The sequence below is a fragment of the Ascaphus truei genome, chromosome 10 (genome assembly GCF_040206685.1).
Source record: "Ascaphus truei isolate aAscTru1 chromosome 10, aAscTru1.hap1, whole genome shotgun sequence".
NCBI lineage: Eukaryota > Metazoa > Chordata > Amphibia > Anura > Ascaphidae > Ascaphus > Ascaphus truei.
In genome coordinates, this window is record NC_134492.1 from 4189272 (window position 1) to 4261360 (window position 72089).

At 43.8% G+C, this 72089-nt stretch overlaps 2 protein-coding genes and 1 long non-coding RNA gene across 4 annotated transcripts; 1 reads left to right on the forward strand and 2 right to left on the reverse strand.

The window, feature by feature from the left end:
• Nucleotides 1-22433: 22433 nt before the first annotated feature.
• Nucleotides 22434-52824, reverse strand: LOC142503443 (calcium-activated chloride channel regulator 1-like). 2 transcript variants are annotated; one of them, XM_075615617.1, is made up of 15 exons: nucleotides 52612-52824; nucleotides 50656-50796; nucleotides 48370-48520; nucleotides 44301-44409; nucleotides 42067-42241; nucleotides 36499-36723; nucleotides 33332-33556; nucleotides 32154-32334; nucleotides 31823-31929; nucleotides 31161-31382; nucleotides 30244-30514; nucleotides 28084-28248; nucleotides 23882-24118; nucleotides 22864-23109; nucleotides 22434-22833 (listed from the first exon to the last, which is right to left on the reverse strand). In XM_075615617.1, the coding sequence occupies exons 1-15, from the start codon at nucleotides 52771-52773 to the stop codon at nucleotides 22700-22702; spliced, it is 2751 nt and encodes a 916-aa protein (XP_075471732.1). In that variant the 5' UTR covers nucleotides 52774-52824; the 3' UTR covers nucleotides 22434-22699. The 2 variants fall into 2 exon arrangements, with proteins under 2 accessions (XP_075471732.1, XP_075471731.1); XM_075615616.1 differs by having other exon boundaries at nucleotides 22434-23109.
• LOC142503444 (uncharacterized) lies at nucleotides 28317-32326 on the forward strand. Its single transcript, XR_012804021.1, has 2 exons — nucleotides 28317-28648; nucleotides 30621-32326. It is a non-coding gene; the product is annotated as an uncharacterized LOC142503444 (long non-coding RNA).
• Nucleotides 52825-66759: 13935 nt separating the features above from the next.
• On the reverse strand, nucleotides 66760-68695 carry LOC142503352 (uncharacterized). The gene is made up of 2 exons (XM_075615504.1): nucleotides 68580-68695; nucleotides 66760-68214 (listed from the first exon to the last, which is right to left on the reverse strand). The coding sequence occupies exons 1-2, from the start codon at nucleotides 68674-68676 to the stop codon at nucleotides 67175-67177; spliced, it is 1137 nt and encodes a 378-aa protein (XP_075471619.1). The 5' UTR covers nucleotides 68677-68695; the 3' UTR covers nucleotides 66760-67174.
• Nucleotides 68696-72089: the final 3394 nt, after the last annotated feature.

Below are 72089 nucleotides of genomic sequence, written 5' to 3' on the forward strand. Positions count from 1 at the left end.
CTCAGTGGAAGCTCATGAATATTCATGAGCACTCCTGCACTGACATGTGCTAGAGGGAGGGCAGGGCTGACGAAGGGGTGTGCCAGGGCTTGTGACAGGACATGAAGGGGCAGTGCCTTAGCAAATGGTTGTTAAAATAGAATACAAGAAAATTGGTCTTTCAAAGTTGTTTTTTTTAAAACAGAAAATGCTAAAAGTATTTTTTCTTACTACAGAACTGATTTATTAAAAAGAACACACATGTAGGATATTGACTGAACTGCAGCTTTAAGAGAGCTGTGCATAAACAAATGCCCACAAACCTCAATGAACTGAAGCAACGTTTTAAAGCAGAGTGGGCAAAAATTCCTCCACAACAATGTGAGAGACTGATAAAGTCATACAGAAAACGATTACTTCAAGTTATTGCTGCTAAAGGTGGTTCTACAAGCTATTGAATCATAAGGTATACTTAGTTTTTCACTCATGGCTTCTCCATTTTGGCTTTATTTTTGTTAAATAAATCATGACACGGTGTAATATGTCATGTGCTGTTGTTCATCTGAGGTTGTATTTACCTAATTTTAAGACCTGCTAAGGAACAGATGATTGTTATTATGTCCTGATATGTAAAGCCATAGAATTCAAAGAGAGTGTACTTTCTTTTTCACACCACTGTATATATATATATATATATATATATATATATATATATATATATATATATATATATATATATATATATGACAAGCAAAAAAGAAAAAAAGCTGCGCCTCTAATAGAAGTGAACCAGTGTGGATATAATAGTTCTAGTGAATCCCAATCAATATGTACTAATATGGGAGTATCCCTAAATGACATGTGTAATTATTATAAACCCTTACAGATATTGAAGTGGGCACATAACAATAATCAAACAACATATGATTGAAATGGACATAATAAAATAAAAGAGCAAACAGGAAAGAAAAAACCAGTCCTCAAATTGTTCCAATAGTTGTAATGGATACTGGTATGCAGGGTCTCCGGCAGCTCTCAATGTGAACAACCCATGTCCACAGGGTATCTAGAAGGAAAAGAAGAGGAGAGAGCGCACGCCCATAGCGTAAAATAGTATTTATTGAGGGGAAGGGGGGAGAGGGGGGGTAAAAAATGCACTTACAAAAGTACAATAAATTCAAGCATTTGTGAAAATAATCACCACCATCCGGTTCAAACTGCAAGCTCTTTGGGACAGTCCCAGGCTCCGTTGGTGAAGGATCAGCGTCCCCGCAGGTTTCCAGGGCTGGTGTGCTGATTCGGCAGTCTGTGGTAGCAGACGTGAAGGTTTTGATAGCTGTGAAGCGTGGCCCCAGAGCAGGTTGAGGATTAGCGTTCCTGTATGCTCATCTGCATGTCTTAGGCAGGTCTGCAACCCAACCTTTCCCCATTATCACCCAGCATACAGCATTTCCACTGAAACAAGGGATTCTGGGAAATGACATGCAAATGAGCACACAGTGTCACTTTTTGCCTCAAAAACCATATTTAACATGGTTCCCTATAGGCTTAAGCTTGCTGCATGGTCACAGCTTTGAGCACAGCCAGGGTTAAGGTGCATACCCAGAAAACCACCCACAGACAGCTGTTTCGACCTTGATGGGTCTCATCAGTGTCATTTCCCAGAATCCCTTGCTGCAGTGGAAGTGCTGTATGCTGGGTGATAATGGGGAAAGGTGGGGTTGCAGACCTGCCTAAGACATGCAGATGAGCATACAGTTGTATTTGCATATTTGCTTTCTTGTGGAGGGTTTTTGTCACTTTTTTTACTCACCATAACTTAACTCAGTATTATGGTATAGTCTATCCCATAGCCTCTCATGCATATCCAGTTAAAATCAACCCCACACTGATGAGACCCATCAAGGTCGAAACAGCTGCCTGTGGGTGGTTTTCTGGTTATGCACCTTAACCCTGGCTGTGCTCAAAGCTGTGACCATGCAGCAAGCTTAAGCCTATAGGGAACCATGTTAAATATGGTTTTTGAGGCAAAAAGTGACACTGTGTGCTCATTTGCATGTCATTTCCCAGAATCCCTTGCTGCAGTGGAAGTGCTGTATGCTGGGTGATAATGGGGAAAGGCGGGGTTGCAGACCTGCCTAAGACATGCAGATAAGCATACAGTTGTATTTGCATATTTGCTTTCCTGTGGAGGGTTTTTGTCACTTTTTTTACTCACCATAACTTAACTCAGTATTATATATACCCAGTTATATACCCAGTTAGAGAGGGCTGGAGTAAAGGTGTAGATATTCTCTAACGCGGAGTAGGCCTTTATATTGTTTATTTTGAATGTTTTGCTGTGTTAAAGGAACAGGCGTAATAAAGCCGGGATTTATTTTCACCCTAATCGGTCTCCATTAAATATACCTCTGCACACATCTCTTACATATGGTGTTAGAAGTTAGGATGATAAATAGCCCTTAAATTTCAAAGGGGCCCCGGAGACTGCCTTTGAGATTTGTTGTGCTTTTTCCTGCATACAGTTCCTGCAAACATTGTTGAGGTTAGTGTCAGAGTGTATATAACAACGAAAGAAAAAAGAGCCCCAAGGAGAGCACTCACACTATATATATTTCAACTTGTGTACCTAGGAACCATGTGTGAAATGGGAGGAGTGAGTGAATAATAAAAAATCTCTTTATTTGAGTCGTAACTCAGAATGATAAAATATTGGTGGGAACGCTGTGGATCTAGTGAAATACTATTGTGAGCCAGTATACAGCGAATTAAAAATAGGACGAATGAAACTTGGATGGTGGTCACTATACTGTCTGAACTCCTAAGATAGGTGCTAGTGGTATACACAGCTGCCCAAAATAGCTAGAGTAGTACTGATGTCCCCACCACAGTTACATGGTGAGTGATATAGTGAATACCCTCAGTGAGGGTGTGGACAGGTGCGCTCTATTGTAAGTAGTCACAGTGAACACCTGCGTAGCCCGATATCCCATAACTCAATAAATCTTAGGAGTGTCAGTAGCTGCTATAACAGTGCACAAGTAGTTCCTGTTTACATGTAAGATCCGGAGGTATAGATCATAGAGTGTCATGTATGCATGCAGTATAGAGAACAGAGTCAGTAGCTGCTATAACAGTGCACATGTAGTGCCTGTTTACATGAAACGTCCACAGTTATGGATCGCGGAATACATTCGTCCTTCAATAGCAAACCTACCTCTTGAGAGGGGGCTGGGCACCTTCAGCTGCATGCAGGGTGCTCGAATATATCAGCCAGAGGTACGTTTGCTATTTAAAAACTTATCTGCATAGTACTAAAGTAGCGCAGCCCCATGTGTGGAGCTACTGGGGATGGAAGCGCTCCGATCGCGAGCACATGTCCCGCCCTAATGACGTGATGACGTCATCAATCGCCGACGTACGTTTCGCTTGTACTGCTTTGTCAAGGCTGTATACTGGCTCACAATAGTATTTCACTAGATCCACAGCGTTCCCACCAATATTTTATCATTCTGAGTTACGACTCAAATAAAGAGATTTTTTATTATCCACTCACTCCTCCCATTCAGCACATGGTTCCTAGGTACACCTGTTGAAATATTTATAGTGTGTGAGTGCTCTCCTTGGGGCTCTTTTTTCTTTCGTTGTTATATATATCCCTGTTTCCCCTGATAGTAGCACCACCACTCCAGGTACTTCCAGTTAGCAGTAGCTAGGGTTAGGGTTCCCTCCCCCCTCTCAAGTTCGAGTTCCTGCAAACAGCCTGAGCAACAAAACAAAGAATCACGTGCAGAAGGGACCAGATTTAAAGGGCTACACATCCCAGGCAGGAAAACTACACTGCACTGGTGAAGGCCACAGTGCCACAGTGTGACTGGGAGGACTGCGACAGACGGTGACCCACACAAGGGACTGATGCTGTGACCAAAGGTATGAGAGTCTAAGACCCAACACCTGCATGAACCTACTCCACATCACTTAGTTGTAACCCTCCTTAGTGGGAGCTGGGCGTTACATGCATATAATATAGTCCAATAGTCCTGCAGATGAAGGTCACCATCCACAGATGGTACTAGTACAAATGTTGGAGCTCGTGAGGAGTAGAACTTGGTTATCATTGCAGATTTGTACATCATAACAGGGGAGCACAAAGTTTTGAGCTGCGCCCCCCTTGCCAGTTCCCCCTCGCTCTTGCACCCCTCCTTCGCTTGTGTGTGGCGTCAAATGATTGTGCAGGGTCATGTCACGTGACCCCGGTTCAATGGAGACAGCCGTGTGACGTCACCCTGCATCAAAGCGTCTGAATCCGTAACGCTTGCGCTCACTACGAACAAGGCGAGACCCCGGTACTGAGGTGGGAAAGTACAAGACTGCGCACCCACAGCAGCGGGAGCACGCATGGAGGGTGGATAGTCAGCGTAGCCGGGTTTGGGTTGGAGAGATTGGGTTAGTGTGGGTACTTGCTGGAATCCAGGGGCGGAGCCAGTGGGATGGTTGGTGTCCGTTGTGCTGTGTCTAGGGTTGGAGCCAGGAGGGGGGTAGATGGTTTGAAAGCCGAGGTCTGGGATGGAGAAGTGCGGGTAGTCAGAGGCAAGCCGGGATCTTTATCCAGAGGGGGTTCTATAATCAAGCCGGGTAGGTACACAGGAAATCAACAGAGAACACAGCAAGACACAAGCAAAGCAAGGCAAGGCAAAACAAACGCAGGAACACAAAGGTCACAAGAGCTATGCTCAGCAATCAGGAAGGGAAGTGGAAGTCTTTTATAGCAAGCAGGAAACCAATGAGGCTGGGGGGCGGAGCGGAGGTCAGGATAGGCTGCAGGAGACAAGGGGCACTTAGAACAGTTGCCACGCAGCTGGGGAGCGGTGCACGACGTCACGTTTGCGCGCCGCGTGCAAGAGAAGCACGGTGTGTCCCGGGGGCGGAGCTAGGCTCCGTGGTATGTCTAGAAGAGCTGTGCATGCACGCGCATGCGCTGTAAACAGAGCAGGGATGTGCGCATGATCAGCAACCAGCGCAGAGGTCTGAGAAGAAACAGGTAAGGAGGGAACACGCCGTATAGGACGTGTTCCCCGATTCCTTAGAGAATCAAGGTACGTTTTATTGTTGCAGAGGCCTCACGTGATCCCCCGGCATTTAATTTAAATGCCTCTACCCACGCCCCCCCCCCCCCCCCAAAAAAAATTCAGCGCCCCCCACTATGCGCAACGCTGCATTATAACATCCAAAGCAAAACCGGGGTTATGCAGGAGATGCTCCATTATACAGTCCTACAGTGTGTAGGGGAAGGTCTGTGAGTGGTGAGTAAAGATTTGCTTCATTAGCTGGGTGCAAATAAGTGTCCCTCCTTCCAGTGATATAGCAAATAGTCCCCGGTCCAGTTCTTTTCTCCATTTATTCAGAGACAAATAGAAAATCATTTCAGTCAGTTACATAGGGTTTGAGGCATACATATAGAATTTAGTTATACTGTAGAGTGGAGAATCTACAGCTTGTCTTTGATGTTAAATGATTCTGAATTTTATACATCCAAGTACAATCAGTTATACACGTACCCTTAACCTAGGGATCACCTATTTTCCTCACTGTCAGCCCAATGTCCTTAGTCAATCATCAACGTTAGAACACTTTCTTCATTTAGCAATATTTACTTTGATTTATAAAACTCCCTTGTTCTGTCACTAAGTAACTATAGGATTAACTGTGTTCTTAATCTTTAAGACCAATCTCTATTGTATAGTTTTACTAACTAACTAACTAACCTTTGATTCCAAACTCATGAGCCTATACTAGTCAACTCATTAAACAAACCAAGTTTTATACAAAATGGAAATGAATAAACAAGATAGATTCTTAAGTCACACAACCTTTCCACACCTGCGTGTCTTCAGACTGATTTATACCTTCTTATCTTTGCAGAGGCAGCTAATCATTTCCCAGTAGAATTTCTAATGTAATACTATATTCTTTATTTTAACTAGTTACCTGCTGAATATATATGAATATAGCATAATTATTATTCAGACTTGAAATCGTCCTATCTTCAGTAAGCGTGGTTGCCTAACTCAGGGGAGCGCAAACTTTTGCAGCTGCGCCCCCCTGCCAGTCCTCCGCTGGTGCACGTGCCTCCTCCCTTACCACTGCAGCATCATTTGACGCGTGGCATGTCACGTCGCATGGCCCAGCTGCGTCATTTGACGCTGCATTGCTATGGACACGACTGACGCCGGCAGAGTCAAGGTAAGTATAGCCTTGCAGAGGCCCCACGCGATCCCCCGGCATTTAATTGAAATGCCTCGGGGAAGAGCGCGGGACCTCTGCAACCGCCTGCGCCCCCCCCCCCTGAAAGATCTCCTGCCCCCCCTGGGGGGTGCGACCCCACTGTGCGCACCGCTGGCCTAACTAACTATGTGCTGATTACGCACAGATCTGTGGTTCCGTTCACTCTTGGTCTCTGTCAGAACCTTGTAGGATGAATCCAACACTCAGAGCACGGCTCCCGTTCAGTTGGATAGTCCCCCTCCAGTCAGAGGAAATAACCCTCTCAGTCCGCTAGGATCCTGGCTCTGTTCTCTCTCTGTTCCTCCTGCACCTGAGCACTCCAAAGTCTCTCCTCCCTCCTGTACTACCACAGTTCAGAGTTGAATCCTCAACAACTATTCTGGATCCGAAATCCCCACTGTCTTCTTTTCCCAGGAGCTGGCGGCCACGCCATACTGTGTGTTTGACACAAAGCGGTTTGCAGAGTATTGCAGCACATATACACATTTAGAAATACTGTATAGCACATACATACTTTATATATGGGGCATTACAAAGATATTAACTTTAGTTAATGCAAATGCTGCAGTGTTGGATTGACCAACATCACAATGCAAGGGAAGTGTAACAAATATTTGAACTACAAAACATAACCTCCCCTGGAAACACGCAAAAAACATTATTATGTCCACTAAACATGACATGGACCGCCTGGCGCCAGATCTCAGTACTGCGTGTGCAGAGGATGGGAATAGGGCACAATAAAGGTTCAATGTGATTGAAATTTGAGAAGAAATGAACAGATTATTTCCCCCAAACCCAAACAAATTGTCAAAAATCTAATGAGGACTATCAATTAAAAAATATATATATGTGCCAATTAGTCTTGAGTTTTTAACATATAAAAATATATTTTGGCATCTTGACACCAAACTGCATTTCTTTCCAAATTATTGCAAATTGTAAAATAGAAATGTTAAATCTGTGAAGAAAGAATATAACAAAAGGATGTCGAAAATTAATGATAAAAGAAGACGTATGCCAATGCCATACAATGTTGTATGCTTAGAATACGGGTCACTGGTAGGTTTCAGCCATATGGAAACTAGAAAATAAATGTAAATAAAAAATTATGTTAGACCCAATCTGGTGGTTTGTTTTTAATGTTTTTAGTTGGGAGTCAGTAAACTTGAAGAAAAAAACAGTACGTTTTGGCAGCTCTTCACGCTATAATCTAACCTTTGCACTATCTTTTGGTGAAAGAACTGAGACATCTTCAATATACCCTTCTTATGCAATAATGTGCCGGGCGACTCCATATTTGGCAAATATAATATTATATTAGCATCAGCGTTTCAGAGCTGCAGCGGCACCTTCATCAGGATGAACCTGGAGAAGATTAGTTGTGCCAGTGAGAACTGAAGAGGTGCGATTTATGGGAAAAAGGGACATGGGGTCGCAGTTGAGAGCAGACATCTTGCGCAGCATGGAGTCTCTGGCGTTTCTCTAAATTTACACGCCATTTTGTTGTTTATTTATCCGGATGACTCCGCTGCAGATTGTGTTGTGACAGAGTTAACACTCCCTATATATTTACATTTATTATGGGACTATTGTGCCTATTTGGCTGGTATTGAGTGATATCATGTTCTCTTTCATACGGGTCTGTTTATATGTATGCCCATTATTGTACGCGGTACTGTTATTATCTCCTGTGAGGATCCTTTTGGGTTCCCGCATGGATGACACATTTTCTGCTGCACTTATGATTACCATTTATATTGTTACGTGTCTATGCTCTTACTATTATTGAGGTTTTAAATGTTTTTAGTATTGTACACCGTTGTCTATGATGAAATAAATGATTGTTGTTATTTTTGATACATTTTACGTGTGCCCTGTTTTGGGAAGATTTCTGTAGCCTTTATGTGATATTTAATTTCCATTATACACTATCCGTAGTTCAACCCCTTATTGATATAGAAAACAAAAAGCACAGAGCGCACCGAGGTTGAATATTGAATACATTATAATAAAAGTGAATAGAAATAACACGTATCCCCTTACATATAATGAATCTGTTATCCAGTGAGATCTTAAGTGGCACAGTCCACGCTGCCCCATCCGTGGGTAGAAGGGAAGCAGCGCCGAGCTCGAGACAGTCTATCCCGTGCGCTGGGATTGAGTAGTGTCTCCATCTTGCTCTGCACTGCTACGTCCGGGTATGCGCAGTACCGCGCGGTCCGTGTGCTGTTTTGTGCACGTCTCCCAAGTTCACAGTCTCTCTCCCAACTCAAGTGGCCATTAGCCACGGGACTGATTTGCATGCTGTGTCCACAGTACTCTGGTTTAAGAAGTAATGTCCTGAGAAGGTAGTGCAAACAGGGCCGCTGGCTGTTGGGGAGAGCTGGCAAGCCCGGTGGATGCGGGGGGCCTGGTCCAACTTCAGCGTCTGGTTGTCAGGCTGCTAATTGCCACCGGGCCCCAGCTCTACCCAGCTAATGCAGGACTCTTCCCCTCCGGTGCGCACTGGAAGCCGGGCCCAGGACCTGCCTCTCCCCCTCCAGTGCGCTATGGATGCCGGGCCCGCGGCCTGCCTCTCCCGCTCCGGTGTGCATGGGAAGCCGGGCCCAGGACCTGCCTCTCCCCCTCCGGTACGCACTGGAAGCCGGGCCCAGGGCCTGTCTCTCCCCCTCCGGTTGCGCACTGGAAGCCGGGCCCAGGGCCTGTCTCTCCCCCTCCGGTTGCGCACTGGAAGCCAGGCCCAGGAGCTGCCTCTCCCCCTTCGGTGTGCATTGGAAGCCGGGCCCAGGGCCTGCCTCTCCCCCTTCGGTGTGCATCGGAAGCCGGGCCCAGGGCCTGCCTCTCCCCCTTCGGTGTGCATCGGAAGGTGGGCCCGCGGCTTGCATCTCCCCCTCCGGTGTGCATCGGAAGCCGGGCCCAGGACCTGCCTCTCCCCCTCCGGTGCGCACTGAAAGCCGGGCCCGCGGCCTGCCTCTCCCCCTCTGGTGTGCATCAGAAGCCGGGCCCGCGGCCTGCCTCTCCCCCTCCGGTGTCCATCAGAAGCCGGGCCCGCGGCCTGCCTCTCCCGCTCCGGTGTGCATCAGAAGCCGGGCCTGCGGCCTGCCTCTCCCCCTCCGGTGCGCTCTGGATGCCGGGCCCGCGGCCTGCCTCTCCCCCTCCGGTACGCACTGGAAGCCGGGCCCAGGGCCTGCATCTCCCCCTCCGGTGTGCATCGGAAGCTGGGCCCAGGACCTACCTCTCCCCCTCCGGTACGCACTGGAAGCCGGGCCCAGGGCCTGTCTCTCCCCCTCCGGTTGTGCACTGGAAGCCGGGCCCAGGGCCTGTCTCTCCCCCTCCGGTTGCGCACTGGAAGCCGGGCCCAGGACCTGCCTCTCCCCCTTCGGTGTGTATTGGAAGCCGGGCCCAGGGCCTGCCTCTCCCCCTTCGGTGGGCATCAGAAGCCGGGCCCAGGGCCTGCCTCTCCCCCTTCGGTGTGCATCGGAAGGCGGGCCCGCGGCTTGCATCTCCCCCTCCGGTGTGCATCGGAAGCCGGGCCCAGGACCTGCCTCTCCCCCTCCCTTGCGCACTGAAAGCCGGGCCCGCGGCCTGCCTCTCCCCCTCTGGTGTGCATCAGAAGCCGGGCCCGCGGCCTGCCTCTCCCCCTCTGGTGTGCATCAGAAGCCGGGCCCGCGGCCTGCCTCTCCCCTTCCGGTGTGCATCAGAAGCCGGGCCCGCGGCCTGCCTCTCCCGCTCCGGTGTGCATCAGATGCCGGGCCCGCGGCCTGCCTCTCCCCCTCCGGTACGCACTGGAAGTTGGGCCCAGGGCCTGCCTCTCCCCCTCCGGTGTGCATCGGAAGCCGGGCCCAGGACCTACCTCTCCCCCTCCGGTACGCACTGGAAGCCGGGCCCAGGTGTCTCCCCCTCCGGTTGCGCACTGGAAGCCGGGCCCAGGGCCTGTCTCTCCCCCTCTGGTTGCGCACTGGAAGCCGGGCCCAGGAGCTGCCTCTCCCCCTTCGGTGTGCATTGGAAGCCGGGCCCAGGGCCTGCCTCTCCCCCTCCGGTGTGCATCAGAAGCCGGGCCCAGGAGCTGCCTCTCCCCCTTCGGTGTGCATGGGAAGCCGGGCCCGCGGCCTGCCTCTCCCCCTCCGGTGTGCATGGGAAGCCGGGCCCAGGACCTGCCTCTCCCCCTCCGGTGTGCATCAGAAGCCGGGCCCAGGGCCTGCCTCTCCCCCTTCGGTGTGCATGGGAAGCCGGGCCCGCGGCCTGCCTCTCCCCCTCCGGTGTGCATGGGAAGCCGGGCCCAGGACCTGCCTCTCCCCCTCCGGTGTGCATCAGAAGCCGGGCCCAGGGCCTGCCTCTCCCCCTCCGGTGTGCATCAGAAGCCGGGCCCAGGGCCTGCCTCTCCCCCTCCGGTGTGCATCAGAAGCCGGGCCCAGGGCCTGCCTCTCCCCCTTCGGTGTGCATGGGAAGCCGGGCCCGCGACCTGCCTGAAACAATGATTTACTAGTAGAATAGATCAAATAATATGAATAACACAGCCAGTGCAATAGGCACCGTGCAAATGTGATCAGACCATATAAATGATAGTATTAGTGTAAACCAACAATGCAGTTATTGCACTTCCAGCAAGGACACAGATAAATAAATAATACTTAATGCGCAGTCAGAGTGGTGTAAATAAAGGAGCTAGGAAGAGAATGGATATGAGGGGGAGACCTGGGTCACACAGGGACTAATGGATAAATAACTACAAAAAAAGGGGGAGGAGAAAAATATTTTATTTATTTATAAAACGTGTTACCAGGAAGTAATACATTGAGAGTTACCTCTCGTTTTCAGGTATGGGGGAGAGAGGAGGGAGGACTTAAAGTAACTAAATAAGTGGAGCAACATTTCTCTGGTAGACCCTGTCTCAGGCCTATTCCCACAGGGGAAGTGCCAGGGGTACTTCCCCATATACTCCTCAATAGTAATAGTGTGCTCCCCATCAGCAAGGAAAGAACAGAAGAAAGTAAGAAAGTGTCCAAAAGGCTCCAAAATCACTTAAAACATGTCAGAATCGAGAAACTCCGAAGGGAATTTGCTCAGTGCGATCGCAGTCCTTACAGGAGGAAGACATCATCTTGCTAGAGTTCCAAGTGCTATATATATCCCGTGAAATACACATTCAAATAACTCGTGGAGAGGCACCTGGGATATATGCAAATAGGAGTCATTTAAATATACAGCAGGGCCCCGGGTATATGGCGGGTTCCGTTCTAGGGGCCCGCCGTATAGTGAAAATCGCCGGAAAGCGGATCCGGCGATTTTCAGTTCTGCGCATGTGCTAACCGGCATTTTCCGCTGTTTTGCGCATGCGCGACCTATGGTCTGCGCGCGCAAACTGCGTTCTGCGCATGCACGCCAGGTGCACCCGCCCGAACTGCGCATGCGCGACTTAGGATTCAACATGGCGGCCCCCTTCTTGGTGCCGCCGTATCGGCACATGGCCAAGAAGCGGGGCCCTGCTGTACTTGCATATCCTATTATCTGATATCTCAGGTATCTCAGGTGTGCTTCTCTCTCTCTCTGCTGGGCGAATCTAGTTGTGGCGTGAGACTGTCAGATGGAATGGTGACCGGCGACCCCAGACGTGCGTGCATTCACCTGACTTTTTCATACATTTTCACATCCGAATATTCGTCGGCAAATGAATAATTTGTGGACCGAATTTTTACACATTTGCCCTTCTCTAGGGAGGACCCACGTGAGGGCAAGTTAAGGATATGAATGTGCGCGATGCCTGCACCCCAAGTGTGGCCTTCATGTAAGCTCCATACTTAACATGTGCGCATTCGTTTTGTCATAAAATTCAACTCCCTTGTTTTTTTCCTAGAAAAATGCAAAAGTTTCTGCAATATTGCACATCCTGTTTTTTTGTTGTGGATCTTGGACAAGTTACAGCGAGTTCACAGGACATTGGCACTGTTACTAAGGCACATTAAAGAGGCAGACGAAGCAGCACTTACAAATACATTTAAAAAGTGCGGCATTTGATTACCTTTATTGAAAAATAATGATCTAAGCTGCTGACCCTGCTTCCAGGGTTCACTAAATGGCTGCCTTTCAGTTTCAATTAATCCTTCAGTCAGTGTAACTCAGCAGCTACAATCTATCATTATATTACTAAGATAACATTATGTATTGTTACAGTTTGCTGCTCAAAAGGCTGAGAATATTGGCAACAAATAAACACAAACAGCAAAGTGTTGCAAAGATCTTGCACTGCTGGGGAGGTGGGCTAAAGCCTGCTATAGAAATCAAAGAATGGGCGGTATATTAAAACTCATTAAGAATGGCAGTAAGAGTTGGACTGAAAAAAACAAATAATGAGGAAGTAGTATCTAATACTACAGAACTGATTTATTAAAAAACAAACACAAAAACCACGTAGGATATTGCATGCATTGCGCCTTTAAATACAAGACACAAACTTTTATCTATAATCCTGAGACAATGTATTTGCAACTTTTAAGAGCAATTACAGAAAACTGATATAGGGATTTACACACAAGATACATTTTATACTCTTCAAACTATGGTTATCCTGTCAATAAATAACTCTTTGTGCTCGAGACACACACACAAACTGAAAACAATCAGGACTGCAGAACTATGAACAGCAGAATATAATTATACCATTGTATCGTCTCCTGTAACCTTTTCTATGGTGCCTCTAACTCAGCGGTGCGCAAATTGGGGGGCGGGAGATTTTTCTGGGGGGCGCGGCGGTTGCAGAGGTCCCGCGCTCTTCCCTGAGACATTTAAATTAAATGCTGGGGTATCGCGTGAGGCCTCTGCAACGCTATACTTACCTTGACTCTGCCGGCATCACTTGTGTCCATGGCAACGACGCTGCGGATCACGTGATGTGATGTCACATGACCCCACTGTGTCATTTGATGCCGCATCAAGGTAAGGGAGGGGGCGCGAGCACCAGTGGAGGGAAAGCAGGGGGGTGCAGCTACAGAAGTTTGTGCTCCCCTGCTCTAACTCAATGGTTGGCTATTCCAGTCCTCAATGGTTTACAGGATATCCCTGCTTCAGCACAGACAGTGCAGACGTTGACTGAGCCACTTTTTGAGCCACCTGTGCTTAAGCAGGTGGCCCTTGAGGACTTGAGTTTCCCACCCCATATCTAACTTAAAGGAGCAGTATTCCTTGCCCCCCCCTTTCTTCACATATATAGGAAGCACCTTCCCCCGCCGCTGACCCACATTCATTTCTGACCCTGGAACCCCCAGTTTCCCTTCCTGATATTGACGTTGTTGCTTCCTACTGACCCACCCAACGCGGGAGATGTAAGCTCCATTTTGTTTCCCCGGGTGGAGTTGTTGCCCATGGCACCTTCCCTGGGAAGTATTTTGGGAACCAGGAGGTCCTCAGAGCTGAAATTAATGTGGTTCCTCTCCGAACACCCCCTGCTTCCCACCTACGCAAAAATAATAATCAGGAGGCACCGCTCCTATCCTAAATAGAATGAAGAGATGGAAAATGATAAGTATATATTTACATTTCAGACTTTTATGCCGCATTTTATGGGCATCCCCTCAGAATAAATGGGAAGTAAAGACAGTGGTATGTTTAATAGGATAAATCTAAATAAATGATACTTTTTATTTTTTAAACAGACAAGTACGTAGCCAGCGTCGTTCCAAGCCAAGATGCGCCACAATGTGCATAAAATCTCAGCCCTGATCATGTTACATCCGGCGCTTGTTAATGGGATTTGTAAATGCTACACCAGGGGTTCCCAACCTTTTATTGGTTAAGGAACCCTAAGGGAAATTCTGAGAAACCCCAACCCTATCTAAGGCCGCGCTTATAGTGACAGTGACGCGACGTTGAGTCAAAACAAATGCGTTGAATCCGTTGTGTGCGCTTATAGTAGGAGCAACGCGACAGCGCAACGGGCTGGTCGCGATCGCTGGATGTCAATTCAATTTGATTTTTTTCAGTGACCGCAGTATGACGACAGTGTCACAGTTGCTGGCACTATAAGCGCGGCCTAACAGTGCGCCTGAGATCAGATGCATTGTAAGGAACCCCAACCCTCTCTAATAGCGCGCCTGAGATCAGATGCATTGTAAGGAACCCCAACCCTCTCTAATAGCGCGTCTGAGATCAGATGCATTGTAAGGAACCCCAATCCTCTCTAATAGCGCGTCTGAGATCAGATGCATTGTAAGGAACCCCACCCTCTCTAATAGCGTGTCTGAGATCAGATGCATTGTAAGGAACCCCAACCCTCTCTAATAGCGCGTCTGAGATCAGATGCATTGCAAGGAACCCCAACCCTCTCTAATAGCGCGTCTGAGATCAGATGCATTGTAAGGAACCCCAACCCTCTCTAATAGCGTGTCTGAGATCAGATACATTGTAAGGAACCCCAACCCTCTCTAATAGCGCGTCTGAGATCAGATGCATTGTAAGGAACCCCACCCTCTCTAATAGCACGTCTGAGATCAGATGCATTGCAAGGAACCCCAACCCTCTCTAATAGCGCGTCTGAGATCAGATGCATTGTAAGGAACCCCAACTCTCTCTAATAGCGCGTTTGAGATCAGATGCATTGTAAGGAACCCCAACCCTCTCTAATAGCGTGTCTGAGATCAGATACATTGTAAGGAACCCCAACCCTCTCTAATAGCGCGTCTGAGATTAGATGCATTGTAAGGAACCCCAACCCTCTCTAATAGCACGTCTGAGATCAGATGCATTGCAAGAAACCCCAACCCTCTCTAATAGCGCGTCTGAGATTAGATGCATTGTAAGGAACCCCAACCCTCTCTAATAGCGCGTCAGAGATTAGATGCATTGTAAGGAACCCCAACCCTCTCTAATTGCGCGTCTGAGATCAGATGCATTGTAAGGAACCCCAACCCTCTCTAATAGCGCGTCTGAGATCAGATGCATTGCAAGGAACCCCAACCCTCTCTAATAGCGTGTCTGAGATCAGATACATTGTAAGGAACCCCAACCCTCTCTAATAGCGCGTCTGAGATTAGATGCATTGTAAGGAACCCCAACCCTCTCTAATAGCGCGTCTGAGATTAGATGCATTGTAAGGAACCCCAACCCTCTCTAATAGCGCGTCTGAGATCAGATGCATTGTAAAGAACCCCAACCCTCTCTAATAGCGTGTCTGAGATCAGATACATTGTAAGGAACCCCAACCCTCTCTAATAGCGCGTCTGAGATTAGATGCATTGTAAGGAACCCCAACCCTCTCTAATAGCGCGTCTGAGATCAGATGCATTGTAAGGAACCCCAACCCTCTCTAATAGCGCATCTGAGATCAGATGCACTGTAAGGAACCCCAACCCTCTCTAATAGCGTGTCTGAGATCAGTTGCGTGCCATTCCCACCCTGGGAGATAAGGCGTGCCATTCCCACCCTGGGAGATAAGGCGTGCCATTCCCACCCTGGGAGATAAGGCGTGCCATTCCCACCCTGGGAGATAAGGCGGCAGCATTCCCACCCTGGGAGATAAGGCGTGCCATTCCCACCCTGGGAGATAAGGCGGCAGCATTCCCACCCTGGGAGATAAGGCGGCAGCATTCCCACCCTGGGAGATAAGGCGGCAGCATTCCCACCCTGGGAGATAAGGCGGCAGCATTCCCACCCTGGGAGATAAGGCGTGCCATTCCCACCCTGGGAGATAAGGCGGCAGCATTCCCACCCTGGGAGATAAGGCGGCAGCATTCCCACCCTGGGAGATAAGGCGGCAGCATTCTTTGACATGTTGATTCACTTATTCTCAGCTCCCACAATGGAACCAGACTAACAGCCTTTATAGAGGAAAGAGTATATTTATACTATATTCAGTACTTGAAACGAATGGGGTGTGTTCTGCTACACATGTTTATAGCAGCACACACTGTCATATACTAGTGTTTAAAATATTTATATTTACATACACATGTATCTGAGTTAAATACAATATAGTGCAAGAAAATAAATAGTGGTGCTCAACGCAAGTGAAAATCCAATAAAAATGAAATTAGAGTCGTAAAATAAGGAACTCTAGTGCACAAAGTGATAAACAATGTCTAGTACTAACGAAGCAGCGCAATACCCAATGACGTTGATATAGAACATTAATTATGTGACAGTGATAAGTAATGCAGTGCTAAATAATACAATAACATATTCTCCTCCTCTCAGACCCTGAACTCGACTCGTTTTCACGCAGCGGGGGAGCGGGGGAGCGGGGGAGCGGGGGACATGCACCAAGGAGAAGAGAATAACGTAGAGTAGTATCCCAGGAGCACCGGATATATCTGATGTATATCTCCAAATATTATACTCACAAACCAGCGATCAATAAAACATGTCCAAGTCTGTGGCAGGTATACGTGTAAATACTCGTTCTGGTGATCCCAAAAATGGAAAGAAAGATAACAGTGCAAATGGTACTGAAGAATTTTGATATATATTTATAACCAAAAGATGTCCCCCGAATGCGAGGCTTACATCAAACACACTAAAATCATGCGCATCATGCACATATGGCGACTCCCGCAAGCGAGGCGAGTCGCGTTCTCACCACACTCCACGGAACTGCATCCCCTGGTGACTTCAAGATACAGTATCGATCGCCTGGCAACCCAGATTACGCCTTCCTCTGCACAAATCCTCCTGCCTTGGTCTCCGATGCGGCTTGAGCACACAACGTGTTTCTCTGTCAAGCAGCTTCATCAGGAGTCTCTCACCCCTACCTCACCTCGTCAGCTATATATACCCTCACTCGGTCTAATTAACAATCAATGACAGATGTCTCATATTGGAGGGTTGGGGGATCAGTACAACAATTGGGCCAATTATTATCTGAGATTCAGTCTAATACACCAAAGTTTAATACAACAAAATACTTTGAAACATACTCATAAATAAGAATATAATCAATCAATGAATAAATAAAAAACACAATGGCGCAAGAATACATGATATAAATTAATAGCCAGACTCATTATGAAGTGCTCCATCCAAACCTTCTCTAAAATCTATTCCTAAGAAACCTCAAACATCGAGGCAATAAATATGATAAATTCTCATGAGTGAAGAATAAAATCCATTGGATGCAACCGAGAAAAATTAAAAATAGAAACAGAAAAACAGACATTAGAATCAAGATGTAGGAACAATCTTCCCAGATTGCACCATCACCAGTGCATAGAGTAATGAGTAATGGAAATAGGAAACGTGTATTTCCAAATGCCGTATAGCACTGTCTTTCTATATATATATAGCAGTTGTTATAGTGTTCAGCCATAAATATGACCTCAATATTACAGCTTTAATGCCCACCACTCTCGGTAATGCAGAAAATTGCCAGTTCTGGTTGTGATATGCACTTGTCGAATGATGTGTCACTCGTGCTTCTGATTGGATGGCATATCCCTGACAAAGCAGCTTTGCAAAACACATTGGATTGAGCCTTACAGACCGCCGTAGTTTGTGTGACGCGTTGAATCTCCCTCATCCAATCAGAAGCTGACGGCTCACGCAGGTTCTCGTGCGCAGGACATGACCGCGCTCCGGTGAGCATCGTTGTCATCTTACCTCTCCCAGGCAGTGCACAAGCCAGGAGAGAGGAGAAGCTGCCGGATTCACCGCTGTGAGCTGTGGGCGGACCATGACAAGAGAGGACAGAGACTGTCAGCATAAGACGGGAAGCTATCCAAAACGCTGTCACACAAGTGCATCTGCCAGTGCAATATCGTTTTAAGCCAGTCCATTTATTACATTGATTGTACCATGACATTTTCTCTTCTATTTTTGTCAAGCCTTTATCCTGATTGAATTGGAGTTTATCTGATGTAACCAGTGAATCCTCATTTAGAAGTATAGCTACATTCACAGAACTGCAACAACCCCTCTGTAAATGTAGCTACGGATAAGTAATTCATGTTTTGCTCAGTAATACAGTGCTGTGTTTTTGAAGTGAAACGTCTTTAGTGGCACCTCTGATGGGATAAAACTGGATAGATGGGGGGGCGAAATGTGAAACGGAAGTGACGTCACGTAATGGACGCCGCTCCGCTCACACGCCCCCCCCCCCCTGTCACATGTGGCGGCGGCGGCGCCGCTCCTAATCGCCGCCGCACCCCTCACCCTCCCACACACCCACACCTAGTTGCTCACATGCGGCGGCGATAGCCGCCGCTCCTAACTGCCACGGCGCCGCTGTTCCGCCGCCCGCTGCCATGCCGCGCGCCACGCATGCGCAGAAGTGGCTGGCAGCGGCGCCGTTCCCCGCCCACTGCCATGCCGCGCGCCACGCATGCGCAGAAGCGGCTGGCAGCGGCGCCTGGGAATAGGGTGGTTTGAGCGCGCCGCCGGGGGGGGGTGGGGAAGGGGGGAGCTTGAGCGCGCCGCCGGGGGGGGAGCTTGAGCGCGCTGCCGGGTTGTGGGGAAGGGGGGAGCTTGAGCGCGCCGCCGGGGGGTGGGGAAGGGGGGAGCTTGAGCGCGCCGCCGGGGGGGGGGGGTATCTGCTCAGAAGACTGACTGAGCCCCCCGGGTCCGCAGCTCCGTCGGGGGTGGGGGGAGTCAGGAGAGAGGGGGCAGGACACAGACAGAGAGACATACGGTACACACAGAGAGATACAATGACAGACACACACACACTGACAGACACACACACTGACAGACACACATTGACTGACACACACATTGACTGACACATACACACAATGACACACACACACTTACTCTGACGCACACACACACACTGACTGACACACACACACACACACACTTACTCTGACGCACGCACACACTCTGATGCACGTGCACACACTCTGACGCACGCGCACACACTGACGCACGCACGCGCACACACTGACGCACGCACGCGCACCCCAGTGATGTACCGAACACCGCCCCTGAATTATGTGCCTATTCCTTCCACCCCACTGTGAGCTCCCCCACCCGCTCAACATTCATGATGCTGGTACTGCTGCCAATAAACACATACACACACACTGACGCATGCACACTTTGACGCACGCACACTTTGACGCACGCGCACGCACACTGACTGTCACACATACGCACACACACTGACTGACACACATACACTCACTGACCGACACAGAGAGACATACACTGACACACACACACACACACACACACACACACACACACACACACACACACAATGACTGACACAAATACACACACTGACCGGTACAGATACATACACTGACCGGCACAGATACATACACTGACTGACACACACAAACAAACACATACATACTCACTGACTGACACACTGACACATGTGTGCCGAGCACGCGCGTTATAAGTCAATTTCTGTGACAAAAGTCAAAGAAGTTTCACTTACTATGCGCGTGCACAGCACACACAGCTTTTTTTCTGCATTTCTTCTATGTTTGGAACCTTTACTTGTGGCACCGCGCCGGAGCACACCTCTCTCTTCTCCCCCTACTGTAAGTAGTAGCAATAGCCGAACGGATAGTAGGTGGCTGAGTGGAGGGTAACCCCTCCGAGGTGAAATCCTGTAGCATTAGCTCCTTTGTAATGTTATTGGAGGATGGCACATACAGGGTTGAATCGAATGCTGATAGCCCTAGGGTCGGGTCTGCAGCGTCTCAAGGAAAAAGTCCAAAATATTCCGAGAGCCGCAACACATGCATGAATATTACACCCCCACAGATACATATATATATACTGTACACACACCAATAGGTATATACTGTATAAGAATTAACACATGGCAAAATATGTGGGGGAATCAAATGCCTCTCACAATAATTAGTCCCTTTATTTAGTTTTTTCATTACAATACAGGAGCGAGGCAGGCAAGCAGCTGGGGAGACGTTGGGCCCGGCGGCAACAAGAGGCCCGACCAGCGCCGGCCAGGCCCCCCCGCAGCCACCGCCAGGATAGTGAGGGACAGAGGCAGCAGCTGGGGGTCGTCAACCTGCAGAGAGCCGCAAGTAGGGGCGGAGAGAGCGGCGTGTGGCTCCGCAGCCTCAGGTTGTCGACCCCTGTCCTAGTGGATTAAAGGACAGGCAGGTATCCCCTTTAAATCTAGAGTGAAAGGGTGGATCATATTTAAAAACACTATTTAATAATACAGATAAAAATAGTGGGGTCACACAGCTGGAAACAACGACGTGAAATCTAATTCTGAATATGACCAATCAATCTATGCTCAGTAGCTGGTCAACCGCACGATAAGAAGGTAATATAGCATACAAACATGGGAATTTTAAACGGACGCCACGACGGTGGCGCCAAGAGTGAAAGGCTACTGGAGGTTAGACCTCACCGACAAGACCAGGCTGTACGGGCATAACATTGCCGGCATTGCAGTACTATGTATTATAGAATTGACACCTTACTAGTTACGCGATAAGATACACTGATATAGCTGCATCACCCCGCGGCTTTGCTTCACTGGGTCACACTATGTGTAGGAGGTTGTAAGCGATATATACACTTCCTTCTCCTTCACATTGTTTGGATACCATGTGCGATTTAGCAACAAATGAACTACAATGATGACATAATATTGTGACAATAGTATGTATAGGCTGGCGGACAGCTAAACCAGCCACTCTGAAATAGAGCGTTATAGTTACATATTATATACATATCGCTAACTGTTTATGTCTACCTTTATATTTGCTTTATATTTGCACTAGTACACGGTTTGAACATATAAGCTGACCTGTATCTTTGTATGCGCTATCACCGTACAACTTGTAGCTATATCGCTGCTGTAATGCTGGACACATTTTGTGGTTCCTTAGACTCTCCGGGTACTATTCACCTGAGAGGAGTGTTACGGTGATAGGAAATCCTGTCCCGTTAGGAGTCGCAGATTTATATTGGCACCCACGTGTATTCACAACGATATATTGCGTATCAGTGTTGGTCACTCGTTACGTTATAAATCCAATTATGTGGATAACTACTAATAACATTAGTTAAATTGCAGCCTTTCAGCGGGGTATCTTTTATTGCATTGTAAACACTTTCACGAAGCGTCAACGTCATTTGCTTTATTGTTTGTTCAAGAATTAGTGGTACATAAGTGGTTATTTATATCATAATTCACATTCTATTATTCAGAATATTGGAATTATTAAAGATTACTATAGGTCTCTATATCTCACTATGTACTTTGAGTGCAAGAGAAAGGGACTCTTGTGTAGGGATCTATTCTCCACAAAATAGTTTTTGGTACATACGTAACAATATTTTCAGTTAAATGTTGTGCTATAATGTAAATGTAATGTAGCTGATGTAGCCGGATCCCCACTCACCTCTATAGCGGATGCAGGGGAGGCTGCGGCTTGCTCGGAGCCCTGCGGCGGATGCCGGTACATGGTGCCGCCATCTTGATTGCATCGCTCATGCGCGATAGGAGCCGGCGCATGCGCAGAAAGCCCCAAAGTAACAGCGACCATTATGGAGGGTGCGCAGGCACAGTGAATGTGGTGCGCATGCGCAGGGGGTAACATTTGCGGTGGCCATCAGAGAAGAGAGATACATTTGGCGCGCTGGGACCAGACCACGCCAGTCGAAGGAGCAGAGCAACCAGAGAGGTAGAGTGCAGGGAGCAGTGCTCCTCTGGACTAGGCCTAGGTTTGCCCCTTAGGCCCCAGATAGGTCCTGAGTCCCCTTCCAGATTGTGGCTGCTATAGGGAAGGCCCCAGATAGGGATGCTGCCCTTTAGCCTTACAGTGACAGGTGTAGCACCAGCGAAGAGACGCAACACGGTGAGCTGTGGTCTGGTCCCAGACCACAGGCCGCAGCTCACCGCGTGGCGTCTCTTCGCTGGTGTTCTTCTCTGTGCAGCTGGCAACCCTATTGGCTGCAATGGCCCATGTGCTCCTGTATCTCCCTGAGGCTCTTGAGCTTCGTAGTCCCTTGCGGAGCCTCTTCTAAGATGGCCACCACAACTGTTACCCCCTGCGCATGTGCACTGCATTCACTGTGCATGCGTAACCTCCACTAGAGGAGTGGGTGTGGTGGGGTGGGGGTGATGAAGGGAAGTGGAGACTCTAGTCCTGGGCCCGTGAAAAATGTCTGCGGCCCTGCCAGGAATGCCCTATCTCAATAGCCCCATGGATCTTAGTGAATCTGGATTTTATTGCTTGGCAGCACAGAGATCAGAAGACAAAACACATCTTTATTGTGACACCTTGTGACGTCAGGGTGATAGAGGGAGGAAAGTAGGAGTGATAGAGAGAGGAAAGAATACAGCGTTCTGGTGGAAATAATCATCAAATAAAACACTGTATTGTATTAAGTTGTGTACATTAGATTTAATTTACAGCACATATTGATAACAGCGGTACATTGACGCTTATTTCCATACACACAAACCTTGTGTCCCACAGTCTCATTTCTGGATGTTGTGCTTTCTTTTGACATTTCAGAATATTAAACAAATTACAATTGTTGCACATACAATCAGTGCCAAATCTCTTATGATCAGTTTCTCTGCGCCGTTATTTCTGGTGGGAGTGGGTGCAGGAGGTTGGACAGTGGTGGGAGTGGGTGCAGGAGGTAGGACAGTAGTGGGAGTGGGTTCAGGAGGAATTAAGAGGGCAGCCTGTGCTATATTAGACAGGTCTGATTTCAGAGAGACCTTATCAAAGGCAATCAAAGCAAAATAAAGGATGGTGCCATTCTCTATAACAATATTATTTGGAATAAATGTAAATGTTTCACTGGATCCAGCTGGCAGGGGGGTGAGACTGGAGATGTTAACAGAAGTGGAAGTCTCAAAGTTGATTCTTAGTTCCTTGGGGTTGGTTCCCATTCTTAAATCGTATCTTGAAGCTGAAATATAAATATATATGCACATTATGACAAGACTATGGGGGAGATTAATCAGACATGATAGTGGGTTAGAGCACAAGATTCAGCGTGAACTCTTATTGAAATCAGTGCGAGTTAACACCAGATCAGGTGAGCTAACCTGTACTGGCGAGTGATGAACCTGCCCACACGAGTAGACAGATTACTTAATGACCACATGTTTTTATAAGAGTTTTAATGACACACTGAAAACCATTGAAATGAACCTGCAGATAAAGGTGCTGCTACGCCATGCAGTGCTGTCCAGCACTATGTCCCTGTAATATCCTGTGCATTCAAACCCCAAAGAAAGTCTATTCTCTTATATGTTTTAGTATATATAACTACCTAATGACTTCACCACAGGTTGATTTCTGCAACTAAGGTTTATATTCACTCAAACAAATGAAAAATAAATACATTTCCTGTTATTCCTCACTCTGCATAATATACTGTATAAGAATAATCTTTTTTTCCACTTTAATTCATGCACTTTAATAAAACAAATCAGAGCAGTTCAATAATAACTATAACACCTCAACTTTAATGATCATAACCAAACAAGAAGTTCATATACAGTATCAGATACCCTGTCCTTTGCTGACTTAATTACAATTCAAAGTGTATAATAGTGAGGTTTAAAATCTATGCACCCTTGTTATCTCATCCATGAAGAATTCTCATGTTGATACATTAAAATATAAAAATATATTATAATTCATATTCATTCATAAACTCAAATAAAGTCACATACCGTTCCCCTGGTCCAGATCGTCGCCAGTCGCTGTCCAAGATAACACGATTTTGTTTTCTTCTATCTTTGCCTCCAGGTCAGTTATTTTCTCAGGTCTATAGATGTCTGGTTGGGGACCCGAGGGCACATTAGTGACTATGAAAGAGCCACCGGAAGCTGTCCTACTGAATGCTCCCAAGGTAAGTTGAAGGTCATCATCGTTAAGCACAGGCCTTGGAGGGTTCATAGTGATCTCACCTACAATATAAATGGAGTTTCTTACGTATGTTTTATCATATTGAGTATCATAATATTGCTGTAAATGTATTTCTTACAAGCCATGTAGAACTCGTGCAGAGTTTTCCCTAAGTCCTGTCCTATGTGGCAAAATTGCAGTATTAGCGCTAAAAAATATGCGTTGTTTTAAGTGGGCAGCTTATTGACCTTAAAATAACACATATTTTAACAGGTGTGATAAAGATATCAGAATTGAGCATTAAAATGAGTAAATAATGCAATTTCACTCATTTCAACGCTACTCCTAAAATCCTCATACCTGGCAGTGTAATACTACCGCTAAAAAGCACAGCACATTTATAGTGCCTTCCACAGGCAGGCCATAGGTCTATGCCTAGTATATAATCAATTCTATACATATAGGCAAGATAACCTATACCACCCTGGAATTAGTGAGTAAAAAGCTAAAATGTAACACCTAAACATTTCATTAGTAGAGCAAGTGGCCAGATAGTTGTGGGAACTCATGATTAGCTGGCCACTACGGCCTAATACAGAGATAATACCCAGGGCTCTATTTCCTTCCAATTACACATTTTCCAGCTAGTCATCATTTTATAAATTCCCTAGGGGATAAATCAAGATTTTATCATACATTTTTATTGGATTTTAATTAATATTGAAACATATTGCACATATTTATGGTTTTAATTGCTGTATAAACAAACATATTTTCCACACTTACACTATGTACTGTATATACAGTGGTGTGAAAAAGAAAGTACACCCTCTTTGAATTCCATGTTTTACATATCAGGAGATAATAACAATCATCTGTTCCTTAGCAGGTCTAAAAATTAGGTAAATACAACCTCAGATGAACAACACATGCCATATTACACCGTGTCATGATTTATTTAACAAAGATAAAGTAGCTATTTTCTACAATGGATCGATTGTTATTCACATATCACCCAGTTTTCTGAGGTCCAGTTACCCGGGTAAGGACTAATACTTCCTAATACTCACACGTGAACTATTTGGTGTGCTCCGGAGGCGGGGACTAGTGACCCGCAGTCCCAGAGCCAGGTCTTATCTTGGGGCAGTCCCAGAGCCTGGTCTGATGCTGGGGCAGTCCCAGAGCCTGGTCTGATGCTGGGGCAGTCCCAGAGCCAGGTCTGATGCTGGGGTAGTCCCAGAGCTGGGCCTGATGCTGGGGCAGTCCCAGAGCCAGGTCTGATGCTGGGGCAGTCCCAGAGCTGGGTCTGATGCTGGGGCAGTCCCAGAGCCAGGTCTGATTGCAGGGGCAGTCCCAGAGCCAGGTCTGCTGCTGAGGCAGTCCCTGAGCCCAGTCTAATGCTCGGGCAGTCCCAGAGCCAGGTCTGATGCTGGGGTAGTCCCAGAGCTATGTCTGATTGCAGGGGCAGTCCCAGAGCCAGATCTGATGGTGGTGCAGTACCAGAGCTGGGCCTGATGCTTGGGCAGTCCCAGAGCCAGGTCTGATGCTGGGGCTGTCCCAGAGCCAGGTCTGATGCTGGGGCAGTCCCAGAGCCAGGTCTGATGCTGGGGCAGTCCCAGAGCTGGGCCTGATGCTTGGGCAGTCCCAGAGCCAGGTCTGATGCTGGGGCTGTCCCAGAGCCAGGTCTGATGCTGGGGCAGTCCTAGAGCCGGGTCTTATCTGGGGCTGTCCCAGAGCCGGGTCTTATCCGGAGGCTGTGCCAGAGCCGGGTCATATCCGGGGGCTGTCCCAGAGCCGGGTCTTATCCTGGGGCAGTCCCTTGCAGGTCCCATGTTACACTTAGTAATATAATGTTACATTGCAATTGTAAAATTTCACAGACTGCAGCACAGAGTCAGAAATCAGCCATTTCGATAGCCCTGGAAGGAGGATATTTGCCAATCGATCACAGGAGAACAGATCGATCTGCAGCTTAGGTTATTATTTCTCATTAAAGCTACTCACATGCTGCATATAGTAAAACAAAATGAAAAGTGTAGCCAGGCTCACTGCTTTCAGGCCCAGGTAACCACATTAGCACTAACGGGGTTAATGAAATAAAAAAATATATCACTTTCCCCAATAATGTCGAAGGCGACCATCCTCTTCAGAATCTCTGCCCCCTGGAACTACTTCCTAAAACGATTGATACCCAACCATTAACAGAAAGTAATCCAAAGCCCAATGTCCCAATAGGAACATCCTCTCCCTATAAAGATATCCATAAGGCCTTATGGCCTATTTGCAATTCTAAGACCATCCATGGCCTGATTATGAGGGATCCTCAACTCTCTGGAAGCGCCTGTTCCTCTGTTTATAGAACAATCTTCTTTGTTGAATATTTATTTATAATCTTCTTATCTTCTTTTCTTCATCTATTCTTCTTGACATCTTCTCTCTTCATCTTTATCTACTAGATATGTGTGAGGAGGAAGGTGCCCTGGAGAGGGTTGTTAGGTCCCCCTTGATGGGAAGGGTGACAGAAGTTAACTCCTTGCTTGCTTTAGTGGTTTGATAGGCAAGGTGTTGGGTAGTGGAGTGTTAGGAAGGTACTAAACCCTATGGTGCCTGTGGTATATATTGGTAGCCTCGGGCATCAAAATAGTTCATGCATTTCCTCTTATTACATAACCATATGCTACAAATATATAAGATTATCCGCCCCCCCCGTTGCATTGCTAGCAGTAATTCACTGCTATTTATCGGTGGAGTTGATTGCCTAATAGCTATCACAATTTTTATATCGCACCCAATACTACATTCTTAAACTAGAAACGTAACATAGAGATTTAAGCCCCTATTTACTTGGGGGTACTACTTCCGAAGACACCCTCCAGCACAAAAATACACCTCCTGGCTCATTCTAGTATCGGGCAGGAAGGTGTATTCTGGGGGCAGCTGGATTCTTATGAGATACAGCTTAGTAAACATGGCGCTGATCCTGTAGCAATGACTGTTAGTAGTAGTTTTGGGCTACTGACTGTAAGGGTTCCGGTCCAGGTTTTCCTGGAACTTGCCCTTCCGTGGCCATCTTGGTTCCTGGCTAACCGTTGCCTGAACTTGACAATTGGCTGCACCTGTTCCAGGGCTTTAAATAGCAGTCAGTGACTCCCAGGCCCGGCCCGAGCATGGCATTCTGTTCCGTGTGTTCCCGGACGCCGTCTGTTCCTGTGTACTAGTCCTGCTTCTGGTTCTTGTGTCCTGAGTCCTGTTCCAGGCTCCTGTTTGTCTGTGTGTTTTTGCCACATTGGATGTTGCTCTGGACCTCTTTGTTTCCTGTTTGTCTATATTCCAGCCGTGTTACCTGTGTCCTGTTGGCTGTGGAGTTCCTGTTGCCAACCCTGAAACCGGACCCAACCATTCTTGCCTGCCGTGACCTCTGCAGCATCCAGACTACCATTTCTCTAACTGGATTTCTCTGTGCCGTGGCTCTGGTTGGTGATCATATTACTCTACCGTAGCTCTGCAGGTCCACTTCCCATAGGACGTGAGCAGCGGTATACTACCAGAATCAGCTTGTTCCTTTAACTTGAAGAACACAGTGTCACTTAATCCTCCAGCCAGGAGGGGGGGGGGGGGGGGAAGTGCTTTCTTTTAGCGTTCAGTAGACAGACTTAGGGAGTTATTAATTAAACTGTGAGTGTTCATCAGGACCCTATCGCATGGAAAGTCCCACTGACTTCAAAAGGAGATCCTGTGCGATAGTGCCCCAATCGGCACTATCATAGTTTAATGAATAACCTCTTAAGCCCCAATTCAATATACTATGAAGCATCTACTCCATTCAAATAAATGGAAAGATAAACTTTCCCTGCATCAGGAACGTAGTTTCACAGCATATTTAGTTGGGGCCTTAGAATGATAAAATAGTGTGTCATTAAGAAATATGCAGTACAGATATATTTCATTATTTAGAAGAAAGGGATGGAATTAAATTCCACACATTACACAATGTTCTTGAAATAAACAATGGGAAATTGGTTCCTACCATTTTCTACATAGCCGGGTATATACAGAGCCCGATTCCTGGGCAGGACCAGTCTGCTCTTTTTGTCTTTTCCTTCAACGCGCACCTTTAAGCTATATCTCCCATTTCCGGAGAAACCAGTGAAGTACTTGGAGTAGACGCCATCATTCTTTGCAATATCAGCACCTTAAAAAAGTGAAACAATAAATTACATCAGGCAAACAACCGCATGTGATTGTATACAAACACGCACACGCACACATACACCACCATCTTGCAATGCATCAATACTGATGCATTCTGTGAGTTAGCATTCACATTACCAATCAGATTTGTTACATTTCAAGTTTGTCTCTAGGCAGAAAAATATCACCCAAGCTCAGACTTCCGAGTTTGATGCAGAAGAAAGGGAGAAAATGATGGCAACGGAGGCAGAACTTTCTAATGTACAGATATATACATATATATGACATAAGAAACAGCAGGCACTCCACTGGAAAGTCCATCAATATAGGTGCTTGTCCCATAAAGTAATAACAAAACATACAATACCGTTTGTGAGACGAAATCAAAGGGCAGCACTCAGGTAAGTAGGCAAAATAATTAATTATATTTGAAAATGACACAAAAAACGACGTTTCGGTCCCTCAACAGGACCTTCTCAATGTGGTATATTAATACCCACATTTCCAATAAACTCAAACTCCAACACCCACCACATCATGAATATATATATATATATTTATGTCAAAAAGAGTGCTACTAAGCGTGGCAAATTGTCATGGAACAAGTAAACCCATTTCTGCTCTCTCCAATCAACCCCCCCCCTTCTTTGCAGCTTCTGCTTGTCAGCTCCTTAATGCTGCAGTTCAGGTAATATCCTGCATGTGTGCTTTTTTTAATAAATCAGTTCTGTAGTAAGAAAAAATACTTTTAGCATTTTCTGTTTTAAAAACAAGTTTGAAAGACCAATTTTCATGTATTCTATTTTAACAAGCATGCTTGTTCCTATATCAATGATTTACATTGCCCATATTTAAAGATGTCGCCAAACTTTGCCGATCAATAGACGGAGAACGAATTGACCGGCAGCTATGCAGTTCTTTAGGTAATTAGAGATTGCCCACATAAAAGTATTGAAGTAAAAAAAAAATTAAAAAAAAAAAGATTGAACTGCAGCTTTAAGTTCAGCTGCATGTATTTGTTCCACACACACACAGTGCCTGTGTGATGTGTCACTATGTTGCATTTTCTGCCTCTGTTCATGAGGTCTGAGAGTTGCTATAGCAACCTCTGAGATCCTTCTCAAAATGGGCTATCCTGCCCTCCCCCCTGCCTTGCTGACAGTTAGTTTGTCCCATCACATTTCTAGTGTGACACTTGCTCCTCACTTCCTTTTCCACCCTGGACACAGTGAGTACAGCATCTGCCTGCTACTACCCTGGCAAGGCCTTTCTGTCTTACCATAGTCTAACCTCACGCAAGCATTCAGATAGAGAAGCACTCTCTACTCACACTACACCTACAAGTACCCCTTTGTTTTCTCCTTCTGCAATAAAGTTAATAAAGACAATAAGGACTTTTTATGCTTTGGAAGAGGGAAGGCACGAGTTAAGCTAACTGGGATTATTCATACACCATACGTGACACTGGTTTGCACGTATTCCCATCTCTGGCAAAGCAGATGCTAACTTCAGATAACCTCAATCCTATACAACCCAGACCTGCCTAAGGCAGGACACGAAAACAATTCTTGTGTTCTTAACACAATTTGAAACCAATGTTAACCCCTGAAGTACCAGATTGATTAAAATACATAATACTGGTATATCATATATATCGCCAAACATTTAAGAATTGATTTAAGAAGTTATAAACCACTTCATTCATTGTATGGCCGGTATATATAATGTAGTTGTAATGAGTGACCATGCAATGTTATGTTAATTCTGTTACATAAAAATTAAATATTGCGCGGTTTGTATGTTTATTCGCACAAAATGTGAGATTTTAATAGACACGATTTTTCAGAAGTGGAAACCTGATTGAATATGGCGAGATCACACATATTTTACCAGTACATAATGACTTGTCCAAACGCACACTTTGACAAGTACAACATCGCAGTTTATAGACTAAGCCCCATTTTCTTTAATGATACCCCAAAATCACTGAAATTACCTGCTCCGTTATCCAAAAGCTCCAGAGTCTCCGCGTTCCCATTCAGTGGTTCGATGATCGCTGTCACAGTCGCTCCCGTCACAGGGAGCAGTCCCTGACTTACTGCTGCGTACACGACCATTGGATTGGGGTAGGTGTTTGTGTCCTGATTCATGTGGGCATTTACCATTACTGGAGGCACATTTTTGTCGGCTGCTTTGGAGCTCACGGTTATACCGATGGCTTGATTGGATGTTAGGGAATTGCAGAGGCTGTAACGCCAAGCTCCGCTCTAGAGAAAGGAATCCAGCTGTTAATACATTTTACCAATGTCTTAAAACTTTAATAACACCATTTATTTTATTAGCACAAAAATAATTACCTATTTTGTTTTCCAGAAAAATATTTACAACAGTGGTGAAAGACAGAAGAGAATTAGACCGATGTTTGTCGTTTAGAGAAGTGTTTCATTATAATCACATTCCTGTGAATAGAGCTGGAATCTTCCCAAGTACGGGGAAGGCGGCTTCTATGCAATAGAAGCCATAGAATAACAACGGTCCCTTTGATATATTCAGAATATTCTGCTTTAAACAATTAAAAATGTTTTTTTTTGCATTTTAAAGGCTCCGTTGTAGTTTGATAAACTTCATAGCAATGTGTAAACTTTCCATGGTAAACTAATACAAATAAATGCCTGTTTTTGTTCAGTAGAAATACAAGATTTCCCACTCAACTGGTTATAAACGTCTTACACAGGAAACCAAGTGGGGTTATTGTTATCTTGTTATGATGTAAAGTGCAGGATTGTCACCAGGATGTTTTACCGGAGTATATAATACTGTCCGCGCTGCAAGAAAGCAGGTTTCCTGTGTAATATGAAGCGTTACAGCTGGGAACAGGAGAATAACACGCATTGTTATAACAGAACAGATTACCTCTGCGGTGCCCGGGATTTCCAGCCTGGAGGATTTGGAAGCTGGGTCACTGGTGAATTGTGCAGCAGTATATACGTTTCCCTTTGGGGTTTGTACTCTGAGAGCAGGAACTGCACTTTGCCAGGTGACCAGAAAGAAAGTCGAGTTCCCCACTGTGCTGTCGATGGAAACCGTGCCATTCAGACACTCCTTTGGTTTAGCAGTTAAACCGGTGCTCTCCAGCTGTTACAAATAACGTGATATGAACAAATATAAGCCCAGGGAAAGGTTCTATAGTCGCTGCGCATAAACACCTTGATACACATTCAAATATTAATGAGCCCAAAACCTGTACACTGCATTGTTATCTGGTACTTTTCCATATGAAATGCATCACCTTTCATTACATTTGATATACTTTTACATACTTTTATATTACTTTACTAACTCTTTAGCATGTAGTACTAGTACTAGCGGGTTAGTGAGGTTATTAGTGGGATTGCTACTTGTTAATGAATAAGGACTAGGGAAGTAATTATTATTACTAATCGTTTCATTACTATTACAGCCATTTTTGCTATTACCTGATTCTGAAGTTTACAAGTCACTCAATTTCACACAAACTATCTGCCCAGAATGAAGGAAAACATTTTAATAAAAAATGATTAATATGAATATATCACCTGAATAGCCTTGTGAGAAATATCCCCATTTCCTGCTGAAATGTCACTGAAAACATCAATCAAATCATTAGCGTCCACTTTATCTGATGCAACATATCGTAATCCCCCTGAGAAAATAGATTTTTTATTTTAGAACTATAGATTTCTGCATTTCTTCTACATTTATGAGATAGGAATAACATATATAAACTATATTTATTAGACAGGAATAACTTGTTAATGTCTTACCCTTAGCGATACATTTGCACAGTTATATTAAATCTTAGCCTTTTCCCTATTGGTAACATTCTCTCAAAGAATTCCAACTTTCTATTAAAATCAGAGCCCTTACCTGTGATATCTGCAAATTCTTCAAGTTCCTTTGCTGCGCTTGGCCCCAGAGCTATGACATGAACGATTGCTCCACTGGCGATCACGTCAGGATAACAGAGGGCAGTGTTATAATTGTCTTCTCCGTCCGTTAATAACACAATTTCAGTTCCATCTGATGTTCCATCTCTCTTTTTGTTCACCTGAATATATTACAAGAGATATTAAAGGAAAACAGAAGACCGACTTCATGTTACGTTGAAAAACAGCAGTTATTTTAAATGTATTATTGGAAATGCATTGTGATGCATTTGAAAGCAACATATTACATTTTCCTTGCATCATGTATCCATTAGGATTCATATAGCTGAGGAGAGAGAGAGAGAGAGAGAGAGAGACATACAGGTAGAGAGAGAGGGAGAGAGAGACACATACAGAGAGAGAGAGGGGGGGAGAGAGAGAGACATACAGAGAGAGGGAGAGAGAGACATACAGAGAGAGGGAGAGAGAGACACACAGAGAGAGAGAGAGACATACAGAGAGAGAGAGAGAGGCAGGCATTCTGCTATATTGAACAAAGCACGTAATAAATAAAATGTAATGTTGGCTAAATCTTCTGCTGTAGTCGAATTTGCTGTTAGAAACACATTGTGTTCTATGTTTTACATGTTTTCTCCATATTTTAGGTAGTAATTGTTAATTATTATAGAATTTATATGAAATAACATATTGGAATGATTAGTTAAGTCAGCGGTGCCCAAACTGGGGGACATGCCCCCGGGGGAGGGGGGGAGCGGGAGAATTTGTAGGGGGGGGGCGGTTACAGAGGCCCCACGCTCTTCCCCACTGCACTTAAATTAAATGCCGGGGGAGGCGTGAGGCCTCTCTAACTCACCTGCTCTCTGAGGGTCTTCGGCAATGCGTCGCCATGGCAACGCTGCGTCAAATGAACTAACTGAGAAGTTCTCCTTTTGGCGTTTTTAATTATAACTACATGACTACAATTCGGTTGCAGCTGATAAAACTTTTCTTAGATATAACATTGAAGACTTGAATGCACCTCACATTCCTCTGAGTAAATAATGCACATTCATCACACTAATAGAGTATATTTATTTCTGCACTAAACTGAATTCATATTATTGTTACCAGCATGTTAATAGCTCATATACAAGAGAGGCTAAACCGTCTATAACTTACCTCAAAACCGGACCGGATTCCTGCACAGATGTTTGTTCCTCCGTTTGCCGTAGTAGGAAGGAGCAATTTTAGCGTCTCACGATTCGCCCGAGTGGTTATTTGAACTAGTTGTGAAATGGGGGATGCAGAACTTTCGAATTTGACAAGCCCAACATAGGAGCCTGTTTCAATGATCTGAATAAGGAATATCTCTGCTGCCTGCTTCAGTCGCTGTATACGGTTATTCTGCAATCGATGGAAAATATTAGTGACATTTGACCTTTGCTAAAAAGTTCATACACAAACATCAATACTAAATTGGTTGATATGCAGAGTGATATGGGTAACATTAGGGGCCTCACTGTAACACAAAAAGGGGTTAAAAATGCCATCAAGTTAGGGTTAATTAGGCTGCCACCTATTACAGATATTGATGAGACCATGAATTTTTTTTTTGCACACTGCACACACTGCACACACTCTCACTGCACACACTGCACACACTCTCACTGCACACACTGTTCGCTGCACACACTGTTCACTGCACACTGAGCTCACTGCACACACTGCACACACTCTCACTGCACACACTGTTCACTGCACACAATGCACACTGCACACTGCACACACTCTCACTGCACACACTGCTCACTGCACACACAGCTCACTGCACACACTCTCACTGCACACGGCACACACTGTTCACTGCACACAATGCACACTGAGCTCACTGCACACACTGCACACACTGTACACTGCACACACTGATGCACACACTGTTCACTGCACACAATGCACACTGCACACTGAGCTCACTGCACACACTGCTCACAGCACACTCACACACACACACACACATCCATATACACACACCCATATGCACACACACACACCCCCATATATATACACACACACACACACACCCATATATATACACACACACACACACACACACACACAGTTTCTCTCCCATATACAGTATACTGTACATACACACACACACTCTCTCTCTCTACACAGACGGGGAAGGGGGGCTGGGGGGGAGGTCGGAAAAGAGGAAAGGCCACGACCAGCACCACCACCCGCTCCCCCCCCCTCCTCCCGCGTAGGCAGCGGGGACAGCGGTGGGGAGATGCCCAGCCTTCCATTCAACTCCAGCGATAAACTCAGTGCCATCTCCTGTCCCGCGGGCTGTCACGCAGTGACGGGGGGAAGCGGGGACCGGTGGGACATCCCCGCTCCCATCATCTTCCCCGCGGGCTGTCACGCGGTGACAGGGGGAAGCGGGGACCGGAAGGACATCCCCGCTCCCATCTCCTGTCCTGCGGGCTGTCACGCGGTGACAGGGGGAAGCGTGGACCGGAGGGACATCCCCGCTCCCATCTCCTGCCCCGCAGGGTGAAGGGTGCTGCTGGGGGGGAGAGGGTGATGATGTGCCGATGCTGTGGCCAATTTTTTTTCCTGCGACCCCGTTACTAATGCGGTGGTCTCGGGGTGGACCCCGAGGACCGCGTTATAACGGGGTTTACCTGTACTTCCACATACAGTATGGATTAATAGATTCATTTTACTTACAATTTGTATACATTATATCCGAATGTACTTGAGTTTTTGTCATATAATGCTTTTATTTTGTAAATGTTTATAAAGTTACTGAAAATCAATAAAAACATTTATGGGAAAAATAAATCTGGTTATGCCTTCTGATAAAGCAGCATTCATCAAAAAAACATAAATGCCATTAGTTCACTTTCAGGGATATATTCTGTAATCTCAGTTAGTGCCGATCTGCGAGTCTGCACACAAAGCCCCATTGAAGTCAAGGGCTTTCCATGCAGATCATGCATGAACATAGATTACAGAATATTAACTGATTAAAGCTGATTGGAAATACTGAAAACATCAACATTGGATCTTCAATGATAATTGTGCCGTTTCCATCTCTGTGTTTTTGCCCCTGCTGTTTCTTAGTAACCCTTTGTTTCAGTTCCTCCCCTTCTCTCTCCTCTGTTACTATGTATCTCAGTGCCAGAGCTGTCTCTCTGCCTGCTACCATCCGCAACGACTTCCCCTTTCCTGGGGGTTTGCTTGGGTTGCTTCCTGCTTTTCCCTTGTGGAAAGTGCTTAGGGTGACCAGATGTCCCGGTTTAGCCAGGACAGTCCTGTTTTTTTAGGTATCTTTTGGGGTGCTAACCTTGTCTTTGAATCCCGTTGGCCACGCACTGGCAAGCTCTGATTGCGCATGAGCGACTGGCAAATGCCGATCGCGCATGCGCACAAGCAGGCGGCATGCACTCTTCACGCATGCGCAGTCGACGAGAGCCGATTTGTCCCGGTTATTGCTGGGACAAACATGGACCCCCTATCAGTGCTGCAAGCCGAGTGCTTTCTGCTCTGGCAGTCTGCGGTTTTGTCTCACCCCTGCTCTCCCCAGGGAGGGATAGCATTAATTAATAGCATTCATTGTTTCATCATGCGCCTTATTTTGTGCATTCTGGAACGTTTTCACTTCGTTTCTGTTTTGTTCTTGTACATAAAGTTAATCAGAGATTCAAAGAAGACTTCATCTTTGTATGAAAGAAGGGGGTGGGTTTGGCTTGCGAAGCCCCCGGGTGCCTCGGAAAGAACAGTAATCTGCCTATACGGTATAAATATTGGCTCAATGACTTTCATAAATCTATTTAGTTACAGTAATAAATCTAATATAATATTATGTAAAGAAGGGAATTACATTAACCTTCCTATTGTGCATGTTATGTGTGCCATTTTAGCTCTGTCCCCTGGATACTGTACAGTAGTTGTAAACTGATCATCTACTTTTTAGGTTCCTGGATCGAGAATGTGATGCAGATAAATATTTGTGAAAGGGATGTTAGACTTCCAAATAAAGTCTCACTGTAAAACATTACAATGCATTGAGGCAATGATGACCGTAGTAGCCTACAAAGAGGTTATGGGCTATATTTACTAAATGGTGCTAAGTCATAAGTCACCTTACAGCTCTTTTGAGTTAAACGGCTATATAACACTCTGGCTTAGCACAAGTTGTAAATATGGCTATTTTTTAATTGAACCTCACAATTATACATTTTAGAAATTTACAATGACACTTTTAACACAAAACCTTTGCTTCTTCTGAGGTGACCAATGTTTGCATCACAAGAGACAAAATGGGTAAGGAAACTTACAGCACCCATGCTTCCTGAAACATCAAGTACTAAAGTGACCACTCTGTCTCTGTACTGCAGCAGTGAGAAGGACGGAGCCGGGATATTTGTGTTGGTCAGTGGAGCAGTAGACTTTATGTCAGTGGAATTCACGATGACGTCCCATGTGCTGCGGTAGTTACACATTCTGTTTTGCAGGGTTGGAGCCTCCGTGTTATGAGTACTCGCATCACAGAATTCAGACACCTAAATATAGGGAAATAAAATACTAGTCAATTCACTGCATAATAATAGTGTGATCCAGGTAACATGTATTATATTAATTAGCAGCAGCAAAACATACACGATCTGTATATTTTCACATAATACAGTAGTTGCACTGGTTTTTTAAATAGGCACAAATAGTATATATTCTGCTTATAGTTTTTAATGCAGAAGTCATGGGGAGTGTGTGTGTGTGTGTGTGCGCGTGTGCGCGTGTGTGCGTGTGTGTGTATACTGTTCAGAAAAAATGTGTGCATAGTTACAAAATGGTGTTTAGCGAAGAAGATAAGCACATTTCTAAAACTTGTCGCTTTTTCCTCCGCAATATAACTAAGATACGCCCTTTCCTCTGTTGTTCGACTGCTAAAACTCTGACTCAGGCCCTCATTCTCTCCCGTCTTGATTACTGTAACCTCCTGCTGTCCGGCCTTCCTGCCTCTCACCTGTCTCCCCTACAATCTATCCTAAATGCTGCTGCCAGAATCACTCTACTCTTTCCTAGATCTGTCTCAGCATCTCCCCTCATGAAATCCCTCTCCTGGCTTCCGATCAAATTCCGCAACTCACACTCTATTCTTCTCCTCACTTTTAAAGTTTTACATTCTTCTGCCCCTCCTTACATCTCATCCCTAATTTCTCGGTATGCACCATCCAGACTCTTGCGTTCTTCTCAAGGATGTCTTCTTTCTACCCCCTTTGTATCTAAAGCCCTCTCCCGCCTTAAACCTTTTTCACTGACTGCCCCACACCTCTGGAATGCCCTTCCCCTCAGTACCCGACTTGCACCCTCTCTATCCACCTTTAAGACCCACCTTAAGACACACTTGCTTAAAGAAGCATATGAATAGCACTGTGGATATTCTGAACACAGGATACATAAAGCTTGGCCCCCTGCAGACGCACTTACCAGAACTCCCTCCTACTGTCTCTGTACGTTCTCCATACCTACCAATTAGACTGTAAGCTCCTCGGGGCAGGGACTCCTCTTCCGAAATGTTACTTTTATGTCTAAAGCACTTATTCCCATGATCTGTTATTTATATTATCTGTTATTTATTTGATTACCACGTGTATTACTACTGTGAAGCGCTATGTACACTAATGGCGCTATATAAATAAAGACATACAATACAATACAATATTATCAAGTGCTTTAGACAGTAAGAATTATGTTAAAAAACGCTTACATAAAATGTTTCCTGATAAAGGACGGTCGCTCGGAGGACTGAAAAAAACTAATTTGTAAAACAACGTTTTATCATTCACGAGTGGGCTCAGTGTGTCATCGATGATGCAATCATACAGCGGCATTCTCGTCTGTGGGCGTTTCATCAAAAGGAGGACATTTTGAGCACACACTTTGAACCATACTTATAGTAATCTTAGTGTTTCATGTTAGATTGACAACAGTTTAACACATTTATGAGATACGAAGGAAAATCTCCTATTCCTCGTTTAATGAACATGAACCTTCTGCAGCGTATCTGGTGCGTGTTCACATAATACACTGACATCAATGTAGTTAACATCAGTTGATTGTCTACATTGTGCCTTTTATATTGTATTAATCTACATAACAGACCTACAAATGTGCACATTTTCATGGGGATTGAGCGATAAACATATAAGACATGATAAAAAACAAAATAATTCCCTTTTACTGAACAAGGTGTATCTATCTATCTACATCTACATCATCTACATCTACGTCATCTATAGCTACTTCATTTATAGCTACGTCATCTATAGCTACGTCATCTATAGCTACATCATCTACAACATCAGGGGTGCACAAACTAAGGGGCGTGCCCCCCAAAGATTCTCTGTGTTGGCGCGAGGTTTACAGAGGCCCAGCGCGCTTCCTGAAGACACTTAAATTAAATGCCGGGGAAGTGATGAAGGCCTCTGTAAACTTCACTTACCTTGGCTCAGACGGCTTCTGGAGATGCGTTGCCATGGCAATGCGTCAAATGGTGCAGCGGGGTCAAGTTGCCATGGCAACATGATGTCATGTCGCCCAGAATGCCGGAGCCGAGGTAAGGTGGGGGGGAGAGGGTGGAGAGGGGGACAGCCGGATGGGGGGTGCAGGGGAGAAAGATTGTGCTCCCCTGATCTACATCAGGGGTGCACAAACTAGGGGGCACCACCCCACCCCGAGATTCTCTGCGGGAGTGCGGGGTTTGCAGAAGCCCTGTACGCTTCCCTACATCTACATCATCTGCATCTACTTCATCTAGATCTGCATCATCTGCATCATCTGCATCATCTGCATCTACATCTACATCATCTACATAATCTGCATCTACATCATCTGAATCTACATCTACATCATCTAAATCATCTACATCTGCATCATCTACATCTGCATATACATCATCTACATCATCTACTTATGACATCATCTACATATACATCTACAGTACATCATTCCCATCTACATCTGCATCACCTACATCTACATCATCTGCATCTACATCATCTGAATCTACTTCATCTAGATCTACATCATCTACCATCTACCATCTACATAATCTACATCTGCATATACATCATCTACATAATCTGCATCTACATCATCTGAATCTACATCTACATCATCTACATCTGCGTATACATATCTACATCATCTACATATACATCTACAGTACATCATTTACATCTACAACATCTACATCATCTACATCATCTACATCATTTACATCTACATCATCTACATCATCTACATCATCTGCATATACATCTATATCATCTACATCATCTGAATCTACTTAATCTACATCTACATCATCTACATATACATCTATATCATCTATATCATCTACATATACATCTTCATCATCTACACCTACATCTACATTTACATCATCTGCATCTACTTCATCTACATCTACTTTATCCGAATCTACTTAATCTACTTCTACATCATCTGCATCTACATCATCCGAATCTACTTAATCTACATCTACATCATCTACATATACAGCTACATCATCTACATATACATCTATATCATCTATATCATCTACATATACATCTACATAATCTACATATACATCTATATCATCTATATCATCTACATATACATCTACATCGTCTACATCTACATCACCTACATCTGCATCAGCTACATCTACATTTACATCATCTGCATCTACATCTACATCTATTTACACCTTTTTACCAGGATCATTCATTGAGCAAAACAAGGTAATGAACCAGGACCAGCCAGAAGCCCCCACATGCCTCTTGTATCAATACTGTGCAGACATTTTGTTTGTTTATGCTTTTATGCATGTCTCCATCTCTATTTTGCGCCAGTCTTTAGCTGGTGAAAAGAAACTGTGAGCTTTTATAGTACGAATCTGTTATCACTGCTTTGAGAATAGTGCTTACTGGCAAAATACGTCGGGTTTGCCATTTTTTGGCCATCATGCGACTTTTTTTTCACTGACTGTTTTTTGGTTATAAAAAGCCTTTATAGCGCGATACTGCCCGTTATCACGGCTTTGTGAGTAGCACGGCAGGCACTATCACACTATAAGGGCATTTATCGCACTTAAACCCACTTATCACTGCTTTGTGAATCGGCCCCTTAGACTCTGGCAGGCGGCTTTTCTGGGTTGAAATCGAAACCGGTTGCTCTGCTCTTCGCGCAAGAGCAACTTTGAAAAACCCGCCTGCGCTCTTACTACCGGAGGACTACAATCTGATTGGCTCACAGATTCTTATAGTATTCTGAGTTTCATTCACAAAATTCACCAACCAATCAATGCGTGGGAAAATTCCTAAGCAACCAATCAGAGCCAAGCTGGCTAGAAAAGCCGGGTTAGTGGGAAATCTGAAACAGCCGAGGGACATGCGCAAGCCTGCCACCTTCGTCCGTGGCGATCTCAATGCCACCCGGTGGGACAGGCTCCATCAGGTCTGGCAGAGCAATTGGCAGCCCGGACGACTGCCATTGATCTCCGGACCTGGTACTCCGCCTTTCCCCACTGACCAAATGCTGTTCACAGCTCTAGCATCCTCTGACTGCTCTGAACTCAGATGTCCAGCAGACTTACCAGCGCCTATGGGTTAGCTCGGGCAGCCTGTTTGGACATCAGTTCCAAATGTAAAATCACATTACATTATTAAAGTATATTTTAATACACTTGGGTATATGTGTTAAGATACTTCTGAGTTTCTGGGTACAGGGGACAGAAGAAGAAAGATGTTGTACTTTTATTTCTACCTGCCTTATTCCCCACACGCTATCCTTTAGACTCAGACTGGACTCTTAGAGTCCCCCATCAACCGTATATATGGTTGGGGCACCCACAAACCCTAAACTGGTTCTGGGTCACCTGGGCACTAGCTGGGGTACCCCCTTTAACCTTGGGATTCTCTCAGCTACTATTCATCCCTGTGCCTCATTCTCCCTTCTGGGCTGTGCAGAAGCAGGGTACCCTAGGGGTGAGTCTCGCTTGCGTTTTGAAGGGGAGGTATTGCCGGGACAATGTGCCTACATGTATCCGAGAATCAGGCCTGATTCCCGGGTATATTTATAGGGGAACTGACAACTCGGGACCCCAACCTCCTAGGCACATTCTGTCAACGGTTCCTCCGCAAAAAAAACTTGAAACTCCCACCCTAGCAATACCTGCTTGCGCCTGGCATGCCCGGAAAGGGAAAAACACCAAAAATACTTATATTACAGGTAATACATTGAAATGGTACAATGTTACTGGGCCCAAGAGCTAACTCTCTTGGACCCTTATACATGGATCAGGGGTAACCAAAACAGGCTTAACCTTTATTTGAGAGCCTGGTTACCCCCTACTGTCACAGTGATACATACACTAGTAAAGTATAATAACAGGGGCCGCAGTAAAAGGGACCATAAGGTTGTTGCTAAAAAGGGGGACCTGGTCCCCGAGATAAAGTCAGTACAGTAACAAGTGAATGTACCTCCCATGAGTTTTAAGAGTCTTCCCAGGGAAGACCTGTATCAAGAGAGATACCAGTATGGATGACATAAGGTGCAAGTGTGATTGTATATGTGAATGGAGTGTCCCTATGGCTGGGAACAGGAATAACGATTGATGTTGTACCATAAAAGCTTCTGGTGACGTCTGTATCATCGTCCAGCCAATGACCACCAGCACCCCGAGACGAGGTTAATCAATGCGTTTATGGACCTACGCCATACACTGATTTACCTACACTGACTGCCTAGGAGCTGGGCTGGGAGGATTACATATTTGTATCTTTTTAAAACATCATTCAAAAGTTCTGTAATTGCTAATGTTGCCCACGATAAACCCGTTAGTTAGATGTATCACTCACGGAAGACAGAGCCTGCATGTACATGATGGATTCCTTGGCAAATTGGTTCTTCTCGGGCACAAACACACAGCCTTCTTCATACAGGCCAGTTTTAGGGTCAAAGTTGCAAGCTTTTGTGTCACAAGATTTCCCTTCACATTGCATTGTGTTAGTGCCAATAACATCAGCGGAACACCTGGCACCAGAAAAGAGAATATATTATTCTTCACAAACGTGATGATGTTTTTAGTTGCACAGTGCTTCAGGGTCTCATATCCAAAAGGGAATCATATAAGTGCTATTACATTTAGACATAGTGGCAAGCTAACCCCTGCAGTGCCAGAGAGAACTGCAACACATTGCAAAGCAAAATCATTCATTGCAAGACCTTCTGGAACTCTAGGGGCTACTCAGCGAGGTGGCCATAGGGTTAGCACTCAAGACGCTATTTAACAAAACCTGAAATTAGCTAGCAACCTCTTCGGAATCGGTCTACTAAATTATTTTTCATAGAGGTTCAGTAATTATCAAATTAAATTTGCACAGTCTAGGCAACTGGGGATATACAGTAGATGGCTCCCTCTAGTGGAGCAGAAAGAGTAGGAGATGGAATCTGCTCTCAGAGCCTTCTTTGAGTCCCAGGGAAAGGACATTTGAGATGTGCATCCATGAGTAGCCCTGCTTCGACATACGGTACAAATTAGTGTGGGGACATATTGATAACTTTCTGGCCCATAGCATTACCAGGTGCAGAAGTTAGCACTAAATGGCACTTTTTAAAAGTTGAAATGCCTTGAGATTCATTGGGGTTTGTTGCTCAGGCTCAAGCTATTGATAAAGCATTCTTCTGCAAATCATTAGACCAGTTTTTGGATCACTTGGAAATGTTTTACTGTAGTTCCCTCATATCACATAGAGACACCTGCACATGTGTGCCTGGCAGCCTTCCCATTGCATCTCTTTACACACTGAGTAGCAGTACATGTTACAGTGCAACTACTCTCTAAGTAAATTATTTTGTGGCTTCATTTCACTCTCACCCCTCATATTTATAATATGACAGGAGCCAGGGAGAAAAGGAGCTTGTAGAAACACTTCCAAATGGAGAGTAGGGAAGGCAAAAGAATATTCTGGGAGTGCTGGACCTGTATTTATCATGTGGGGGAGCAGGCTGATTAATTAATCTCAACTGAGCTATGCCTTTAAATATCAGACATCTACTAGTCTGCATTGCTAGCTGCAAAACACAACCCACCCCTCTCCCGCCTATTTATATGCCCTTCTCCTTAGGGTTGGCCTTATACACTCTGAAAGACATCTTCTACACCCTCTACACATTCTACATCTACATCTTCTACACCTTCTACATCTTCTACATCGACATCTTCTACATCGACATCTTCTACACCATCTACACCTTCTACATCTTCTACACCGACATCTTCTACATCGACATCTTCTACACCCTCTACACCTTCTGCATCTTCTACACCGTCTACACCTTCTACACCGTCTACACCTTCTACATCTACATCATCTACAGCTTCTATATCTTCTACACCCTCTACATCTTCTACACCCTCTACACCTTCTACATCTACATCATCTACAGCTTCTACATCTTCTACACCCTCTACATCTTCTACACCCTCTACACCTTCTACATCTACATCATCTACAGCTTCTACATCTTCTATACCCTCTACATCTTCTACACCCTCTACCCCTTCTACATCTTCTACACCCTCTACACCCTCTACACCTTCTACATCTAGATCTTCTACATCTTCTACACCCTCTACACATTCTACATCTACACCTTCTACATCAGGGTATTAAAGCCAACGTTCTCAATTCAATAAAGCATTGCCACTGTTACTGATCCTTTATCTCCCACTTAAACACGTAACACATATTATCTTTAACTCAGCAGTGCCTTAATTTACTGCATTTACTTCCTTTCACGTGACTTTGGTTTTCTCTCCATTTTAGGAGGTGTATGTGTAAAAACAAAACCCAGAACAATATCTACCCCCTAACTTCAAGATTAGCAAGTTTCTGTACTATTTGTTGGATATATATTTTATTCTATCTTGTAACGTAGAATGTAATCTCAAATAAAATGAGTGTGCGGTGCCACCAATTTTGCAGTAACATACAAATTATACATAGATATTGCTGTCTTTTTATTGGCACATTTCTATATTTTGAGCACTGAATTAATAGCATGTAAAGTAAAATAATAATAATAATACCTTGTCGCTTCTACTTTAAGATTTTCAGCAATATAATAGGGTGTCTCGGTGTTGTACTCATCAAAAACTCCCCATCGAAGGTGAGCCCATTCATGGACAAGCACTCTCCCTGTAAAGACACAAGATAAAGAAGTGGAGTTGCCTGTCTGTAAATAAAGTGGTTTTCTTGATAATCCTCTCATGACATTGTATTCTCTCGCACTCAGAGGATAATCAGTATCATGTAAAAAACCTGTTTTATTTTCCAGAGAGTTTGGGGGACCGGATAGATTTGATTCCACTCTGTAGTCTCATAATGTCCCTGTATGTTTCTTAGTGTAAACTCCACAACTGGGCTTTCTAAATTGTTTGACCTTGTTGGCCTGTGAGTCACAAGGGGGAAATTTAAATCCGCAGCCATTGTTAAATTCAGACTCTGACTCATCATTTACAACTCAATGTTAACAGCTCTAGTTCTATGGGCTGGATGCTGTCAAGATTATTATTATTATTATTATATCTTAACTCCAATGTCGCTCAGTGTCACAATTCAGATTACCAGGAAATGTGCCCATGTTTGTGGCTCTTCCAAACTCCAGCTTCTGTCTGCTAACTTGGAAATAAAGCTCATCTTTCACTACCACCCAGCTGCACTACATGTGAGCGGCTTCCGACACAGGTATTATCTCTCTGCTCATCTTAAAGACCTCTCTCTGGCCACCAAACCTTCATTCTTTTTTCTAACTCTGAAAGTGTCACCTCCTTGTTTCTCAGGCTCAGAAACTCCTCATCCTACATTAATATCCACATTTTTGCAAGTGTAAACAATGCACCGTCACAGGAGAGAATACAGACCTCGACTCGTGAAAAGCTTTCCCTAACCCAAGAACACTGCCCCAATCCTTGTTTAATATGGATCTCTTCTAGGGTTCTGTGTTAACATGGATAATTAGCACAAAGTGACACTCAGTAAGTGTTCATTCGCATGTCATACATTTACCCAGAATCCTTGACTGCACTGGAATGTTGTAACTCTGCTTAAAAATGGTCAAACCACAAATAATCAAAGCACTGTTAAAATATTCAACACTCTGTTTTATCCTCTTTACAAATGATTGGGTATATTTGTTTTATAAAAATGCAGTAAAATCATTATCCTTATAAATGATTAAAAGTAAAAAAATCATGTTTAACATACATACAAAAAACATGAATATGTTTGCCTGCCTGTAAGAGACGTGTGCAGAGGTTCATATAATGGAGACTGTTTTAGGGTGAAATTAATCTGGGCTTTATTGAGCATGTTCCTTTATCCAGGCAAAACATACAAAAACAACAAAATAACAAACTCCTATCCCTTTGTAAGGGCTAACTTACTTCCCCAGACCCTATCTGCAGGACTGGAGGGATATTCTCATTCCCAGCCTATCACCCCAAAGTCTCAGGAGGTATCTTAAGCAGTGTAAGGTTAAAAATTGTATCTGTCAGCTCTGTTCCCCTTCAGGGACTGAAAAGGTTAAAGCAGTATGTGTCAGTATTGTTTTTCTCAGAGACCAAAATGGTAGAAGTATTTTAGCTTTGGGACCAGATGGAAAGGAGATATGTATCTAAGGCGGCTAACATAGAATAAAAAGTAAAAGGATATAAACAGCCGAGCCTGGTAGATGTGCAGATCTCAAGGTGTCTCCAAGTGAAGTGATGGGTGCTTAAAAAGAATAACAACAGTGCATAGCATAATACTGTATGGTTTGCATGACAAACAAAACATATAACGCATATGACAAACAGCTGAGGTGACCAGCAGGTGAAAAATAAAATTAGCATTTAATAAAAAAAAACATACAAATGACATATAAAAATAATAATGAATGAAATAAAAATGAGATGGGTCAGAGGGGATACTCTCAAATATACCCACTGCCTGCCCTTATCATCTATCTGGTGAGTGGGCAATTCTACCATTGCAGCAGAATATCAGTCTGACCCATCTCATTTTTATTTAATTCATTATTATTTTTATATGTCATTTGTATGTTTTTTTTTATTAAATGCTAATTTTATTTTTCACCTGCTGCTCACCTCAGCTGTTTGTCATATGTGTTATATGTTTTGTTTGTCATGCAAACCATACAGTATTATGCTATGCACTGTTGTTATTCTTTTTAAGCACCCATCACTTCACTTGGAGACACCTTGAGATCTGCACATCTACCAGGCTCGGCTGTTTATATCCTTTTACTTTTTATTCTATGTTAGGCGCCTTAGATACATATCTCCTTTCCATCTAGTCATTTTCTGACCAGGGGGTCAGAATTGTATCAGTGGCAGCCACTTATATATATTCATATTATATATATATAAGGTTTTGTTCTTGTTAGTCACATATGTGTATATATTCATTTTATATGTTGTATTAATCACCGTATACCATTTTAGTCTAGTTAGCGCTACCTATCTTGTTTTTTGTTAGCTTTGGGACCAGCTGTCTCAGGATACATTACATGAGAAGTAAGACCACCAAGCCTTATATGACCCCATTAAATAGCTGTTGCTCAGCAGTAAAATGTTTAAGTTTTACAGGAAAGGCATTTTTAAAGGTTACATGTAAATTTAGATGTGTGATCTATATGTGGGAACTCCATTTGTAACAGATGTAATGAACTGACAAATGTTTTTTTCTCATTGCTTTGTGTATAAAAGACCGTTCTGTTCAGTTATTAAATAGGAGTAAGAACTCAACCACATTGTGTGCCTCTGAATTCTTACCTCTCCGGGCTCGTCTACCATCATCTCTGAGACTAAAAGCATACCAGTGCCGTGGAAAGCTCCCCGGGTAGAGTGTGTGTTTTGCTTGCCCCAAGGACAACCAGAGGGATCGGATCTAATAAACACGTGACCCACCATGCCAGTCTCTGGCAGGTTCCTGGGTCCTTTGTGTCCAGGAAATAATGGGCGTCTTGCTCTCATAACAGCCTTTTTGCTCAAGACAGTGTCTGTGTGCAGGCTTCTCTGCTCTCTTTCTGTCAGCCCAAATGTGAGATAAGGAATCTCCTCTTTCTCACATGAGGCTTTTTACAGAGCTCTCATTAGTCCAGGTGGGACTAGTTAATTGAGTGGCTGCAATCAACTATCTCTCTACTGGATTCTCAGAGCTCAGAGCCTGCTCTGAGACAGCATAAGTCCCTGTTACAATGCTATACACAGGTGTTGAAACCTGCTTCATTCACCTTATGGGCATATATCATAGAGTGGTTATGCTGCAGTCAAGGATTTGTCGGTCTTCCTAGACATCCGGCTCCCAGCCACCGTTCCCATTTCCTGTTCCTCCTGTGCCTTTGTTTTGTGTCCAGACTCCCTCTGCCCTGATCTGTTTATGTTCCTGCTTTGAGTCCTGTTCACATTAAAGGCCCTTGCTATTAAACTAGTTTGCCCTAGTCTGTTTCCTGCTAGCAAGTCCCAGTCCTGTTCCTGCTCCCTAGTCTAAATCCCTGCTCCCTAGTCTCAGTTCCCGCTCCCCTGCCCTGCTCCTGCCTTCCTGTTGCCGACCCTGCCTGAGACCACGTCGATCCTGCTTGCTGCCTGCCACCGAACCCTGCTTGTGACCACGACGATCCTGCTTGCTGCCTGCCACTGAACCCTGCTTGTGACCAAGATGATCCTGCTTGCTGCCTGCCACCGAACCCTGCTTGTGACCTCAACAATCCTTGCATGCTCCCCGCAGTTCCGGCCACGAGGTCCTACTGCTCCAGGAGTCTCCCCTTGCCAGGATTATGGGTAGTGACATACAAATGAGCAGCCATGGGAATGTCACTTTCAGCTTCATATTACCCATTTTATTACGTGAATATGGAGGATTTTTTACCTGCTGGGTTAGTCACTGGTCCCAGTCACACAGCTGTTTCTTCCTTTTAACTCAAAAGTCTTGGAAAAAAGATATATCTACAAAGTATGTGTTTGCATAAGTTAGTGGTAAATGCGGGTTCTCTTGCCCCTGCCAACATAATAACAAATCCATTAGGGGGTATTAATGGTATTAAAGGATTGCTAGGTTTTAAATCTTCTAATAATTGAAACAGGATAATATGTTTACCTCGAGGGCCATACACTGAGGCCAGTTTGTCATCCAGCAAGAAGCTCGGCGTCAAATGAATGTATCTTCCCGGTTCCCCACAGCCTCCATATTGCAAAGTGTACGGGTCCTCTCCATACTTCAGGAAAGGGTCAGCAATAATAACATCTGCCTAATGAAGTAAAGGATATCTCAATAAGAAACAGCGCAGCGCTATTCCACTGGTATTATTTACTTGTTCAGTCGTGTTCGCAGAAGTAATTTACTTTTCTGAATTTACTACATTCGGATTCGGACGTCCAGTGACTAGCTCATATAGTATTTAATCGATGCGATATTTGTAATCCTTGTGAGTGCATCTCGCTGATATTAACGATGTATACTTAAGTAATAATCCTGAAGAACAGGGCATTACTGGCCAATAATGCCCTGGCTGGAAGACTTTAACCCAGCCAGGGCATTATTGGCCAGTAATGCCCTGTTCTGAGGGGATTATTACTAGTGGTGAGGGGTGGGGGGAAGAGAGAGGTGGAGGAGGGAAGAAGAGAGGGAGGTGGGGGGGAGGGAGGTGAGGGGGGAGGGAGGTGAGAGGGGGAGAGAGGTGGGGGAGAGCGAGGTGAGGGGTGGGAGGAGAGAGATGAGGGGGTGGGAAGAGAGAGAGATGAGGGGGAGAGAGAGGTGGAGGAGGGGGGAAGAGAGAGAGGTGGATGAGGGGGGGGAGAGAGAGAGGTGGATGAGGGGGGGAAGAGAGAGAGAGAGGTGGAGGAGGGAGGGAAGAGAGAGAGGTGAGGGGGAGAGAGAGGTGAGGGGGGAGAGAGAGAGGTGAGGGTATGGGGAGGTGTTGAGGGGGAAAAGGGATGAGGGGGAGAAGTGGGGGGGAAGAAGAGTGGAGGGTGAGAGGTGGGTGAATGGGAGAATGGGAAAAGAAGTTGGGAGACAGTGATTTTAACTACAAACTATAAAAAAAAAAACAGATACAAGTGACCTTAGCAGAAGCTATACAAGTAGTGGAAGAAATATTACTTTGCTGCAAGTAACAAAGGTACTATTTGGGACCCGACAGCTTCTGACAGCACTAGCAGCTGTGTGAGAGAGCCTGCATGTGCTGTGAGAGAGAGCCTGCATGTGCTGCTGTGTGTGAGAGAGAGAGAGTCTGCATGTGCTGTGAGAGAGAGCCTGCATGTGCTGTTGTGTGTGTGTGAGAGAGAGAGAGAGCCTGCATGTGCTGTGAGAGAGTCTGCATATGCTGTGAGAGAGCCTGCATGTGCTGTGAGACAGCCTGCATGTGCTGTGAGAGAGCCTGCATATGCTGCTGTGCTGTGTGAGAGGAGAGGAATGGAGATGCCGCACTTCCCCTGCATCTCTGAAAGGGGAACTGGCAAGTTTCCAAAAGTTCCGGGCATTACTGAAAGAATAATGCCCGGAATTCTAACCAATCAGAGAGCAGGGATTTCAGTAATGCCCAGAAATTTTACAGCTTTAGCCTATAATTACCAGTAAAGATAGACTTCCCTTTGACATGCGCCTCTGCTTGTTTTTTCTTTTAAAACTGGAAAACACTTTTTGACCCTTCTTTGCAGAGAGGCTGCCAATTTTGGAAAATTTCCCCTAAAATTTCCAACACTTCGGAACTTCCTAAGCTTGGCACTATTTTGCGCTAGTAATAGGTTTGATGGTTATTATGATATATTATTAGGTTTATTTTGATAATAATTATAATTATTGTTTGTTCTTGTATAGTGCCAGTTTTCCTGTGGAGCTTACAATCTATGTTTTTGGTGCCTGAGGCACAGGGAGATAAAGTGACTTGCCCAAGGTCACAAGGAACTAACACTGAGAATTGAACCAGGTTCCCTGCTTCACTCTCAGTGCCAGTCAGTGTCTTTACTCACTGAGCCGCTCCTTCCCCTGCTTCACTCTCAGTGCCAGTCAATGTCTTTACTCACTGAGCCGCTCCTTCTCCCAGGTTCCCCTGCTTCACTCTCAGTGCCAGTCAGTGTCTTTACTCACTGAGCCGCTCCTTCCCCTGCTTCACTCTCAGTGCCAGTCAGTGTCTTTACTCACTGAGCCGCTCCTTCCCCTGCTTCACTCTCAGTGCCAGTCAGTGTCTTTACTTCATTGCTTGTTTAGGCCGTGTTTCAGAAGGCACTTGTAGAAATGTCACTTTTCAAATAAACAATTTACCACCCGAAGGACCTGCAATGCTTTGCATCTTAATTCTTTTGCACAAAAGACGAGCACGTACATTACAGAAATGATACATACTATATCCTTAGGAGGAACAAGTAGAATAATTGTACATCTTACCTTGTCATATGTTTCTGTTTTTGACTTTGTATAGTTATTTTGTGGTAACCAAGTCAAAGGGATTAAGATTTTTACACTCCTTATAAAAAGCCGTTTCTTTGTAGCATGAAATAAATAATTTGTAGCCTCTTTCACCATGTTCTTTCATAGAAAGTCAGACAAAGAAAAGAGAAAATAGATTAATTTTAAGGTGACTCCATAGTAAATATACACACTGAATAACAAACAGTGGACATTTCATAATTGTATTGATTAAAAATCATATTTCATTTAGACATGTTACTTTCTCTAAAGTGCTGCAGATGTTTTCAGTGACATATACTTATAAAATAGAAAGTGAGCAGAAAGAAAAACATTTAATAAAGCCCGGCATATGATGAGACAGGTTGCAAGCAAAACACATTCAGGTACAAGTATCTTTTCAGTAAATAAGAGATGGGATCTTCGGAGAGTTTGTGGCAGGGCGGTGTGACTGGAAACAATACATATTTTGGATTATGCTTTAAAAGAAGAAGACACTGTGAAGGGGGGATGGGACAGCAGCAAAGCTGGAAACGGATTCAATAATTTTTGTGAAAAGATAATTTTTAGTCATTTGAGATTATAGGCATTCTATAGTTACATGTGTACTAACATTATGTTTACTTTTCCATGAATGTATATTGTTTTATTGAACCACCAAGAGAGCATGAAACTTTTGTGGGATTATAAAAATGACTAGAAATGTACGAAGCTTTCGCTCGAGTTCGGGAACAACGCAAAATCCGTCTTTATTTTCAGAGAAAAACGCTGTGAATAAGTCAGAGCTTAGTCACAGCGCCAAGCATTTCAATGCATAATGCTGACTCCAGATCCTGAAATAGGGATGTTCTGGAGAGGAGAACATGCTCGGTGAGTCACTGAATGTGACTGAGCCTGATTCATCAGCAAAACCGCAGATTGATGGTGGAAATGTAGGATTTCCGAGAAACTTTTCGTTTTTGAAAACTGTGCAAACTGGTTCACCTGCTATCTATATTTGGTTAAAAAAATGTGAAAATGCATTTTGGAAAGTTTCACACATCTGTGTAAATGACATCCTACAATCTCACGTCAGTATGTAGCTGCTTGCAATTCTGCTAAACTAATGGCAATATTGTATGCACATTCTGGGTAAATCAAAAAGCAATTAGTTCTAGTGATAAAATAACACTTATACTCGAACATGACACATACTGCAGCAGACCCTTGCACCCTCCTATTTGTGATTGTGGCTGTCAGGTTGCACTCTCGAACGGCTGAAATATTTAGGCTTTAGTATGGGAATTTGATGGTGAAACTCATTATGAACAAGTATTGCATATTTTCTATTATATTGTACATTATTTATCACAAACAATGTTTCCAATGTGAACTGAAGTGTGTGGCTATATTTCCTTATTCACTAATAGCTTTTATGTAAATTAATTATGTCACATGTGTTTGCACTATTCCTTTAAATCAATTACAATATATACATTGTTTTTATGTACAGGATTGCTGCCTTCCCTCATATAATACATCTCATTAGATCTGTGCGAACTTTGCAAAAGTTTGCGCACACGGTGAAATGTGCCATTTTTTGCTAACTTTTGTCTTGAATAAAGTAGGAAGTCTCGCAATCTTCTGTATGTGAGGTCCGATGTTCACCTGACCTTGGTATTTTTAATATAATTTTCCAAAACAAATTTCATAGTAAGATTGAATGAAAATTGGCAAAACAATTCCCTATTTGTCCTTAATTGCAAACTAAAATTGTGACTTTTTCACACATCACATTTGATAAAATTAATAAAGGCTATTCTGTAGTTATCTCTTATACTGTACTGTACATATGACACTATTAAGCCTTTATACGTATCCAATTCTTCTGTAACATTTATCCTATCTATCCTAATGGGATAAAAATGCTTCAAAATAATTTCATTTTGTTCTTACCTGAATATTTTCTATAATTCTGACATCCTCAGGTATTCCTGGATTAATTGCAATGACAATGTCTTCATAGCCACCATTATTAAGTTTAACCATAGAACATTTTGCCGTGTAGAGAACTTGAAATGCTAAAACTAAAGCAAACACATTCCAGCAGAGTGCCATTGTGTACCTTGTGTGCACACTTTTTGCTTGTGTAAGTCTGCATGAGGTGTACAGTATATATACTCAATCCCTTATCGCAATTTTTGCAAGGACTTTATTATATTGTCTGTTTCTATTGGTGGATATTTTAGCCAGCCATCATGTTCATTTGTAACACTGGCAATTACAGATGAGTCAACAACATTTACAATGAGAATCACTTGATTGGGAACACTCTCCTACATACTGAAGTGTTCCCTGTTTCTTATATTGTATGTGATTTCAGAAGAGACATTTTGCTTCCTGCAATATTTTGCTAAAGCAGATACCAGCCATGCACATAAAACTGCTCATCACTTCAGCTTGCGATCCCAGTGGCTGGAATTCTTTGTTGCTTATGCTATATCAGGACGTTTTTTATAAAATTCACCATTGACAATGGTGAATTGTCGGGTATTTCATCTCCGTTGATGGACTGAGTATGGATCCCATTAAGATTCAGGATGTTGTGGAATGATCTATTCCAAAAAATGAGAAAGACGTTCAGAGGTTTATGGGCGTTGCCAATTTCTATAGACACTTAGGGCCTCATGCAGTAAGCGTTGATAAGGGAATTATCGCCATTTTATAGCCAAAATTGGGTTTGAGATTCAGTAAGCGCCGATAAATGCTTGATATCGCCATGTTTCGGAGCCGATTATTTTGTTATGGGCAGTCGGCTGCCGATAAGCCTGTTTTCGCCACTGATCGCCACTTTTTTAAATCGGCTGGATTCAACAAAAAAAAACAGCTTATCGGGCCTGATCGGCACTACGAAATTGAGATGTTATGGCCAATTTCTCCCGCCAACTAAAGTTGGCAGTTTGGAGGGGAGAACGATCGCTAAGGCTGCCGGAACGGCACTTAGAAAAAAAAATCTTCTGTACATCAATGGAGTCAATGGAGCGGGGACGTATAACAGTATAGTACTGTTTACGTTTCATTGCTCACAATACAAACGTCATTTGCATTACAGTGTGGGGGCATTCCCTGCATTGTGTCACAGCTGACGTGTATTATTTGCATAACATTATACTTTTACATGTTTGCAGCATTTGCGGGTCACATTACTCATCATGTGATGATGTGGCAAGGGAAAATACTATACTCAACTCTTAAAGGAGAACCTCACATCATATCACACATTTTAATGAACTGAGCGACAATTATTTACATGATGTTACACATGTCACACATGTCACACATACACAGTATATTCATCTTCCTTTACATTACACAATGCTAGTAATGTGTCACGCATCTTTAAACGTTCATGTACATCTGTATTCTCATGTTTACATATACTTTTGGGTCCTCCCTATTTTCATGACGTCACTTATTGGACGCTCAATCACATTGCATGTTTACATTGTAACCGTAGCATTACAAGCACTTCAACCTAACTTATACACACATGTACAGTAATTCAGCATTGGGACACCTTGTAAACTCATTCTATACCAACTATCCTCATTACACAAATGCATGCATATGCACACGACTATTCATTGTTGTCAACATGTCACAATAACATGGCTAATTACACATGTTACACACAACTTTTCCCACGTCAATCTCAGCCTTTTTGTCTAATTACATGACTGACTGTTGCGTTCACAAGTGTTACATGCATTGCACATTACACTATTTATTTTCAAGCAATCTTTGTACAAAGCTTCACGTCACATCATTGGCAAATATCATCATTCCCTGCAGAATACACACAACAAATACTTCTAAGAACAACTGCACACAGCTTGCCACAGAAGTACTTTATTATGTTAATGTAACACCTTGCATTTTACTATGTCACCTGACATCATCGCATACCTATTTAAAGGACGCCCATTACCTGATCATTCACAGCTACTCATTTCAAAATGTTGAGATTGTTTAGGAGACGGAGGAACATTCTTTTCTATGACATGCTTGATGATGAAGACAATCATATAGGGCAAGGGAGGGACACACCGAGGGACAGTGACAGTGACAGGGACAGTCACGCGGATACGACAGAGACAGGGAGAGGGACAGGAGATCAGAGGAGAAGACAGAGGAGACAAGTTGTGCCTCGTCCGCGTCTGTACAGGGAGAGAACCCTGTTAGATGGGATGAGTGAGGAGGAGATTGTAAGTCGCTATCGTTTGAGTTCAGCAGCAATCTTAGCTCTTTATCAGGAGATAAGGGGAGATTTAGATTTTTTCACAGCCAGAGGTCGTGCAGTCCCTGGGCTTGTTAAAATGCTGTGCTCATTACATTATCTTGCTTCCGCGTCATACCAGACAACTGTGGGCATAGTGGGCGGGGTCTCGCAATCTACATTCTCGCGGGCCTTGACCCAGTTTCTCTATGCACTCAATAGACGCGCTAGGAATTATATTCATTTTCCTACAGAGGCGACAGAGTGGCTGGAAGTCAGGACTGGCTTTTATAATATAGCAGGGATACCATGTGTGCTGGGTGCAATCGATTGCACACATGTTGCTTTGATTGCACCTAGTCAGAGTGAGCATGTGTACCGCAATCGTAAGCACTACCATTCACTCAATGTACAGGTGGTATGTGATGCGACGATGAGGATAATGCATGTGGTACCCAAATTCCCTGGTTCCAGTCACGATTCCTCCATCCTGAGGAACTCTTCAGTCTTCCATGCGTTCGAAGAGGGACATTTTGAACATGGTTGGCTGCTGGGTGAGTACACATTTACATGTTATAACACAAAACACATTTTTATTTAGGAATGTTGGCATTGTACAATTTGATCACTAATATCAGCTTATGTGTGCTCCATTCATTATAGGTGACTCAGGATACGGAATTAGGCCGTGGCTCTTGACTCCGGTGCTAAACCCTCAAACTGAAGCAGAGGAGAGGTACAATGCAGCCCATATATCTACAAGATCTGTTATAGAGAGGACATTTGGCCTACTCAAGACCAGATTTAGGTGTCTGGACAGAACTGGTGGGGCTCTTCTATACAAGCCTCAAAAAGTGTCTGATATTATCCTTGCCTGTTGCATTTTGCACAATGTTGCACTCAGGCACAATGTACAGTCAGACCTAGCTGAGGCTTTGGTAGACGAGCATCCCACCCATGTAGCTGCTGAAAATGAACAAACAGCCAGTGGTGGCCAGACACGCCAGAATCTCATCAATTCATTTTTTTCTTGTAAGTAAAAACATATATGTTCCAAGTTCTACTTTTATAGTTACATTATGTTATCTTAACAATAATGTTTTTTTATATACCCTTCTGGTAGGACACAGATGAATATGGGTTGCACACCTTTCTTTTCTCTGCTGTGTGCACAAAGGGATGTGGCACCGGTATGTTATTGTTGCACAGGTTATATAATCCCTCTTCAATTGTACTTTAGTTGTGTGTATGTGAATACAACTGGGGTAACAAAGCACTAATATTTTAGCATTGTGTTGTTCCTTATGCTAACACAATACACATATTATGCCCATACTCATTCATGCTTCTAGTATGCTTACATACAATGTTATTGGTGCAGTGTAACATGTACATCCATATGATGTGTACACCAGGCTGATTTACATTTTGAATGTCATGAAATATACATGGTGTTGCACATTTAACACCAAATACACACTTTGCTGTGTTGTTTACGGTACTGAAGATGGCATGTCAATGTTTGCAATTTATATATTGTTCCTTTGCATTATAGGTATATCTCCAGTATGACTGATCATGGTATGTATATTTGCTGACATCTCTCATAAGATGTGCCTACATCAATCTTCCTATAATTATTTGTAGTAAAAACCCAACATATTGGTTTAAACACAAATGTTACATATATGTACTTTCTGTATCATGTATATGCATTTAGCTACTCTTGAGCTTTCATGTGCATTGTATTAGAAAATGATTACTCCCATTTCATCACATTTTATGTATGTTTCCTTATAAATTCCATTAATGTAATATAGAGGTGTTTGGAGACAAGGGGATAACTGTAGTTATTTCTTTACTTACGGGAGATCATTCATCACGGATGAAATTGACTGATCATAAAACTCCATGCATGAATGCCTGCAATCACAACAATGCGTACTACATCTTATATTTAGCAATGTTGGTGTTTTGTAATGCTAGGAATTAATAGTCAACATTAATTTAAATTTGTGACATGTGTATGTATAAGTCACACGTGTGTGGATGTGTCCTACATGTACCAAGTGTTAAACTGTTAACAGAGAAGACAAATTTGTCGCTAATGTTACTGTCATTTAGCATTTATAATTTACCAATATGACAATGTTGGTAATATTTTTGGAATATAAATCACGTCACTTCATCATTATCATGATGATAATTATCAAGTATTTTCACAATTGTAACGTCAATCACGTGCACATTAGCATAGACACACTTTGTAAGACAACTGTTTGTGTCTGTATCAATTTGTGTAGGATCCATGTATAACACCGACAAATGATAACACCAGCTTTATTATGGTAGCTTATATCATCATATTGACTATACTATGTATTTTTATAACGTTTAATAAACACAGTAAACTATAGTTAGTTAGGTTAATGAAATATACACAGAAACGTACTTCATTACATGATGTTGATGTCATATTCAGAACTTCATGCATTGTAGGGGACCACAACATCTGGCCAATAACATTATTTGCTACAGTCCCAAACCATTTTATCAACATACCCATGTAACAAGAGATTTTTAACAATAAATGGCTAGTTGGTTGTAAGTGTCCTTTACATTGGGAGAAGGAGTGGCTCAGTGAGTAAAGACACACACTGGCACTGAGAGTTTGAAGCAGGGGAGTCTGGTTCAATTCCCGGTGTCGGCTCCTTGTGACCTTGGGCAAGTCACTTTATCTCCCTGTGCCTCAGGCGGCAAAAAATAAATTGTAAGTTCCACGGGCCAGGGACCTCAGCCTGAAAAATGTGTCTGTAAAGCGCTGTGTACAACTAGCAGCGCTATACATGAACATGCTCATATTATAATTATTATTATTATTATTATTATTATTGTTACATAGTTTCGACAGTCATACGTTCCATTACACAATAGAATACACAAATGTGTTAGCAGAGTGGGAATGGTTGTTATATATAAAACACACCATGCCATAAAATGATAGTAGTCATTAAAGAACACTCAATAAAAATTCATGAGGCACTATTTTGCAACATCATTATGTTAATTAAGTGCTTATGCAATATAGGCATAAGGGTATCACATTTTTAATTGTTTGTTAATAAGCGCTGCAAGCAATATAAAATTAGTTCCATATGTAGTATAGTAGTCGGTGGCTCCTCCTCACAATCATCTCATATAAAGGTAGACTCTTCTGAAATCATACATTGATCCGATTGTATCTTCCCTGACATCTCTGAAATACAGCAAACACATGATGGTCAAATATGGCACCTTACTATATATGTATCCGTGACAACGCATTACACAGCTCTATATGATTGTGTACATACACACGTCACTCACTTATATGTTAGAAGTACAAGTGTACATCAGTATGTAATGTTTCTTTAAATTTGTAGCAGGCATAACTATGTATATGATGTGAACGTTGCCTGTATACTGACAAATGTGCGCGCACATCTTAGTGTGCGCACGCACTTCACGCTTGGCTGCACTAACTGTTAGCGCATGCGCAAAACAAAGCGTACGTTGTGCGTTCAATACATCTTGAAAATACCATTAAACATAAAATCTTTATTTCAAATACAATGAATACGAAACTACATTCGTTCTAAACGAGTACATCTGTATTCTTTTTAAACAGACGTGTTTGGACAGAAAGGACGGCCGATAACACAATGCGCAAATGCAATACGTGTGACGTCATGTTAAACCAGCGTGAAACGCACGCTAACACTCCTCCCACTCAATTAACATTCGGCTAACGCCCACTTTACGGCTACAAACACTGAGCCGCACACATGACACACTGCAGTTACCGTTACTATAACAAAACATGACAGCCAATAGGCTTTGAGGCACGCACGTCGCTTGGGGGCGGGACTTACATCCGTAATCCTTTTTAAGGACGCCTTGGGCCATGACAAGGGTCCCACGTCATACGTGGTGGACCCGCTTTTAAATGTTGCATGATAACAAAACAGGTATGTGTTAGAGTTATGTTAAAATGTTGCTAATATGGTTAAAGGGATAGGAAAGTACGTATATTTATTCCGTCAGCAATGTGTACTACTCTTTCAGGTTATACTATATTGTATTCGGCAACAATTTCTTTGTGATCGCTACATGTTATGCAGTCTGCAATGTTACGCTGTATCCACGCATTGAAAGGGAAAATGGTGGTTAAAAAAATAAAAAATAAAAAAAAACATTTAAACGCACAGTCAACGCATAACGGTTGTTATATTTACCATTCTTCTAGAATTAACTCTTCGTCTGGCTGCAACTGGTCGCTCCAGAAATGCAAGGCATTTTCATCCACGCTTGACCCACCCGCTGAATCCAGTATGACACACATCTCCTCCATGAAGCGCTCATAGGAATCGCCACTGCTTTCTTCAAACAATTGGTCGGGAGGTAGGTTCATTTCTTCTGGTTCCCATTCCAATGCATTTTCAGCTGAAAGGCTTGGTACATAATCATAGTACTTTTGTTGTTGTACAATGTGGGTTTCAGGAATGGAGGGTGCAGATATTGCAGCAGGTATCGATTCACACGGAACAGTAGTAGCGGATCCATTGCTATTGGCATTAGGAATAAATATGCCTTTCACAACAATATATGTGCCCTCTTTCAGGGTAAAATGCTTTTCCTTTGCAATCTTCCAGAAACCATAGGTGTGTTCTAGCTTATCCTGCACACGTTCAAAAAAGTCATTAGTTGATAAAGTGAATCTTATTGAGGAATTAAAATTCCGCGCATGCCTACGGTCTTGGTAATAAGGATATTTAGCTCGAATCAAATCATAGATTTGGCGTGTGCTTGCTTTGTGTCCGCGACTGTTTAAAATTGCTTCTGAAACCATGTACTTATACCCTAAAAGGGGATTCATATTGTTAACGAATTCATCAGCCATGTCAGAGTAGCACAAAAGATGTGTGCAGTTCTGTCTTCTTTGCTCATCAAAATGATTCTGCTCAATGGCTAACAAATTCCTGTGTTTCGTTTTCAAGGTCAATAAAAGTAACTACTTTTACTCCTTATTTCAAACGCCAATTGGATGTGTCCTTTTAATTGGGTTAAGTTTTGTGGTTAGTGATAGGCGAATGTGGGAAAAACATGTATCATTTTTTTATCTCGTTTGTGAAAACATTCCTACACTTATTTCAGTAACATTGAGTTTTCTAGAAAAATAACAAAGAGCACTGTGTGAAAATAGTGCTTAGACAGCCATATCAGTAAATACACACACCTGCAAAATGAAATGTTTTTTTCCCACATACATTTCTGTGTGTATTTGAAAGTCTGGTTAACTACCTGTCTGCATGAGTTTAAATACGTGTGTATCTATATATATATAAATATATCTCTCTCATAAAAATATATATATATTGTGACAAACGGCTTACTCCGGGGCTCCGTCGTTTGTCCGGGACTGTTTAGAACACGGTCTTTTAGGGTAGGTTAAATGATGAGGCGTCACGTACTGTTCCTTTAAACAGGCTATGCCTGGTTTATTCAGTCCCAGGCACTGAGACTGCCACAGTGCATACAACAGAAAACAGATCAAAACAAAAGCTGCTCACCTGAGCGATAACTTAACTTAGATATCCCTGACTCAGGGTTGGAAGTGGCTTTTCCACTTCCAACATCAAAACACGGTACTTTTGCAGTCTTACACAAATGAACAGAAAGATTGAACCTGTTTGGGGAAGAGGCTTCTCCCCTCTGTAGTTCAGCAGCCTTCCAGCCTCCTGGCTCTTGTGGGGAGACCAGAGCAAACAGGAAATCAGTCTTTCATACCTGATTCCTAATTAGCATGACAGGTGACAGAAATCAGGCAGCAGACAAACTCTGGTCTGGATCTCTCATCCCTCAGTTCCAGCGCTTGCCAAACTGTGGGATGGAGTGTATGTATTATAAGGCTGCACTCCCAGGCCAAACAGGATAGAAACTGTCTAGTATCCTGGGAGCCCTATATACGGAATTTATTACCATCCCATGGTTTCTGTCACATATCCTCCCCCCCAGCTCAGACCTCGAGGGATGAGCGACCATGGATATTAGGGAGTGCATCCTTGACAACCCGTCAGCATTGCCATGTTTGTGCCCTGACCTGTGTTCCACAGAAAATTTAAAGGGTTGTAGGCTTAGGAACCACCTGGTCACTCTAGCATTCTTTTCCCTGTTTTGACACATCCAGGTAAGGGGTGCATGATCTGTGACCAACCGGAATTTTCTCCCCAACAGGTAGTATTTGAGCGTCTCTACAGCCCACTTTATTGCGAGACACTCTTTCTCTACTATGGAGTAATTTTTCTCCTGGGGATTTAGTTTCCTACTTAAATAAAGGATGGGGTGCTCCTCACCTTGAGACTCCTGGGAGAGTACCGCCCCCAGCCCTACCTCAGATGCGTCGGTTTGGACTACGAACTCTTTGGAGAAGTCAGGTGTGACCAACACTGGTTGGGCACAGAGAGCTTCTTTCAGGCTTCTAAAGGCCTGTTCGGTTTCGGGGGACCACTTTACCATTAGCGGTCCTCTTGCTTTTGTGAGGTCAGTTAGTGGGGTTGCCTTAGTTGCAAAATTGGGAATAAACCTTCTATAGTACCCAATTAACCCCAAAAAGGTCCTTACTTGTTTTTTTGTAACTGGCCTTGGCCAATTTTGTATCGCCTCCACTTTGAGTGTTTGGGGTTTGAGTAAACCTCTGCCAATAGAATATCCCAGATACTTGGCCTCCTCCAGACCAATAGTGCATTTAGCGGGGTTAGCAGTTAGTCCAGCAGACCGGACTGCGTCAAGCACAGCTTGGACCTTTGGAAGGTGGGATTGCCAATCTTCACTATGGATTACCACATCATCCAGGTAGGCGGCAGCATACCGAGCATGTGGTTTTAAAATTTTATCCATCATTCTTTGGAATGTGGCGGGAGCTCCATGTAAGCCAAAAGGCAACACCTTATACTGAAAGAGGCCGTCTGGGGTTGAGAAGGCTGTCTTTTCTTTTGCCCTTTCTGTGAGGGGAACCTGCCAGTACCCTTTTGTTAGGTCTAGGGTTGTCAGATATCGGGCTTTGCCCAGTCTCTCTACAAGTTCATCTACCCTGGGCATAGGATAAGTATCAAATTTTGACACCGCGTTTAGTTTCCGGTAGTCATTACAAAACCTTGTTGTACCATCTGGCTTTGGGACTAAGACTATAGCTGTTCCACCCACTTTGGGATTCCTCAATTACACCTAGTTTTAGCATTTTTTTAACCTCTAAACTTATAGCCTTTCTTTTGGCCTCTGGGATTCGGTACGGTTTAAGGTTAACTCGGACCCCCGGTTCAGAGACTAGGTCATGTTCAATTACGCTAGTTCTACCTGGCCGTATAGAGAAGATTTCTTTGTTTCTTTTCACTAAATTCTGAACCTCTCGTTTCTGATGAACAGACAGGGTTTCAGCTATGCTAACCTCTGGGTCAGTTTCTTGATTCTCTGACGGACCTGGGGGTACTAGGGTTAACAAGACTTCTCTATCTTTCCAGGGCTTGAGTAGGTTTATATGGTAAATTTGCTCAGGTTTCCTCCTACCTGGCTGTCTTACCTTATAATTTACTTCTCCCACTCTTTCCAAGACCTCATATGGCCCATGCCATTTAGCAAGGAATTTACTCTCCACGGTGGGAACCAGAACTAGTACCCTATCACCTGGAGAAAAAATTCTGACCCTAGCACCCTTATTATATGTATTCCTCTGTGCTTCTTGAGCTTTCTCCATGTGTTCCCTCACTATGGGTAGGACTGCAGCAATGCGGTCCTGCATCTGGGCAACATGCTCTATTACACTTCTGTAAGGGGTAACCTCGTGTTCCCAAGTCTCTTTGGCTATATCCAGTAAGCCCCTTGGGTGTCGGCCATACAATAGTTCAAACGGGGAGAAGCCAGTGGATGATTGGGGAACTTCCCTAATGGCAAATAACAGGTACGGTAACAAACAATCCCAGTTTTTCCCATCTTTATCAACCGCCCGCCGTAACATGCTCTTTAAGGTTTTATTGAACCTTTCCACTAAACCATCTGTTTGTGGATGATAGACTGAGGTTCTGAGATGCTTGATTTTTAGGAGTTTACATAGCTCTTTCGTTACTTGGGACATAAATGGTGTTCCCTGGTCAGATAGAATCTCTTTAGGAATCCCGACCCGGGAAAACAGAACTACTAACTCTTTTGCTATGTTTTTAGCTGAGGTGCTACGTAGGGGAACTGCCTCCGGATATCGGGTGGCATAATCTAATATTACCAATATATGCTGATGTCCCCTAGCAGACTTTATTAGGGGTCCTACTAGATCCATAGCAATCCGGTCAAATGGTACCTCTATTATGGGAAGGGGTACCAATGGGCTGCGGTACGCCTTGAACGGGGCGGTGATCTGACATTCTGGGCATGAGGAACAATAATTCGTAATTTCTGCCAGAACCCCAGGCCAATAGAAGCTTCGAAGAACCTTTTCTTTTGTCTTTTCCACCCCTAGGTGTCCCCCCAATGGATGACTATGTGCGAGGTGTAATACTACGTTACGGAATGTCCGTGGTACCAACAATTGTTTAGTTGTAACTGATTTCCTTTTATCAACCCGATATACTAGGTCGTTCTCTACCTCGAAGTAGGGGTAAGCAAGTGACCTATCTGGTTGGCCAGGAGTACTATTCTGGTCCCGTATATTTCCCCTTGCTACCGCTAATGTGGGGTCCTCCCACTGGGCCTTCTTAAAACTCCCAGGACTGACCTCTATGTCAGCGAGGGTCTTATCCGGTTCTGGGGTGGTAAGTGTCTGCTCAACATCTTGATTTGGGGTATTCCCTACCAAAGTAGTGATGGGGAAGGGAATTTTACAGCACTCCTCCTTTTCCCCCTTCTTATTTGGGCCCTCGTCAACCTCCATTTCTGAAAAAGGGAAAGGATTTGTTTCTTCTAATACTTCATTATGGTCCGCTATTGAACTCTGGGCGCTATTCTGAGCGGGGGACCACATTTTTAGAAAATGGGGAAAGTCGGTCCCTATTAACACATCATGTGCCAGTTTGGGTACAATACCCACCTTGAAATCTAAAGAACCAAACTCTGTTTCAAAAAAAACATCAACAGTGGAATATTCATGATTATCCCCATGTATACAACAAATTGCCACTCTTTGTGAACTGTTTCCCTGTTTCTTCTTAATGGGCAAGAGGTATTCGGACACTAGTGTGACCATGCTCCCAGAGTCAAGAAGTGCCCGAACCCTCTTACCATTAACCTTTACAAATGCCCACAGATGGTTATTCAAGGGGTCCTCTGGGCTAGGGCCCATACATTGGGACAACAGCGAATAAGGTTCCACGCTGTTGCATTGCATGGGCTCATCATTTAGTGGGCAGATTTTTGCTGTGTGGCCCCTCTCATGACAATTTACACATTTGGGTACATAGTCTGTGTCCCACTTAGAGCCTTTTCCCGGCTCCCCATGTTGGCTATTGCCCTTAGTGTGCGAACCACTGTTGCTGGTGCTGCGTGAAGGTGGTCGCCGCTCTTCAGTGCCCCTTAACCCCGGTACCCTTTTACCGTCTCTGGAAGAGTCCTGGAACCTCGGGTAGTGGGGTTGCTCCACGACTGTGGGTTGCGGGTGCTCTTCTGCTGCATTGTACCTTTCTACGAGGGCCACAAGCTCATCCGCATTGTGGGGGTCACTCCGACTGACCCAACGGCGTAAGGCAGAGGGAAGTTTCCTCAAGAACTGGTCCATGACCAACCGTTCCACGATGTGGCTGGCTGAGTTGATCTCGGGTTGTAGCCACTTCCGGGCGAGGTGGATGAGGTCATACATCTGGCTTCGGGTGGCTTTATCCATCGTGAAGGACCATGCGTGAAACCTTTGGGCGCGAACAGCCGTGGTTACGCCGAGGCGGGCGAGGATCTCGAACTTCAATTTTGCATAGACGTTAGCTTCGGCTGGCTCTAGATCAAAGTAAGCCTTCTGGGGTTCGCCGCTTAGGAAGGGTGCGATTAGACCAGCCCACTCAGCTTCTGGCCATCCCTCTCTCTGTGCCGTGCGTTCAAACGTGAGAAGATAGGCTTCCACATCATCCGAGGGTCCCATCTTCTGAAGGTAGTGGCTTGCCCTGGTCATTTTCGGAACTGGGGCTGCCGCTGCCAGTGGAAGGTTACTGATAGTCCCCCTCAGGATCTCGAGTTCCTGCTGTAAGCCCTGAGCGAACCGCTGTTGCTCCTCTCTCAGCAAGCGGTTTGTCTCTTGCTGGTTTGCATTCGCGTTTTGCAGGGCTTCATTCGTCTGTTGCTGGTTTGCATTCGCCTGTTGCTGGTTGGCATTCGCCTGTTGCTGGTTGGCATTAATCTCTTGCTGGGCTATTAGCAGCTGTTGATGGGCTGCATTCGTCTGCTGCTGGTTTGCATTAGTTTCTTGCTGGGCTATTAACAGCTGTTGCTGGGTTTCATTCGCGTCTTTCTGGGCAGCGACATTGCGTACCAGCGCACCCACCACGTCTTCCATCTTGTTTGCAGAGGATGAAAAAAACTTTTTTTTTTTTTTTTTTTTTTTTTCAAAGTTCTTCAACCCGCAGACCCCCTAGTGCTCTGCCCGCATTCTCCACCATATGTGACAAACGGCTTACTCCGGGGCTCCGTCGTTTGTCCGGGACTGTTTAGAACACGGTCTTTTAGGGTAGGTTAAATGATGAGGCGTCACGTACTGTTCCTTTAAACAGGCTATGCCTGGTTTATTCAGTCCCAGGCACTGAGACTGCCACAGTGCATACAACAGAAAACAGATCAAAACAAAAGCTGCTCACCTGAGCGATAACTTAACTTAGATATCCCTGACTCAGGGTTGGAAGTGGCTTTTCCACTTCCAACATCAAAACACGGTACTTTTGCAGTCTTACACAAATGAACAGAAAGATTGAACCTGTTTGGGGAAGAGGCTTCTCCCCTCTGTAGTTCAGCAGCCTTCCAGCCTCCTGGCTCTTGTGGGGAGACCAGAGCAAACAGGAAATCAGTCTTTCATACCTGATTCCTAATTAGCATGACAGGTGACAGAAATCAGGCAGCAGACAAACTCTGGTCTGGATCTCTCATCCCTCAGTTCCAGCGCTTGCCAAACTGTGGGATGGAGTGTATGTATTATAAGGCTGCACTCCCAGGCCAAACAGGATAGAAACTGTCTAGTATCCTGGGAGCCCTATATACGGAATTTATTACCATCCCCTGGTTTCTGTCACAATATATATAGTGTATATTGTACTATATGTATAGTGTGTGTGTGTGTGTGTGTGTGTGTATATATGTATATGTATATGTATATGTATATGTATATATATATATATATATATATATATATATATATATATATAATGTATCTTTTTTTTTTTTTATATTGCAGGAGTACACACAACATATTGATGGCAGTAAGTAGGCCTTGTATGAAACCTATTCAAATGGTGATAAACATGAGTGAATTAAGTAATAAACATTTGTTTGCACCCAATAATGTTAGAGGCTCACACTTAGTATAGTTGTCAAACATTAGGCCTGTATTATTAAAATAGTGTGTTTTCACAAGGAAGCATGAAGTGTATGTTTTTTGTAAATACATCTATACCAGTTTAGATAGTACTATATATATATACACACACACACACACACACACACACAGTGTGTGTCTGTGTGTGTGTGTGCATATATCAATACATACTACATATATTTTAGTATAAATTCAGAGATGTTCTTGAAACAAGAACACATAAATGATTAAAGGACAACATTACAATGGCCACCAAAGGTAAGTAATATTTAACACAAAATCCTGCTGTACACGTACAAGAAAGATGTTTGCAGTTAAATAGGTGCTTTTATAATTGCATGAAAATAATATGCACATGCAATGATTACATCAATTAACACACCCAAATGCAATGTTTTGCTGCAAAGTCAATGGCAGCTTCTCTAAACTTAGCAACTGGCTCCTGGTGGAGCATTACTGAACAGACGATTAATACATCAATATTTATAACACTATTCATTAATTAGGAGTGTTAACATTTCCAAAAATTCACGTGTACAAGAACATACTTGAAAGTTTGGAAACAACACAGTCTTCAGCATACATACAATAGTAATTAGATAATCTGAAGTCAACAAAACAAGGCCAAAGACATATTTTGTGAATTTTAAAATTTATTTTTTTTGTTCTTTTTGCGAGCGAGTAACAGGCCTGCTTGTTGTCTCTTGAATTTTCCTTTTTCTTTTGCCACCAACTTTAGGTACAACAGAGCCACTTTGACTGGCCTCTGGCACTTCACGGGCAGGGCTTGTGGCCAGTGACTCACCTACAGGGCTTTTGGGCAGTGACTCACCTACAGGGCTTTTGGGTAGTGACTGTTCACCTACAGGGCTTGTGGCCAGTGACTCACCTACAGGGCTTGTGGCCAGTGACTCACCTACAGGGCTTTTGGGCAGCGATTCACCTACAGGGCTTTTGGGCAGCGATTCACCTACAGGGCTTTTGGGCAGTGACTCACCTACAGGGCTTTTGGGTAGTGACTGTTCACGGACAGGGCTTGTGCCCACTGACACATGTGAGCAAGTTGGTAGACACTGCACAAGTGATGGTTGGTCTGTTTCATGTGTGTCTTGTTTTGTTTTTGTCGCCTCCTTTGTAGGTGTCTGCTGCTGAATTTGTACAGATGGCAGCGGTAGGATGTCATCAGGAACCTGCACAGCAATGTCTGCTACTTGACCGGTAACATTTGGGCCTGGTGAATGAATATCAGATGAATGTGGTGAAAACTGACCTGCATGAACAGATCCTGGCTGGGAGGTGTTGAATTGTGGTACATTAGTCATTCTCCAGTAATTAGCTTGTGTTTGCTGAACAACTAATGCTTCGAATGAGGTGTTGATTTTTTGCAACTGTTTAGGCACTTCAATGAAGACTCTGTGGAGATGTGCCAATTGTGAAACTGTTTCTTCCTGCAGTGCAATCATCCTTTCCAGCACTGTCATCAGGTCAGAATGGCGACGATTTTCTGCTTCCACAATTTTTCCCTCAGAAGCTACAATTGCATCATATGTGGTTTTTGCTGGACGATTTGGCGGTAAAACAGTTTCAATTGGAACCTCTTCATGGTCACTTGCTTGTATTTGTGTGTCTATGGCGGCGGCGGCGGCATCATCATCATCATCATCATCATCATCAAAATCCTCTTCATCATGTTCTACAAATAAATGTACACATTATTAAATGGCATGTTAATCTCTGCTGTGTTACTATGTAATTGTACTGTGTCATAAGTAACAACTAACATGTTTCCATACGTTTTATAACCTCACATTAAAAACTACCTTGACTTAAGAATAATGTTTGGACTCAGTATGAAATATGAGTGACTGAAAACTTGCTGTAAACTCACAACTCCTACATGATAGTTAACATCACTAACACAATACAAGTTGCCTTACACTTCATTTTCACTGACACTAAGTAATCCTATTTAAAGAAGATGTGCAAAACAAATAATGAACATGACAACATAACATATAGAAGAGCACATATTATATGGCCACCAACTGATACACTCACCTTCTAGGTGTGTTGAGCTGGCTGACCCAGGTGAAGACACTTGTTCAGTCTCAGGTGACACATGTCCTTCAGGGGCAACTATATATAACAATAACATAAGTTTTACATTTACATGTGTAAATATTGAACAAACAGTTATTGTATGTTCTGTATTTATGAGTACCTAACAGCATAATTTCCTTAACCCAAAATGTGTGTGTGAAAGTGAACATAAATAGTTGTAATAACAATGTACATGCCTGTGTACTTAGAACTTTTGAGTTCCCTAACATAAAACATACTATGTTCCTGCAGTAATGCGTGAGGATAAATAGATAAAATTTGTACATAAAAATCATATGTTGTGTAGTGATATCAGTATCATAATGTACATAACTATCATGAGATGACCATTCACAATGGTTATCATGAAGGTGGTCATATTGCAAAAAGTGTTGTTTTTGGTAGAGGATATGTGTGGTACATTAATATAAGATGTGGCACACATGAATGTGGCTGTGACTAAACAAGACAACACATGCAGTGTGTGATAATGTGTCGTTGATAGTAGTAGTTCAACTATAGATATGAGTGAACTAATGTGTGACGTACGCTTTGATAAGTAATGAGTTGTTGGGGCATTTAGTAGCTAAAGTGAAGCTTTCAAATGAGTGTGATTAACTTCAGTTGTGCTAGTCAGGTTGTAAGAACGGTATTCCCTTCCCCAAAAAGCCTAATCAGCCACACCTTTCAATTACTTGAAACAGGTGAAAATGGTGTGAACTAAGTTGACCCTAAAATGAGGCTGCAATTAGTGTGTGTGCTGAACCCCACCCCCTCTGTTGAAGTGTATGCTGTGATGAGATATTAATTGCAGCTGCTTTAACACAATGGTAGATGAGCTAAATAGTCGTGTGCAGTTTTTAAGTTATGAAAACAATGACATAAAATATGATACGTGTGCCTCATTATGCTGTCTGTATATGAGTTAAAGCAAAAATGGACCTTTTCATAAACAACTATAGATGTGTTAGTGCAAGTGATGTTTGTAGGCCGTTGCATGCAATATATTTGATGCATGCTTAAAATAGGCAGTAATGTCATGTTTGTCGGAGTAAAATAAATAAAATACACAATAATATTCTACATATTTCTGTTCTGTACCTGTAGCTAGTAATAATTTCTGATTAACATGTGTTACACATGTGTACTACCCTGTTGTTCCCCATCTTCGCCCACCATCAATTGCTTCCACTGCAGCAATGCATTTTGGGAATTCACATGTAAATGAGCACGCAATGGCACGTGCTATATTAGTTACTGCTTTTAGTAGGACTACAACATATATGTCTATTTTGAGATATATATATATACAGAATCAGACATATACATATATAGATACAGGTATGCTTATATTGTGAAGACAGTATAAAAAGCAGTGTAACTATGCAAAATAACTGTAAGCAACGACACGCCTAGTACAGTAATATTTCTCACCTGGTGGAAATTGTGAGGGGTAAATTCCTATATCACGGTCACCAGGTAAGCCTTCCACGACGACGGGAAGTAATTTTGCCCGAAGCAGCTCCTCCAATGGACTTAATATGAGACGTTGTGGTGTGGGCCCACCTCCAGTGCCAGTAGCATGCACGCGTTGGTGTTGTATTTTCTTTTTCAATTTGGACCTAATATCATCAAATCTCTTGTGACAATTCCGCTTGTCCCTCACATGATTCCCACACGCATTGACACCAATGACTATTGTGTCCCACATTTCTTTTCTGCTTGCTGAACTTGTCCGCCCTTGAAAAACATATAAAATATATGAGGTAAATGATTAATAATAGAAGCACCAGTTTCCTACACTGCTAGCTGTTCCAAGAGATAGCAAACATGCTGTTTTATGTGTAATATGTGAAGCACATGAGCATTCACTACTAAACCTATACATGTAAGCAAGGTTGCATTCATATTGTATGCAGTTATGGCAAATTGACCGCCTGTGTTTAGTTGTCCTTGTAAGGCATGATAAAAAGCTGTGTTTCCAGACTAATTAACATAGAAAGATATTGTGAACCCATATTTGCATATGAACAAAACTCAGATGACCTAGGATCACATGTATTTGAATAATAAATGTAAAGGTACACTTACCTAGTAAATGTCCATATATACTGTCATAGTGCTCCAGAATGCCAGTGACAAGAGCTGTATTTTCCTGGTCATTGAAGCGAGGATTACGTGGCTTCTCCACACGTTTCTTCCGAGCAGGTTTAGGGTCAGAGCTTGGCTGGTGCTGACTGGACTCTCCTTCTTCCAATGGAAGAGCCTCCAAAAGCTGGCCACCAGCAAGCACGCCACCACCAGACACCCCATCAGCAACTGCGCCACCAGCAGCACTCACAGCACCAGCACTCCCACTCCTAGCACCAGCACTCCCACTCCTAGCACCAGCACTCCCACTCCCAGCAACAGCACTCCCACTCCCAGCAACAACACTCCCACTCCCAGCAACAGCACTCCCACTCACAGCAATAGCACTCCCACTCACAGCAACAGCACTCCCAGCAACAGCACTCCCACTCCCAGCAACAGCACTCCCACTCCCAGCACCAGCACTCCCACTCCCAGCAACACCACTCGGTGCACCAGCAACATCACTCCCCTGAACAGTACGTTCACTCCGACGCGTACTCGCACGAGTAGCACTCCCACTCCCACCAGCATCACTCTTCCCACGCTTTGCGGGCATACTTCCAGCACTCACAAAAAACAGACAACTAATGTACAGCCAATCACACGAAACACTTCCACATATAAAACAAGACAAAGATGTAAACAAAACAACAATGGACAAAGCTCACCCAATACACAACAAGTCTCTCCGTCAATATGCAAATGTTCAATCAGCCAGCTCTGTGCGTCTCTCTCTCTCTCACTCCCAACAACACAGAGAATGATTAGCAGTACACGTTGCCTTTAAATATGGCGCGCAATCCAAAACATGCTTGTTTCGCCTGATTCAGCAAGATTTGTGATTGGGCAACCTATCAGCACCCCGCCACGCACGCCGATACACCTGTGTGTGATCGGATAATCATCGTGAGAGTGGGCGGATTTGTTTTCGGGTTGATTTTGAATGTATTCGGCACTTACTGCATACGGAGAGGAAAAATCGCCATTAACATGACTAATCGGTAAGCTTGCCGATTTCACTTAATCGACGCTTACTGCATGAGGCCCTTAGTTCACAACTTCTGGTCTAATCGCTCCTTTTACCCAACTCCCCCGAAAATATGTTAATTTTTAGTGGTCACCAGAATAAAATTCAGCCTTTGAGCGCCTGAAGACTCTTTATATCTGTCCTTGTCCTCATTCATCCGAGCCCAGAACTTCCATTCATAATGCAAGTTGATGCTTCTGACTCTGCCATTGGAGCTATCCTGTCTCAAAGGATTGGACAAAAGATGCTCTTTCACCCTTTCGCATTTTATTCTTATCAAATGTCATCACCTGAGAAGAACTATGACA

What these genes read in the sequence shown, in the direction of transcription:
- LOC142503443 (XM_075615616.1), bottom strand. Translation starts at nt 52,773, where the DNA reads ATGGCACTCTGCTGGAATGTGTTTGCTTTAGTTTTAGCATTTCAAGTT. An exon ending in CTTAAAGTAGAAGCGACAAG is followed by an intron (nt 42,242 to 44,300) that starts GTATTATTATTA and finishes TTCTGGTGCCAG; the next exon opens with GTGTTCCGCTGATGTTATTG. An exon ending in ACCCGGCTATGTAGAAAATG is followed by an intron (nt 24,119 to 28,083) that starts GTAGGAACCAAT and finishes TTTATATTGTAG; the next exon opens with GTGAGATCACTATGAACCCT.
- LOC142503352 (XM_075615504.1), bottom strand. Translation starts at nt 68,676, where the DNA reads ATGTTATTGTTATATATAGTTGCCCCTGAAGGACATGTGTCACCTGAG. An exon ending in CAGCTCAACACACCTAGAAG is followed by an intron (nt 68,215 to 68,579) that starts GTGAGTGTATCA and finishes ATTTATTTGTAG; the next exon opens with AACATGATGAAGAGGATTTT.